The sequence below is a fragment of the Mytilus californianus genome, unplaced genomic scaffold (genome assembly GCF_021869535.1).
Source record: "Mytilus californianus isolate M0D057914Y unplaced genomic scaffold, xbMytCali1.0.p SCAF_15, whole genome shotgun sequence".
In the NCBI taxonomy this organism is placed as follows: domain Eukaryota; kingdom Metazoa; phylum Mollusca; class Bivalvia; order Mytilida; family Mytilidae; genus Mytilus; species Mytilus californianus.
The window spans coordinates 19,429,698-19,501,786 of record NW_026262637.1 but is presented as its reverse complement, the minus strand read 5'-3'; the positions used below and the strand labels follow the sequence as shown (position 1 = coordinate 19,501,786).

General features: G+C 32.0%; 3 protein-coding genes and 1 long non-coding RNA gene across 9 annotated transcripts in view; 3 read left to right on the top strand and 1 right to left on the bottom strand.

Moving 5' to 3' along the window:
• The window catches only part of LOC127725585 (cilia- and flagella-associated protein 47-like), a 55,687-nt gene extending 31,037 nt beyond the window's left edge, over positions 1 to 24,650 (bottom strand). For 5 of the 6 annotated variants that reach the window (XR_007993042.1, XM_052232658.1, XM_052232661.1 and 2 more), the window contains exons 1-26: positions 24,424 to 24,650; positions 22,118 to 22,272; positions 21,534 to 21,741; positions 21,095 to 21,141; positions 20,442 to 20,670; positions 19,796 to 19,962; positions 18,427 to 18,557; positions 17,646 to 17,906; positions 16,933 to 17,091; positions 16,292 to 16,493; positions 15,652 to 15,804; positions 15,343 to 15,446; positions 14,587 to 14,669; positions 14,261 to 14,357; positions 13,743 to 13,846; positions 13,032 to 13,144; positions 12,364 to 12,497; positions 10,953 to 11,063; positions 10,394 to 10,524; positions 9,509 to 9,631; positions 8,594 to 8,803; positions 8,034 to 8,102; positions 7,500 to 7,581; positions 4,761 to 4,858; positions 3,850 to 4,131; positions 2,476 to 2,490 (exon numbers count right to left, since the gene is read on the bottom strand). Coding sequence is in view for 5 of the 6 variants with exons in the window: in XM_052232658.1 (XP_052088618.1) it covers positions 2,476 to 2,490; positions 3,850 to 4,131; positions 4,761 to 4,858; positions 7,500 to 7,581; positions 8,034 to 8,102; positions 8,594 to 8,803; positions 9,509 to 9,631; positions 10,394 to 10,524; positions 10,953 to 11,063; positions 12,364 to 12,497; positions 13,032 to 13,144; positions 13,743 to 13,846; positions 14,261 to 14,357; positions 14,587 to 14,669; positions 15,343 to 15,446; positions 15,652 to 15,804; positions 16,292 to 16,493; positions 16,933 to 17,091; positions 17,646 to 17,906; positions 18,427 to 18,557; positions 19,796 to 19,962; positions 20,442 to 20,670; positions 21,095 to 21,141; positions 21,534 to 21,741; positions 22,118 to 22,272; positions 24,424 to 24,573 (3,618 nt within the window). In the remaining variant the exon portion in view is untranslated. The remainder of the gene's footprint in view (positions 1 to 2,475; positions 2,491 to 3,849; positions 4,132 to 4,760; positions 4,859 to 7,499; positions 7,582 to 8,033; positions 8,103 to 8,593; positions 8,804 to 9,508; positions 9,632 to 10,393; positions 10,525 to 10,952; positions 11,064 to 12,363; positions 12,498 to 13,031; positions 13,145 to 13,742; positions 13,847 to 14,260; positions 14,358 to 14,586; positions 14,670 to 15,342; positions 15,447 to 15,651; positions 15,805 to 16,291; positions 16,494 to 16,932; positions 17,092 to 17,645; positions 17,907 to 18,426; positions 18,558 to 19,795; positions 19,963 to 20,441; positions 20,671 to 21,094; positions 21,142 to 21,533; positions 21,742 to 22,117; positions 22,273 to 24,423) is intronic. The other variant, XM_052232659.1, reaches the window with a different exon arrangement.
• Positions 24,651 to 24,850: 200 nt separating this feature from the next.
• On the top strand, positions 24,851 to 33,661 carry LOC127725605 (dnaJ homolog subfamily B member 13-like). Its single transcript, XM_052232692.1, has 7 exons — positions 24,851 to 24,991; positions 29,870 to 29,976; positions 30,636 to 30,797; positions 31,101 to 31,258; positions 31,682 to 31,814; positions 32,499 to 32,670; positions 33,205 to 33,661. Exons 1-7 carry the CDS (start codon positions 24,924 to 24,926, stop codon positions 33,356 to 33,358), a joined length of 954 nt encoding a protein of 317 aa, XP_052088652.1. The 5' UTR covers positions 24,851 to 24,923; the 3' UTR covers positions 33,359 to 33,661.
• A 12,933-nt stretch (positions 33,662 to 46,594) lies between these two features.
• LOC127725618 (transcription initiation factor TFIID subunit 13-like) lies at positions 46,595 to 56,794 on the top strand. Its single transcript, XM_052232709.1, has 4 exons — positions 46,595 to 46,737; positions 50,934 to 51,000; positions 51,613 to 51,710; positions 55,380 to 56,794. The coding sequence occupies exons 1-4, from the start codon at positions 46,708 to 46,710 to the stop codon at positions 55,554 to 55,556; spliced, it is 372 nt and encodes a 123-aa protein (XP_052088669.1). The 5' UTR covers positions 46,595 to 46,707; the 3' UTR covers positions 55,557 to 56,794.
• A 1,343-nt stretch (positions 56,795 to 58,137) lies between these two features.
• LOC127725622 (uncharacterized) lies at positions 58,138 to 63,488 on the top strand. The gene is made up of 3 exons (XR_007993044.1): positions 58,138 to 58,630; positions 60,065 to 60,546; positions 62,924 to 63,488. It is a non-coding gene; the product is annotated as an uncharacterized LOC127725622 (long non-coding RNA).
• The last annotated feature ends 8,601 nt before the right edge of the window (positions 63,489 to 72,089 follow it).

Sequence of the window (72,089 nt, the reverse complement as noted above, 5' to 3'; positions counted from 1 at the left end):
AAAAATCCAATATGGCGGCAATTTTCAAGATGGCTGCCAGTCAGTCAAAATTTCACCACCATGTATAAATTACAGCAAATAATATTCCAATCAAATCTTTTAAAAGCATATTAAATGTAATCCAACGTTTCTAGTTAGTCAGGGCGGTGTATTAAACTTTAAAACTTTTTTTTTAAATGGCGGAAAATTTCAAAATGGCCGCCAAAAGTGAAAATGAACTAAACTAAGACAAGGCTCTGCTGATATTCATTTCTTATTCGAATTGTTATTTGCAGTTCATACTATGTTCTAGGGATTGTGTTCCCATGATACATCCATGCTGCTTGCAAGACAATTTAATCAAAGGTCCCATAAATGGAAACATGCGAAAGTTTTCATGACACCTCTAGGATTTGTTAGACTGTGTACCATCTGAGTCACAAACGATAATTTATATGTTCCACTTCTCCTTGCCACATTCCTAGTATCTTTTTCCTCGACTGTGGATCAAGATCATAAATAAATACGACTCATTACCGATTTTTGACTAGCAATGAGTAACACAACTCGTGCTAAGATATGGCCAGAAAAAACCGAGGTAAGCAACTGCCTTGCTAATGGCATGCCAAGCCTCAGATCTTTGTTTAGATTATTACTGTGTCCTCTTCCACCTAGTCATAAAGAAAACTGTTCGAGTCGAGAAGTTTTCATTCTAGGTAAGTCTAGATTAAATATTGGAATAACGCCAGTAGGGCACTTAGTGTTACTGACTTTACGTCAAAACATAACACTTTGTAACCTTATATAAGGTATATGTGTTGATTTTGATATCTTATGGTGCCCATCTTTGAAAAAAGCCTCCATTTTTAAAATTTCAACTTTGTACCATATGTAATATTGTTCGATGCATCCAGCACTACTAACATTCCAAATTTGAACTTGTATAAGTGATATTTGTTGCCTTTGATATTTTATGGTGGCCATCTTGGAAAAAGCCGCCATATTGAAATTGCAAGGTGGGTCCATAGCTTATATTTTTTGAAACACCCCGCACTACTGTCATGCCAAATTTGGCCTTGAAACTGACCTTATATAAGTGATATATGCTGATTTGAATATTTTATGGCGGCCATCTTGGAAAAAGCCGCCATATTGAAATTGCAAGGTGGGTCCATAGCTAATATTTTTTGAAACACCCAGAACTACTACCAAGCCAAATTTGGTGCTTTTATCATCAAACCCACAATTTTTTCACCAATCTGCCGGACTATTTCATCTAAAGTATACTTTACCTCCAAACTGTGGTAACTTAACTTATAATATCCAAAAGGGAGATAATTTACTCCATTTTGTTTATTCAATAAAACTATAAAACAAATATCTACTAAATTACATCTAATATTACTGTAAAGAATAGAACCATGTCCCATGTGTATAATTATCTCGTTTTACTGTCTGCAATTACTTCCCTTTAGTAAGAGTTACCCCGGTTTATGTGCTGGCAGTTGTAATTTTATTTGAACCTTTTTGAATTTATTAAAAAAATATTGTTTGTTTCAATTAATTCATTATGAAATATACATCAATAGAATATGCACCATAGACCATTTTACAAGGTTGGAGATAGGCAACTCTTTCAATAAGGGGAAGTAATTGATGCAGACAAAAAAAAGAAAACTGATTGTAGAAGGAGTAAAGTCAACAACAACTAGCTACTTGCAAACCAAATTTCTAACTAACATAAAACAAAATGTGTTTCTAACCGCTAGTGTTGACTAAGAGTAGGTTTACTAAGTTCTGATTGTAGTAAGAGACTGATTAAACTAACAACAGCTAACATTCACTTGTTTTTTTTATATTTTTGTATGTAGACTTTTGACTTCCTAAATGTCTAAATGATATACATTTATACATATCTTTTAATATTCTAGATAAAGATCTACATTTCTTTAAACATGACACCAAATTTTTTATTCAGCTGCTATTTTTACCAAGAAAAAATTGAGGAAAAACATTTGTAGATATTTTTTGATCAATTTTAAATGAAAATTTTTGTAAAAAAAGCTGCAGGTTTAATTAAGTAGAGATAAAATTATCAAGCTCAATTTTTCTGAGAAAAAAAAGTTCTTAGCAGATTTTAATCTCTTACAACAAGGGTAACTTTCCTTTAACAAATGTCATGGAATGTTTCCTAATACTGTGGATTCATTTGTTTCGTGAGTAACAATTTTCGTGGATTGCATAAAATTTGTATTTTCCTTGTGGATACGGCAAGGTCTGTATACAGGCCTATAGAATATTTTTACTTCGTTGAACATTGAAATTTGTGGTTCCCCTATACCTACAAAATCAACGAAAATTTATATCCAACGAATAATAACAAATCCACAGTAACCTAAAACAAGAACTTTTTCTAGCCTGTATTAGTAAGAATAATTTTAGTACACATATAAAGCTATAGTTTCTCCGTGATTGACAATAGTTAATAGTTTTTACCTTCTCTATTTTATACTGAAACACAACATAACAAAATTTAAAACACTACAAATTAAAAGCAACTGCATTCTGATAGTGTGCTTGTGTATTAGACAAAGCAATAGTCAGCTACATAATAAAACCTAATATTAACTGAATTGTGGTTGGAATGTTTCTCAAGAAAAAATTCCATGGGCTAAATTAACATCTCTAGAAGTAAACTTTTGGCTAATCTAATGTTGTTCTCTCACAGCCATTTAATATACATCTTTTTTTCATATCTGATGATGTATACTGTATAGTGGTTTATTTTTCAGAGTTAAAAAATTTTGATTTCCTGAGACTTTTCAATTCAATTTATGTATTTATTTTGGTCCCTGATTCTGATCTTCCATGAAGATCAAATTTACGGGAGGTGATATTTTTGTAATGTAAGCTTAATCAGGAAATCAGTGGAAAAACAAAACCCTTGCAAAAATTTCCTCTTGATTCTGTTCAAAATAACTGGCTCATGGTCAGGCTACATTGAAATTAGAGTAAACAGTAAAATTTAATAAAAGCTGTTACTGTGTGCTCACAATTTTTCTAAATGAATCTTATGTGATTACATTAAGTGACTTTATGGTTTCAGGATAGACCATTAAAATGACATGATTAAAAAAGAAGAAAATTGTGTACAATTATAAAATTAATACTCTTTAACCATAATGAATTTATTTTTTCTGAAAAGCTTGAGTTTTTATTTCCCATCAACCTTTTTGTTTAAGTAATATTATTAATAACCCTAATCCACACAAAGTTGAACCCTTTTTATACCACATGTATTAAACACCAAACCTCCAACCTCTGTAAGCCCCATATTATACAAAACCAACAATATCATGCATTATTCTTTTATTGTTTGCTGAGCATCAATATCAGTGACTTCTACATTAAAGAACAATCATAGATAAATGTAGATAAAAATGTCATCATTTGGTGCATTGTGGCTATTCAAAGTATACTGTAAATTCAGAAATTATTGTGTGCATTTATTATTATGATTTTTAAAGAATGAAAAAACATGTGAGTTCTTATTATTGCAATACTCAAGTAGTCACATTATTTGCATTGATAAAAACCTCAAAATAATTTCTGAATTTACAGTATATATAAATTACTTGAAAATCTTAACTATCAATGTTCTTAGAAACATTTTTTTAAAAGCTTTTTAACTTGTTTCTCCTATTTACATCTTGAATGTTTTTCTATACATATTATGGTTTAATGAATAAAATAGTAATTCATTGAAGAAAAAATAGTTTAATAATAATTTGTTTAGAAAAAATGCTATTGAATTTTATTGTAATACAGGCAATCTTATTAAACTAACAACATATAACTTGTTTTAAGTACCTTTGTAACACCAAGACCAGTTGAAGTTGACGGATCCTCAAAAGTCGATGGTAATGAAAATTCAATCTTATTTGAAGAAAGGGTAAGTGGCTGTCTGAGGGCTGTAGCTATAACATGTTTACTGGGTGTTGCTACAGAAAATGGTTGTGGTCGTGGATTTATAATATGTTGTAAACTGTTCTTGTTCGATGGTGCTGGTGTTGGCGGGAATGGTGTCGGGGCTGGAGTTGGTGCTCCAAGCATGTTGACAATACAAGGCATTACAAAATCATATGCTGCCACCTAATAAAAAATAGAACAATGCTGTAAATTACACAAAGTTTGCTGAATAAGCAATACATAATTATTTACTCTTCATAATGTAAATCATATTCAACATAACTGGATATTTTCTAGCACTGTTGATAAGCAATTTGTTGATTAAGTAAACAAGGAAATAATATGTATACTTCTCCAATACCATGCTACTAAATGAAGGTGAACCTTTTTTTTTTAGATATGTATAAATAAATCAATTTTTCCAGTACATAAAAGTTTTCTGGAAAACTGAGGAATCCAAAAATATACATAAATATGAATCTATTTTATCAACTAGTTGGCTTTTACTATATATCCTCCATAAATTATAAGATAATAAAGTACATTTCAAGTTTCTTATAGAAAAGAAATTAGTACAGATTTCCCAAACTGGTTTTGGTTATTCATTACCCTGATGATCTGTATGTATGTAGAAATTGAGAATACAGTAGGGTACTTTCAATACTTTTAGCAACTACTCAACCTTAAAGCTAGCTAATAGCTGCTGTTCAAATTAAGAAACCTTTTCCATCTATATAATAAGAAAGTTTCTTTTCATCTTTAACTGCGATTGACATTACCAAGAGGTTGCACAAACACAGAATGGTAAATACCTCAGTTGGCATGAATATCAGTTCTCCTTCAATGGTTTCCTCTGGTGCCATGGTAACAGTAAACATTCCTGGATTTAGTAGCTGGAAACTGTAGTCCTCTAGAGAAAAAAAAGCATAAAAGAATTTTAAACATGTAATCGTATCAAAAATATGAAAGTTTTGAATTTTATTTTAAAATTGTCAAAATATTACAAGTAGTGTATTGAATCTATTAAGACATGCAAATATAAGAACTTGCATAACAAGATAATCATTTAAATTACAAGTTTATGAAATATTATGGGAAAAAAATAATGGTTAAGACCAAGCATTTTCACTCACTGTTGTCAATATTTAATAATGAATAAGGTTTTCTTTTTACATGACCATAATGTCATATCTTCTTGTTTTTTTTAGTTATTGGGAGAATATTACAGTCCACTTGTGTCAGATGTCCGTTACGTCATACTTGAATGACTTTTTATTACATTTTGCATTTATCATGCATGTAAATGTGGCATGGTGTTCTTATGGACACATTGTCTAGATTTCTGTTTTTTTTTTCTTCAAATGGGTCAATATCCCTAATGCGCCTCAAATTGAGGAAATCAAAAGTTGTGCATAAACAAAAAACTCTGTGTAGTGATATTGGACATGTTTCTATTTTTAACAAGTGACTGAGCTTAACCATTTGAGTTGATTTGGAAAGTAGAGGACCATAGAATTAATGTGTAAAAACTATGGAGTTATTTAATGTATGCAAAATATTAAATTTTCAAAGAACTTATTGTGTGAAAAAAGGGACTTTTTACCACGAGGAGCCGCATCACAAAAGGATTTTCGGGGTGTGCTAATTTACGGAAAAACGAATCTCACTTCGTACTCCGAAAAATTTAACCACATATTTGAAAATGTCACAGCTTCGAAACGAGCCATCATACATATCCAAGTTTACAATATGGACTGAGCTACAGAAGAAAGTATTACCATTACTGGCTATTGGGAATCAATTACGCATCCCAGTGTTCTCCCCAGGATTTTTTTAAGGCGCAAAATTCAAGGGCGCGTAACTCTTTTTTTAGAGTGATCTGAAGCAATAAGTCATAAATCATGACATGCAATATGAATTATAATGCTTTGTGTTATGTGTTTAATAATGCAGAGTATTAATGAATTACAAGAATATATATATGAAATAAATTGATTTTAAACACAAAAGTTATTTATATTCAGTCAATTAAAGAAGTCAAAGTATAAATATTCATCTCTACTCTCTGCTCCTTCTAGGGATATTGTTTTTAGATAGTGTTATTTTGTTGGACAGTCTGTTCCTCAACTTTGTCTTTATCCTCTTCAGGGTTAAAAAATTAAACCCCCACTCACAATAACTTTTGCTTATACCCCCTTTAACATTTCTAAGCCATGAAAACTCAGTCAGCCACTTGTCATTGAAACCAGAAACATGGTGCTTGCTTTTATCAATTGCTAAAACTTGAGCTTGGTTGGGATTAGGAGAAGCAATGAAATCTGCTTATACTGACAGTGTACACGGAGGTGTATTCCCCTTTTCATTAGAAGTCATTGGTCTGAAAAAAACTTCTACTTCCATCATCTACCTTTTACTTATAATTCACCCCTTTGTTATTTGCAGAGAACATGTTCATTCAGAATTAATAAAATCGAATATGGTTAAGATATTTGGTATACAACTTTTTAAAACAAATTTTTTTTATAAATGAACAGCTGACCAGTTTCCGTAGTTTCACATTACGCTTCCGTGCATATTATTGTTTAATACTATCTTTGGCAGATAGATATAAACGAAATTTTACAAATTCGTTTAAGTTAAAACCATTGAAATTATTTACCAGTGACATTATACAGAAGCTGTGGCGATACTGTACCCGTTTTGATTGTCACATATTTCCTGACGCACGGATTCACGATCGATGTTCAATGATCATTTTATTTCTAAAAATATGACAGTTTCAGACGAATTTACCTTGCAAGCAACATTTTTTCATTTTCTATTAAAGTAAATCACTCCTCGTTATCTTTAATCAAACTTTATTCTAATTTTTTCAACTAATAATACTTTCATTCATAGTTTTCATCGTAAATATCTTTAGCAATGTGTATTCAACACGTTCATTGGTCGTGTTTAAATAGATTCTTCTCGACCAATGAAAAAAATCGTTATATAAATGGTCAAGTGATCACACACACGATGCGTAAATACAATGTATTTGCAATCTATTTCTTCAATTTCTGCACTGAAGTTTTTAAAATTTTTTATTTTCTTCAAAAAATATCTATCTTCTTGATGATCACTTACGCTATTACCTGATAACATAGTCTGATAAGGCTGAGATAAGCGTGGCTCAGGTAAAACTAATTATCAGTTATTGCGTAACACTGACCGACCCATCAGCGGTGATCATTTACTTGACAATTTTAACCAACATTTATAATGAAAATGTGAAAATTAACACGCTGCGGGATCAAGTATTAAGGGACAGCGGCCAATTAAGACGCTGCGGGATCTACAAAAATATTATGAAGGCGCTGCGGTACCGCAGCGTCATATCGGCCTGGGGAGAACACTGCATCCTGACCCAAATGAATATGATCCAGTAATATATATATATCAGTAATTTTCATAAATTCTATTGGTTGACCATCCAGCTTTTTAGGAATTAAATGCTGGATTTTAACAACTACATCAAATGAAACATATAATGGACAGTAAGTAATACTTACCTTGTGTCTGGTAACCAGGGAAACTAAGACTGAAATCTCTAAATCTGGTTAGATCAAATTCTAGCTTAGCTTTAGTAACAGCCTGAAAAAGATCAGGAAACACTTTAAAAATGAATATAATATCTATTTAATGACATGGCCAACTTAATATACTTAGAATTACATTATGACCATTAATACCTCCATGAATCAAATTCATTATTTAACCATAATCACTTTAAAAAAAAAAAATGTAATCTGTTGTGGAATATTTTCCCATTTGTTGTATATCAGACACAATAGCACTGTAAACTAAAATATGAACATACTTTTTATAAAAAATAAATATGTAATTGTATCTAAATCTTTAATTTTTAGTTCTGATGTGTATGTTTACATTCATTCAAGTAGCTGACTTGTAATCTATCTTGCATTTTTACAGCCACAGAAGATGAGCATTGATAAAATGAACTTTTAATTTAACATCCAACACTATAACATCCTACTTGATTGATTGACTGATTAATTGTTTGCTTAACATAACATACTACTTACTCTGTTTGATAATCTAAAGGACTGAGTAGATCCTGATCCACAGTAAACACCACCAAAGTTAAAGTTTGGCTGAAAGTATCAACAGTTCATTGTTATTCTAAGTTATAATAAATAAAGTTAAAATTTCATGAATATTCCATATCATAATCAAGAATTAAATCCTGAATTTCAAAGTGTAATGAATAATCTTAGAGAATCTACATCTCTCGTGATATTTCATATTTTAACATTGAACTAAACTCAATCAACTTGAAATAAAAGATCTACAGCAAATAAGGTAAGCTTTCAAAAAAAAAAAAAAAAAATTCCATCTTAATAACAATTTTCTTTCCAGACTTTACTTAATATAACCATTATCTTGTTTTATTATATTTCTTAGAAGTCAATGGTCTTGTAACACTACATCCTTGATTAGAAAAAATTCTTAATACCTGTTTTTCCCCCAGTTTCTTTAATTTTCATCATCTTATTGTTGTTCTTTACAAGTTATTTCATCTGTTCACAAGCAATAAAAAAAACCTGTTTTTTTATGAATATCAATGTCTCATACCAATACATACCAGATCTATGTCAACAGTAGGCGGCTCTACTGTGCCACCCATTCTTAGTTCTAGTGTCTTTCCTTGTTTGATTGCCACTTGGACTCTTGTATCAAACTTTACCATGGCTTGTGGGGTTAACATAACTTTCAATTCTGCAAATCCCCCTACTGGTACCACTCCATGAACAGGTGAAACAGTGAGGCCAGGGAAAGGGTTAGAGTCTATCACCTGTATAAATAAAAAAAAAATGTTAACACTAAATTTTCAGCAAAATGATACTATTTGAAAAAGCTACATTCTTCAAATATAAACATTAACACCCAAACAAAAATCATTTAAGCTCACTGTGTACCATTTATAAATGTACATAAAAAGTAATCTAACTTTGTAAAGGTTTTTCTATTTGGTCCAGATTTAAGCAAGTCTTTAACTTGATACCTAATGTGTGAATCTTCCATGGAAAATGTTTCTTGCCTGTCTTCTTATCATAATAAAAGTAGAGATAGCAAATATTATGTTTTGGTTTGAAAATTCCCAAAATAACCCAGATAAAAAATAAAAGAAGCATTTACACAACTTTGTGTCTTTTAAAAAATCTGGGCATGTTTTTTTTAAAATCTGTCAAGCAGTTTTCAAGGAGTGTCAGATTTACATAAAGTGTGACAGGGAGGACAACAATGTGGATGACAACAGAAGTGATCCATATTTGAAGCTTTAGCTAAATGCTGTCATGTGACACAATAATTAAAATGCATTCAATTTAGTCATGATATAATGATTGCATATTTTCTTTTTATAATTAAAATTTACCTGAGAACAATCAAGTTTTCATCAAATTTAGCAGAGAATTTTCTTGAACCTCTTTCTATTTGTCTATAGATTTATTTATGTGATTTTGAAATTATCATCTTGTCTTAACAAAAGTACAATTACCTGGAAGTAGGCATGTGTTTGTCCTGTGTTGGCCAGTAAGGCTGTCCTTGTTGTAGTCAGATTTATAGGAGTTTGACCAAACATGATTCTCCGCTCTACAAACTGTACACTGGCAGTTCCAAGCTGTAATAAAGTTTGAAAATGATTTACTGTGGCTTCTTTTATTTTCGTGGGTACCAATCTTCATTGATTTGCGAAAAAAATGCATTTTCTTGGATATTTGATTTCCTGGTTTTGCCAAAGTCTGAAAATTAACCTAATTAAAAGTTTGTACTGCGTTGAACATTTAAATTCATGGTTTACCTTTACCTTAATTGGAAATCCACTTAAGTTGGTACCAAACACCTTGACTAAAATTAATTTGGCTCGTTTAATTTTCATAAAACTTTAACAAAATATTCACTTTGACCTTTTGACAATAATATAAACATTTCAAAAAATTTGAACCACACACTTTATCAGAAAAAAAATCATTGGATATATAGCAGTTTGACAAACACTAATTTTCATCATTGAGAAGCTTAATATTTCCTTAACAATAGAACGTTATTAAAACATTCGGCTGATTTTTACAGAGTTATCTCCCTGTAGTGTTATGTACTACCTTAAGTTGGTATCCAACGAATAATAATGAATCCATAGTATTTATTAGATATTACAGGACTATGTGTGTAATTTACACAACTACGGATAAGATGCATGTGTTCACAGTAATACTCCACATATATTTTGTCAGCTGATAAAACATTTTGATAACCTTTAACAGACATATAATATCATAATATAGCACTGCCTAAATGGTGTAAAATCTGGAGATGATTTCATAGGAATATGTGTAAATTGTTGAGCCAATGATTCTTAGAAAATAGTTTAATGGTTTCATACCTCTGCCCTACAGCTGAGTTGTAATGTAGGACCACCATGTACTTTGAGGGAGAACATCCCATCCTCTGGAGCTAAATAAGATGGATGCCATACTACCTCACAGTCTAAGTCTTTGAAAGAATCTACAGTTCCTTTAAAAAATTAAGAACATATTTAAAAAACTTGTCTAAGGCTATGTTCAAACTGCCAATTTGAAAAAGGTTTTTTGTACACTTTTTTTTATCACATATTTGCATATAAAGTAATAAATTGTTTGACATGCATTCATTTCTGTATTCTAAAGTCAAATAATAGCTTCAAGTGATATCAATATTATCGTGTTGATACTTTAAAATCAATGTTCAAAAATTAAATTGAAATAGTTTCAAACTTGTTACAGTCTCAGCTTGAAAGCCGCCTTATTCTTACATGTTCATTTTCATAATCTGCCAGTATTTAAACTTTTTTCCATGAAATTTTTTAAAAGATTTATCAGAATCATATAAAGAAGCTTCAGAACATTCTAATCATAATGAATAAAGATTTCTTTGATTTGCAATACAAAAACATGATACCCTACCTTCAGCTGGTCTTATAGAGAAGGCAGTTCCTCTATCACCTAATATTGGTGTCCATGTAAACTCTGCTGCATGGTTGAGTGGATTGTGTAATGTTATCACACCACGGAAACCTGTCAGAAAGTTAAAAACATATTTTTTGAAACTTTAAGTTTATTATTTCTACTTAAGTCTTGTTTAATGACAAAGGTATGTCATACTATTGAAATGTATCCTTCTAATTTTTTAACACTATGAAATTTCAAATTTCTATCTTTTTTGATGAGATGACTGTGAAAACTTTGTAAGGGCTATTTGAATAAAATGGAAGTGGTAGGGTAAAAAGGGACATTCAAAATCCCTCTACAACCAACATACTTTCTTTAAGTAATTTGGCATACATCAAATGGACATACAATCAAAAATACTCAAGATCCATGTACGTAATTAAACTTCTAATCATACTGGATTGAAGACAATAGTTTTTAGTTTTTATTAGCATGATTGTTTTTTAGTTATGATTTTTAATAGAGTAGAAATTGGTTTTTATTAATTGCACTTATATTTTTGCAAGTTTATTTTTAATCGTTAATTTTCAGTATAATTATGTTGAAATAAAGTTACATTTTCGTCTGCTAAGATAAGTTAAAGATAACGATATTTTCCAAAGAATTTATTACAGTGTAGAAAGTTAATTGTTAATCTTAATGGGATTCCTAAATTTTATGACACCTTCAGTAGGTCATTCTAGTCATTTAGAGTTCAAATAATAGTCGTCTGCAAATGCAGCTGTGGCGATTTAATTACTTTGTTTTGATCATCTCTGGGAATCAGGTTAAATGAGTGTGAAATTTTATGTCTAATGTTCAGACGTAAACAGTTCGTATTTATCATGCGATAAGTTAACATCGAAAACAATGTTGTGAAATTGTAATACGCAATGATTGTAAATATTGTAATTATTGTATTAAAATGTAGTTATTAGCAAACATTCGAGTTAGTTATATGTTATGGATATAATAATGCTATTGGTATAACATTATCGTCGAACTCCCAAATCCCAAATTGTCGAACTTTATATGAACAATTTATTCCACTGCACAATTCTAATCGTCTCCGCAACACCTATCTTCTCTTTTTCGATTTAATGGATTGCTCCCAATGCAACAAAAATGAAGTTTATCTATTTAATTCATTTCGAATCAGAGATATTCTATGCAAAGGAGATGGGGCGGCTGGTTAAGTCAATAAAGTATATACAGGGGGCAAAGAACAAAAGACTTTTTAAAAGCGCAAATCCTCAAGACTTCACTGATTGGTATGGATGAAGGGTTTATGAAAAAGTGCCTTCTATCTTAACTCTCCCCAAAGGATAAAAAAGCAACTAAATAAAAAAAATTCAAAAATGAAAATTGTTATGAAATATATAGTAACCTGCTTCAGCTGGTAAACCATATGAAGCACCCAGAACCAGTTCATCTGTGGACAGCTTTAATGATACAGGTACTACCTCTGCTATTACTGTCACATGGTGTTTATAGGAACCATTGATCTGGTAGGAAACTGATCTGTAACACAAAATAATATATCTTCTATCACCTATTGCGTCCTTGTAAGGTTGGTAAATTATTTAAATCTGCAGCAAAATATTTTAGTATTTTTGTCTAATTACAACCTGATAATTTTTTTTCATATTGTTTAGAATTCTTACAAATTCAAAAGTAAGAAAATGCCTGGAAACTTTAAGTTGCCTTTTAAAGAATGTATATTTTTAAATAGACAACCGTAGCTGTATTTGGCAAAAGTTTTAGGAATTTTTGGACAATGCTCTTTCAACTTCGAACTTTACCTAGCCTTTAAACTTTTTAGATTTGAGTGTCAATGATGAGTCTTTAGTAGACAAAGCATGCGTCTGGCATACAAAACTATTAGCCTGGCAACTTTGATGAGTTTTTTTCTAAACATCTCCAAATACTATACAGGAGATAATTCAAGGTTGATTCAAATTCATATATTTTTTTATTTTCCATGTACTTTGTGTTAACAAATTTTAAGATTTCTATTTGATTCATACACTAATATGAGAATACTTTTATATATACCTTTGGAATTTTCCTTTGACATTGGATTCAAATACTATAGGTAGATTAGCCTTTGACATTGGTGGTATAACTTGTGACAGCGGACTGCTCTGTCTTAACTCTCTACAATCAATCTAAAAAGTAGTTGGACATATATTTATTATTATTTAAACTGATCAAATTTCAATGAGAAGAAAATATAGAAAAGATAAATACATGTAACTTTTACATTTTCATTACATTCTATATTTGGTATATGTGCCGTATACTAAATATGTCAAATGAAATCTTAATGAAATAATGTTTTTTAATGATGCCAAAATTTTGAGAGAGTTGTTTGTGACCTATTTCCTATGGTGTTTTGCACAACCGCAGACCATGTTTTAAAAAACTTGAAAAATCATATTTGAATACCTGTCAATGCTACTTGTTACTATTTGTTCTTATCTTTAGCCAATGCAATGACACGAAAATCAATTTGCAGGAGCAAATTAAGGACTGATATTAGAACCTTTTAAAGTACAATACAGTGATTCCTAAATATCAACTTCCATGCAATTCTATTTGCCAAGAAATTTCATCAACATAGATGAAGATTTAATAACTTAATCCAAGTCAAACAGATTAAGTGAATGAGTTTGTTTCTAATGTTTTACGAAAAGATTTACATTATAGGGTTGTGGTTGTGTAGTCGTAATTTGAATATGCTGAAAAATAGACAAATATCCATACCTCTGCTACAACATGGATATGTTGTTTAAGGTTGTTGACTATACTTAAGTTCATTGTCCTTACAGATCTCAGACAAACTTTACCAAAATCTAATACTGGTGGACCTGTAAAAATACAAAATGAGTTCAGAATCCATCAAAGGCATTTTTTTAAATCAATTTTTTCATCACATCATATTTTCTTTTCTTAAACCACTTTTCAGCAACCTGAATTAAACATATAAAAACTTCATTCATATATTTGAACATTTTATGAAGAAATGAGAACTTGATGTCTGTCATTTTCTCCTCCATCATAGTCTTTTTAATAACGAGAAGGTATACAAAAATCTTGATTTTAAATAAATTATCAATATTATCATTATGTACATGTAATAACAAATTAGCATTCACAACCTTACAGTGAATTCAGGGTGAGTATCAGCTTCTTTTAGTTTCAATGTTTTTTAATGATTGTTTAATAACAAATGCAAACCTTATCTTTTTAAGGATTCTGTTTGTATTTGTTGACTAACTTACCCACAATAATCTGATGTAATTGTTGTGGTGACAGCCATTTTGTACAATCTGCTTTCTCCTCATTTGTTGTCGGTACAGCATTCAACCCTTCACAAACCTATAACATCAGATTTACTCTTTAAATTGAATTATGTATTGAGTAATAACGTGTGGATAAGATTTACATTCATGTTTTTGATAAAAAAAAAATTCTTCATCAGTATGAAAATTTTTACAAAAAAAAACCATTGAAAAATTGAACTTCAGGTCACAAAAAAAGGATGGTAGTTTTAGTCTATATCATATCTTCTCATTTTCATTCTTTAAATGAATAGATATTGACTTACCGGTTTACTTCTGGACATCTGCTCAATCTCAGCCAATTCTTTAGTACTTAGTAGTTTGTACTCTGAATTTGGTGGAGATGGACCTGTGGAAACATAAATTAATTAAATTTCCATAAAGATGATCAAGAAACTTTTATCTAGTTTAAACTGAATCAATTCACACAGTAATCTAATATATCTATATTTTAACTACCTCTTTTTTCTTTATTAAACAATTTATTCTTCCATAATATATCCTTGTAACAAGTATAAGTAATACCTTCTAACACATTTATATAGGCTCATATATTTCTTTGAATGTATTTAACTTACACTTACAATAGCTACATGAGAGTATAAAGGGTGGAAATACAAGCAATTTCTTAAATTTTCATTTAATTCAACAAGAAATGGATTATGGCAGAGTGTGCTTTATTTGAGATTAAACAAAATGTAGGCCATAGTTTTAAGCAATCTTTATCAATATAAATTCCAAAAATGTAGGGGCAACAATGAAAATTCCTTAACCATATGCTTCCAAATATTTTGATTCTAATAGGAAAATTTACATAAAATCAACAGATTTTGTTTTGCATTTGATGACACCATTTACAAATTTATGATGTTTTGGTACACTAACATATTTTAACTTCTGCTTGGTTTATTGAATATTGTAACATGGACCATACCACAAAGTAAAAATATGATGTCTTCAAAAGAACATGACTTTCTACTTTATATGAAACTTTCTGTATAAATGATTATGATAAGACTTACTTCTAGGATCAGGGACTATTTCATCCTGCTTAAGAATTTTTGGTCTTAGTCCTGCAGCTGATTTTATACCAATATCTGTCTTGTTGTTTGTCTGATTAAACTCCCTATCAGTACAAATAAAACATATTTTATGTGAGTTCATAAAAATCAGTTAATTCTTTTCAAGGTCAAAATAGTATGCAATTTATGGATCATGGCACTGCTCTTTTTTTAAATGAAGTGTTTCCATGAGCAATTGAATTCTGTCATTTATATGTGTACTGGTATTGAAAGCATTATTCATATTATTACATGCTTATAAAAACTTACTTGGATTTCATTTTATTAAGTCTGTTTTGTCTCATCTCTCTAAGCATGGCTACATAACTATCTCTGTGTGAATTTTTCATTTGGCCTTCCTCCTCATTGAGTGCATAATCCGGGTCAATGTAAGTGTGTCGATCAGCTTTGGTAAAAATTGTTCTGGAAAAAAGAGGCAACTTTTGTCAAGCGTACTTCAGAGGACCATAACTGACATACATTATTTTTTTTAAAGTTGAATGAGATATTGAAATTAAATTAAAATAATGTGTTCTAAATTGAATTAATAACCATAAATAAATATATCAAGCATTTTTAAGGTATCTTATATTTCTCAGGGCCATAACTTACAAAAGAAATCTGAGAAGTAATATAAGTATTTTCTTATAAATATCATAAAAAAAACCACAAAAAAATGTAAGGAAACCAGAGTTGATAAGATGATTTCATAAAAATCAAAAGAGAGGTGAAAGTAGACATGCTGACAACCAGCATATACCTATTCCCATCTGTCTAAAATGAAACAGAAATTTCATAAAATAAATATGACAACACACCTACTTTAATCTGAATAGATTCATTTCAACAGACTAGAATGACCAATCTCAGAATTGTGTATATTTTTTTAACAATGATAAAATTAACTGACTTGTATGTGTTATCACTTGGTCTAATACTCTGTGCTCTATCGTTAGGGAAAGCCACTTTAGCTCCTGTTTTGTCGTCAGCTGTTCTATGTAACTGAGTTTTATGTCCTCCTGCTATGGCATTCCTTAGGTCGTTATCACCTACTTCAGAAAATGTTGTTTCAGCAAACATGCCAACCTCATTGCTGATGTATGGGGTTAAACCTGATCAAAATAAAGTTAAAACAATTTTATAAAAGAGCAACTACAAAAAAACTTGTAATCATCTAAATATTCATGGATAATTTGCATAGAACTACAAAAAACTTATAATCACCTGTATTTCATTGCAAATTTGCAATAGTATTTCATGATAAAATGCAGTGGGCCTGAATTTTAAATTTTCTTGGGATTTTCTTTCTTTTTGTGAAAAACAAATAATGTTGTTCCATTTGTTTTTAAAAAAAAACAAAAGCTTTATTTCTTTACATTCATGCATTTAAAAATTTAAATTTTGGAAGGTATTTCTTCCAAGAATTGGAAATTACTATAAATTGGAACTTATATTCTTGCATAAAATTTACTTAATCATAAGCAGCCTGCAATGGATATTAAGTAATTTTTAGTTTACTAAAACCATTGCTGTCATAAACCAACAGCATACCTGGGTTATATTTTGGCTTCCTTTTCTTTGGTATTGGGTCACTGCTGCCAGAGAACAGTACAGCCATTGTATTGATAACCTGTAGATAGGTCATGGTAGGATTCCTATTGTCTGCTACTTGTCCTATGATGTCTAATAACTGAGTTGGTTTAAAGCTTCCTAAAATGATATTAGCATGACTTGTAAGACATTTTGTTTAACAAACAAACAAACAAACATACAAATGTTATTTCCCTGCAATCTAAGTGACAATATAAAATATTCCATTGTGAGAAGAAATATCCCTTTTAAGAAAGTTTTCAAATATTGCAAATATGATGATAAATTTGGATTTCTTTTAAACATATTAAACTTGTATCACATGTTTACTACACAAACATGACATTTATCCTATTACAGCCACTAATTTTTAATTAGATGTTTTTTTTTCTGTTTCTGATGAACAGAAGTTGCATTTTTTGCAAAAGATGACAACATATTAGGCACATATTGTGGATTCATTTATTTTCGAGGATACCAATTTCCATGGATTAAATTGCATTTTCCTGGATATTTAATTTGTGGTTTTATAAAAAGTCGTCCTTCGTTGAACATTTAAATGTGTGGTTGACCTGTACCCACCAAATACATGTAAATTGGTATGCCACGAAAAATAATGAATCTACAATTGTTATTCATATATACACTGACTTTAAAAAAAATAAAAAGCATACCAATCTGTTTTGGACCAAAAGAGAAAATAACATCTTGACTTTGTCCAGCCTCTATCTTTCCACTGGCTGGGTGAGTTGTGAAGTGAGCAATTTTACGAAACTGGAAAATCACTGGCAATTCATTGGAGCTGTTGTGGATAGTACATAAAACATCTGCATGTTCTCCGACTGGACATTCTCCAAAATCAAACTTCATTGAAGGTTCTATTTCAACTAAAACTGGCAGAGCCGTTCCTGCCAATGCAATCTCCACTGATGTATCTAAAAATACAAATGTATTCAATCAATTAAATACAGAACTCCTTTAAGTTTATGGTGAAAAATTTCCTCTGGGTTGTAAGGCCTATTTTATTAAAATAAAATTAAGTGTATCATTTAAAGATTGCAATCAAACAAAATTTAACTTTTATAAGCTACTTACTTGAACTGTCTATAAAAATGTATGAGAAATTATAGTATTATTTCTAGAGGAAATCAGCTATTTAAGGCAACAAATTGGAATACACTAGATCTTTAATAAAATAGTATTTATCAATTCAAACAATATAAACATGAAGAATACAATCACTTTTCCTATAGTTTGCAATTTTGCATATTTTCTTCTACATACATGTATATGTATTTTCTAAAGGACTTTTATTCAATACAAATATATTTCTTTATTCAGTTCGTAAAACAGCTGTTTGCTTCATATAAAAACGATCTTTATTCATTCTGTTAAATAGTTTATCTTCTGTCAAATTTTTGTATTTACTATGAATATGTTACAATTTAAATTTACCACTTTTCGTTGACCCTTGTTCTGTGAAACCTCCATTAGATCCTATAATCTGTATTTTCACAAACAGAGCAAAATCTTTTCTTGGTGGTGGGTCTTGGTTACATTTCCATCCTTCTTTAGCAGCATGCCATCTAAATAAATATTAAAAACAATTTTGTAAAAAAAAAAAATTTGGTTGACATTTGTTGCTACCGAATTCAGGTTGTATAGTCCGCGGTTTTATTCTCCAAAATTGAACCTGCCAGACAGGGGTGCGGATTATAGAGTACGATAAGCAAGGAATAAGAGAAAAATTCCTTTTTTCACAAAATTAATTTACGTTCCGCCATGTTTGTTATTAAAATTGTAGAGGGCGCTCTTATCATTTTCAAAACTAATCATTTACTTCATCCATATTAATATGCAATTTTTATTTAATATCAAATATAAACTGATAAATTTCAAAATTAAATGCTACACTACAAATTTCTCATTTCTTTTCACTGCATTGCATAAAATAAACTGGAATCTGCTTGAATTTAACGGAACGAAACAAGTTTATAAGTCAGCCAGGAACCAGTTTATGCATAACGATGTATAAACTACAAAGCTTATCAGTTATTCGTTCCATTTTGGTGTTTCTTACTGACGCATGTGTTTTGTTTTAGCTTAAGATCCTTCAAACATTAATGTGATAGATATGTTAAACATGATTTTACTGAAGGATGGAACTGTTTTACTTTCAAAGTCGTATTCTAGTGATATCTATTAAGTAGATTTTCTGTACACACTCACCATATTTATTTTCATTTACATGTGCTATTTGAACTTCTGGTTTAAACATTCACAAGTTTCTCAATTGGTTTTTTTTTTGTGATTTTGACTTATTTTACACTAGTGAAGTGTTCTAGAATCATTTACAAGCATTTTCAACTTCTTTTTGATGATGGAAAATGGGTTTTACCATGAAAATACCACAAACGATCACACACGATTTGAAATTACCGGAGTTTCATTAGAAGTTTATTATTAGTGTGAACTATACAAGGCCAATTACAGTATATGTCATATTTGTTTTTAATTTATTGTTTAAGCATAAATTAGGAAATTGGTTTTCTTGTTTGAATTGGTTTTATATTTTTCATGTCAGGGCCTTTTATAGCTGACTATACAGTATGGATTTTGCTCATTGTTGAAGGCTGTATGTTACCTATAGTTCAGCTAACATCCACATTTGGATAGTTGTCTCATTGGCAATCATACCACATCTTCTTGTTTTTATATTTCTTTAGGAATGAAGATCTTCTAAAACTCTGACATTTAAACAACTGTTATTCCCTTATACTTTGTGTTGTATGAAGCCAATGAAATATAGTTGTATAACACATACCTTGGACTAAACCTGAAGAAAACAGGTATTTTCTCATAAGGTTTGAGTATTCCCTGATTAGGTATGGCAGTGACCAGTGATGTTAGGACATTTGTTCCACCTTTAGATTTATCTCCGTTCCCAGTATTAGCCAAGGCATCAGTTGTACTTTTTGTCAGATCTATTCCCTGTTATAAAATTTGACAGATTGATTATTTTATAACTTTTCAATTTTTCTTGCATTATCAATTTAGGTCTGATGAACATATTGAAAATTATGCAAACTATATTTCTGTAGAACTTGATAAACCAGAGTAGAGAAAAAAACACTAAGTCAGATACAGCATGATAAAGCAGGGTCAACAAGGTATACCTCATGTGCCAGTCTGCAGGAAATGGTTCAGCAAAAGCATTCACAAAACTTAGCTCAAGTTAAAATCTGTATGTTAAGGTTAAATAATGGTAGCAAATTCAAAAGAAGAAAATATTCCCACCAAATATTCTGTATTGCCTGTAAAGATTGGAGTCAAATATCTTTTAATTCCACTAATCAATAATTAAAAAAAAAAGTATATAAATTGAATTGGGCTATTATTCTAGCAACATTCAACCCAATCTTTAGATAATTTGGAACGATTACTATTTTCTTCAATCTGACCATGCTTACCATTTCCTGAGCCACAGCATCTTCATCCAGTACAGCTACAAAATTAACAGATTCTGGACTGTTATTATACAATAATGCACATTGTGTTCTGTCACACCCATAATAGGTACTGCCAAACTGTACACAATCTAATGGTGCTCCACTATCTACAGATAAAACTTCTAGAGCTCTGTCAACTAATCTTCCCTTTATTGTCAATTGTTTAGGTTCTCTTCCTTCTAGTTTTACTCTGAAAAAATATGAGATAATTTATTATTGCAAATCCCTAACAGACATAAAAATAATGAGAGTTTAATAATTGAGATTTTAAACCCTGCTGTAACAGATATACTCATAGATATTTATAAGAAAATTAGAGTGTCTATCAATTCAATCATTGTCACGTCACATTTTGGTCTAAATTCAAAAACATTGCAATATTATCTAAACTTACAGCACTTGTCTGTTTTATTTTTACTGCAACATTTGCAAATTTCATTTTTTTTTGCAATGGAAATAAAATGTATTTTTTCAATTAGAATATTTTAGATATGGAGCAATGAGGCAGCAATCAAATAATACAAAAATCAGAAAAACATAAAGGTCAAGTCTTTTGTGTAAAAAATCCTTTCTCATCTATAGAAATAATTCCAGTTATGAGTTAAGATACTTGCCTAACATGCTCTTCTAAGTTTCCAGGTTCTTTTGTTACATATTCAATCTGCAAAACAAGAAATAAGAAAGGATTCAAAAATATTGCTTGCACAAATTAATATTTAAATCATATTAAAGCATTAATGTATGGTATTTTTTTCTATTCATCCAAAAAATATTGTAGCTATGAATTTAAGAATATTTTTTACTATAGTAGTCATTAGACAACATTTGAACAATATATGAATATATGTTATTTAATTTGAATTTTGCTGCCCTAGGTAATCATGGTAATTTACAGAATGTAATAGGGAACATCAGGAGAAGTTTGGACTCTTGAAAGATACTGAAACAAGCCAGAAATTGAAATAAATCATTGTATTTGACAGTTATGCTCATCATTGCAGGTTTGTAGTACATGTATTTTTATTCTAAGCCAATACAGATGCACATTTTTACCTTTATCAACTGTACACTTTTAGGAGGTACATTGCCACTGGTGGGAACAATGGCTAAAGGTTTGTCTCCTGAATACTTCAGTTTAAATTCTCCAGCTTTAGATCCATGATTTGTTAATGCTATTTCTTTTGATATTGTTTTACTGCTGGCTACAAGACTTCCGAAGTCAACAACTTCTTCAATTTCTAACATAGGCTGCATAGGATATCTATGATTAAAATAAATAATACAATATAGGTCAGGGCAATCAACAATTTTAAACTTAAAATAACTGTGGATGATTCCTTTACAAATCAATTGATAATCTGATAGAAAAAATTTAGACTATTACTTTTCAAAGTGTGCTAAATAGTCTCTGAACTTGCTGTAAGTTCTTCGGTTCTTTTTGAAGATTCCCCAGTAACTGTAGTGAGTTAATTAATTTTACCTGTTTACCCCCCCCCCCCCCCCCCTTTCCATTATATCTTTGGAAATTGTGTCTCTGTATTATAGACGGAATATACTTTTTTGTACAAAATTTAAATAATTATTTCTGTCCAAAAAATCCTAACATTAAAATTTAAAATATGAAACTAAGAACTTACGCTATTAATGGTATTTCAGCCACATCTCCATCAACAGTTACAACCAGTCTATCACGAATCTCTTTTGCTTCACTGGTTTCAAATTCAACAATAGCTGGGACGCATAAGCCTGATGCCACTGGCTTTGTAGGGTTTTTTACTTTTAGATTGAAGAACTAAAAAAGAAAACATTTCTTGCTAAAAGAACAACTCAATTATTTTTTAACTGTCCTTTTAATAGTTTTATATTAGAGAGTAGCAAGCATGAGTGAATTAACTTTATAGATACTTTAGTTTTCCCTAGTGAAGATTTTATGGATCAGGCAATTAATGGTTTACATACATGTGATGGACTGTGAAACTCAGATCAGGAGATTGGGAAATTTTGGTCAGGAGATTAGGACTCAGATCAGGAGGTTTTTAATCGACATAAATTTTGTCATAATTGTAACCGTGTGCTGTAGAAATTGTCTTATAAAGTGTGTTTTCTTCAACTTTCCATCTTTATGTATTATGTTAATAGTACCCTTGTACTTATAAATTTTCTCTATCTTTATTCAACATGTTCAATCTAACATTCTTTTTTTTTAGTATGTTCTTTAAATTTTTTATTTTATATCTTTTTTATCATTATTCTTGCAATCAGAACATTTGATTAACTATCTTTTTTTTTATCTTTATTAATGTCTTATAAAGTGTGCCTAGAATTTATTTGCATGTTAAAAAACACAAGGGTCATAGTTATTATATAAATTTCAATTTAAGCCTTGAAAGGAAGTATAGAACCCTCTAATAATTTTCAAATTATTATTTTTTTATTTGTCCTAACACATTCAAAATCATTTAATTACCATCCTTTTATGATTATTTGTTCAATTTATATTTTATTTATATTCTTTTAAAAAATTACATTATTTAAAGGAAAGTAACTTAAAACAGGATAAATCAAGGGAAGTAACCCAAAATTCATTTCAATTATTTTTAAATACACAAAGTTTTTATTACACAACGGCAGTTAGCCTGAGGTAAAAATCGTTGATTACCAGTATGCTTGACACCAAAGCTGACAAGTGAAGCTATATAATTATGCATGTTAATTGATTTACAGGTAAAATATAACTTCAGGTAATGCCAGTTACACAGTCACCAGATATGTTGGGCTAAAATTTTTCATTCATGAAATATTTCATACACGGGATTTTTTTCTCTTCAACAGGAGGTCGGGAGGAGACCCCTGAAAATGGGATTATTCCCACATGTACGGGTTTAAATAAAATTTGTTTGATGTTTTCATAAAATGCTTTGTTTAAACTTATTATAACATATTATGGATAAACAAATTCTGTCATGTTTGTACAATCAACAAAACAGAACTAACAAAAAATTTTTATACTGTAACTATAAATTTCACTATGCTTAAGATATATCCGGCACAGCCGGTGTGGACACGTGTCCCTCCGGAAGTAAGAGGGTTAATCTCAAATAATTTTTAAATATATTTTTTTTCTGCATTTGAGTTTAGGTGGAATTTAAATAGACCTTATCCTTATTTACATTCCACGACACCTGACTCAAGATTTTATGAACTATTGACATTGTGCAACAATAAAAGGCGAATTTAGGGGCCTCACATGTACGTTTGTAGCTACATACACCAATCTTGATTTTTTTTATGAATGAGTTACACCAAATGACCTTGGATCAATCGGCGTAAACAATGTCATCAAACAATCAAATCTTACTGTGACATAATAACATAGCATTGTGACATAGGAAATTTCAGGAACGTGCATGAATAGACCCTTTTACAGTTATTTCAACCATGTTGAATAGGGGGAAGATTTTCATAATGGACATGATGGAGGTGCAATACTATGAAAAATACAGGAAAACATCATTGAAACAGAACAGTTACGTGAAAAACTTTCATAGGATTTCCTGTTTCCAGTACTTTCTTACTATTTCCACCTCTAACCAAAAAATATGCCCCCTATTCTATGGCTGCAATAAGCCAATATGGCAATAACCGTGAAGTGGCCTATTTGAAAGTCATCTATATGATGCCAGGATTTGATGTTTTTTTCAGCAGGAATGCAAGGTTAACACTTTTTGGGACTCTGGAATTTAGAATCAATTTTACGGGATCAGGGAAAGAATGCTTCATTTTTGGGGGAATTCACAATTTTTTTCTCTGGAAAATTTGCTAAAATTGGCTTGCTGATAAACAATGTCAAAGGACTAGGACTTGGGTCAGGGTTTAATAAGTATGGTTTATATATTAGCTGTTGCATATACTAATGTAAACAGACGACTTAAATCCTACTCACTTTAGATTTTGGTCCATAGAATCGTATGCTTTTACTTGATTTGCTTATGTTTTTCACAGTGATGTTCAGCTCATGAACGGTGTTGACATCTGTGTCAAAGAATTCCAATTGCGGTGGTGATATTCGGACACCGAACGTGTCACCTTCCATGATGCTATTGAACAAAGATGTCAATTATTTTTTTTTAAAAACTTCAAACTGTTACCGCCATATTGTTTGGGAAGGTTGCTCGGGGATTTTTTAAGCAAACAAAATATAACCGCATTTTCGTAAATGAGTAAAACTTTAAAATTGTTTTATCATATTAAAATAAAAACAATCATATTTCTTTTTGACGCTATTATATCTGATCTGATATATCGTAGAATCAATAAAAACTTAATTTGACATTTATTCAGTCCGAAAATACCGTTAAATAAACTAGTTATACATCGCATAGCAACCACGCCATCTTTAGTAAACGACCCAATCTTACAGTCGTTTCAAAACAAAAATAAACGATGGGAGTCGATTATTACAATATTTTGCAATTAACAAGGAGTGCAACAGATGCAGACATTAAGAAACAGTAAGGAATTGATGTTTTAAATTACAGGATCAAACATAATGTTCAAAATGCATAAGAACTCACTGATTATAATGATTTCACTTTCAATCATTTTATGTTTTTATTTAATTTAAATTCATTTTGATAATGTGCATCTACATCTATACACTAAACTCTCACTTTTTAGTCTGTTCAGTCTCCCATTTGCCAAGTAACAGGTTGGGAATAACCCCTCAAATGAGGGTTAAAACCTAAATGTAATGACTATCCCTGTGCGATGGGATTGTATCATTTGTGATAATCCAAACTACAATTCCTTATGCTATGGTTCAACAGCTATCTCAACAAACAATAGCTTTAACTTATTACTAGATGGTACATTTGATATGAGTACAGCATCCCAACAAGAATGTGTAAAACCAAAACACACATCAACTCCAAAGAGAGAAAAACAAGAAACTAGGAATAAACCATTTATACCATTAAGGATCCTAAATGTGAATTGTCAGTCCATCAGAAACAAACAACACCAAGTCCAAAATCTTATAGATAGTACAAAGCCAGACGTAATGATAATGACAGAAACTTGGTTGGATTCATCAATCACCAACAGCCAAATATTCCCTCCAGAATATAACATCTATCGCAAGGACAGAAAAGAAAATAAAACTGGGGGTGGAGTCCTTATCGCCATACACAACAAGTTTCTAAGCACTGAAATACCAGAACTAGACACTAACTGTGAAATAATATGGGCACGAATACAACAAAAAGGCACAAAAGACCTCTACATATGCTCATATTATAATCCAAAAACATCTAACAAAGAGAGCCTCTCAGAATTTGAAACAGCTGTAACTAGAGCCTCACAAAACAATGCATGCTTAATGATTGGGGGTGACTTCAACCTACCAGGATGGAACTGGACAAACAAAACAGTCCGCCAAGGAACTCAACATGCAGAACAACATTACCAGCTTACAGATATTCTTGATGACAATGGATTAACTCAATTAGTACAAGAGCCAACTAGAAATAAAAACACTTTGGACCTTCTTATAACCAACTGTCCTAGTAAAATGATGAGACTTGATGTCATTCCAGGAATTTCAGACCATGATATTGTGTATGCAGAAATGAACACCAATCCAATGACAAACAAACAAAAGCCAAGAAAAATCCAACTGTATAGAAGAGCTAAATGGGACAGCATAAAAGAGGATATGAATTTGCTTTATATCAAAATTCAAAAAGAAAGCCTGAACAAGAAGACAAACATCAATATACTCTGGAACATGTTCAAAGAAGACCTAGAAAGCAGTACTAACCAGCATATACCTTCCAAAGTATGCAAGACTAAGGACAAAAACCCATGGATAACCCAGGAAATCAAAAAACTTATGAGACGAAGAGACCGAGCTTATAAAAAGAAAAAGAAATCAAACCATGCTACTGATGTTAAAAGATTTAAACAACTGAAACAAACCATCCAAAGAAAATCAAGACAAGCCTATTGGAAGTATATAGAAGACATAATAACTCCAGAAGATAACGAGGACATCCGTTCACCAACAAAAAGATTCTGGACCTATATCAAACACAAGAAAAGTGATAAAAATGGAGTAGCACCACTTAGAAGAAATGGGAAATTAGAAACTGACCCAATAAATAAAGCCAATATTCTAAATGATCAATTTCAATCAGTCTTCTCTGCTGCATGTCCAATCAGTAAACGAGATTTTGAAAAGAAAAAACTCATGTCAGATCTACCAGAAAATTATCCAGACAGCGAACAAATAATCATCACAATTAATGGAGTGGAAAAACAGCTGAAAAATCTAAAACCACACAAGGCTGCTGGACCAGACAACATCAAGCCAATGATTCTGAAAGAACTAGCCAGTGAAATTGCTCCAATCTTAACCATCATATACAATTTTTCAATGGAGGAAGGAAAGATACCCGATGACTGGCGAACTGCAAATGTCACTCCGGCATATAAGAAAGGCCAGAAATACATAGCAGCTAACTATAGGCCAACACAACTCCTTGAATGTATCGATGACATCACAAAAAACCTGGAAAACGGAAAACAATCAGATCTGCTAATACTTGACTTTTCAAAAGCTTTTGATAAGGTGTCCCACAGCTTACTCCTCCATAAATTACACCATTATGGCATCCGAAGTAAAACAAACAAATGGATAAAGGAATTTCTCACCAATAGAACCCAGGTAGTAGTTGTTGAAGGCGAAACATCTGACAAAGTAAAAGTAGAATCCGGAGTACCGCAAGGATCAGTATTAGGACCCAGTCTTTTTCTGTTCTACATCAACGACCTACCAGAAGGCTTACACTCCACAGTGAGACTGTTTGCGGACGATACTGTGGTCTATTTGACAATTTCATCAGACAGCGACTGCCATAAACTCCAAGAAGACCTGGACAAACTGGCAAAATGGGAAGAACTCTGGAAAATGGAGTTCCATCCTGAAAAATGTAGTGTCCTCACTGTTACAAAAAAGAAAAAGCCAACCAAGTGGGACTATAAACTCCACGGCCATACTCTGGTGCATGAAACATCAACTAAATACCTAGGCTGCACCATCGCAAATGATCTAGATTGGGGAGAACATATAAACAACATCACAGGAAAAGCCAGCCGAAGCCTTGGTTTCCTACATCGAAACCTCCACATTAGCTCAAAATCCATCAAAGAGCATGCCTATAAAATATTAGTAAGACCGCAAATGGAATACGCCACGACAGTATGGGACCCGTACCAGCAAAACCACATAGATAAAATTGAAAAAGTACAAAGAAGAGCTGCACGATATGTAACCAGCAGACATAGAAATAGATCAAGTGTCAGCAACATGATAAATGAATTAGGATGGAAAAGCTTACAAACAAGACGAAAAGAAGCATGACTCATCATGTGTTACAAAATAACAAACGACCTTGTAGCCATAGACAAGAATAAATATCTACAAAAACCAACAAGAAGCTCAAACCGGACAGGACAACATACTTACCTATTACAGCCAGCCACCAAAGACTGTAGGAAATGGTCCTTCTTCATAAACACCGTCAAGGATTGGAACAAACTGCCACCAGATACCGCCACAGCAAAGTCTCTTGAGATATTCAAGTCTCAAGTCACCAAAACCACAAACTAAATCAACAGAACAATTTGTTTTTATCCTGTTTTTAACCTGTTTTTAATCATGCGCAACTTGCCAGAATATTCATCATGTTGAATGTGGGCAGTATATGGAAGAAGAAGAAGATCCCTTTTTATGAGGGGCAGAATTTAACAAAAAACATTTCTAAGTACAAAAGGGCATGTGTTTATATCATTTGCAGAAACTTTGCCAAGAGAACAATATGTCTATCTGGTATTATCTTAACAAAACATGTCTTTTGATTGAGTTAAGCCATTTCAATTGATATTTTATAGGATGTCTTTCTATGTTGTGATGTTACACTATATTGTTTCAGGTAGGGTGAAGGTTGGCGCCTATTTAAACGTTTAAACCCGTTGCTTTTGTTTGCACCTGTCCTAAGTCAGGAACCTGATGTTCAGTGGTTGTCGTTTGTTGATGTGGTTCATAAGTGTATCTCGTTTCTCATTTTTTATATAGATAAGAATGTTGGTTTTCCTGTTTGAATGGTTTTACACTAGTCATTTTTAGGGCCCTTTATAGCTTGCTGTTTGGTGTGAGCCAAGGCTCCATGTTGAAGGCCGTACTTTGACCTATAAAGGTTTACTTTTACAAATTGTGACTTTGATGGAGAGTTGTCTCATTGGCACTCATACCACATCTTCTTATATTGTAATATTCATGGATTTCAATCTTCTTTTTCTTTGAAAATAAGAGGACCCCACTTTTCCAATTATAACGAATTTTCCCCCTTTTCAGTTAAAAAAGCAGAGTTATTATTTTTCCCTTTCTACATTTACAACAGCAAAATAACCCCTTGTCCGAGGGACAGTCCCTCATTTAAGGGATATCTCTCGTTTGGGGGGTTGTTCCCAACCTAAGTAAGTCAAATGATGGACCAGAGCTGTGCCAGCAGGGATTATTCCCTGGTACCTCCCTGGAAGCAGGATTGGATCAGGCCAGATGAACAAAAAGCAAATGGGTAACCCCCTTTCTATATTTTTTTTTATTTATTTTTTTCCATCATACCCTTATACTTGCTTTATATATTTTTGGTTTTATCTTATAAAATTACTCTTTTTCTTGTCCCCACCGGAAGCGTTGGATACTTGTCAGTTCAACGTATGATGTAGATACATTTGGCTGTCAATCCTGACCTTTAACAAACGCTTGTAGTGGAGTAGATGCATTACAAGGCTGATGACATTTTTATAAAATGCCAAACCTAAGATAAGGAATGAAATATCTTGATCAATTATTCCCACGTGACACAACTGATACATTCATGAATCAACAAGATTTTATTAGAAAGGTCCTCTTCATTACGCTTGGGATACAGTTTACCGTACCTTTAAAACAGTTGGTACAATTTTGAATATAAATATGTACCTAGGGTTCTGCAGTTGTAGTACTCCACATGTATGTGACGTTGACCATTTCACTGGTATTTGATTCCAAACCAATTTCAGACTCTTAGCAGAATTTTGTCAGGTAAATGCTGTTATAGGGGCATGTGTAATTGACAATTTTTTCTGGTGAAAGACATACTTCAAGAAATAGCCTCTTCCCCTTCCAACTAATTTCATCACCATACTATGTAACTCAGGTTTGCACTTTGTGCAGCCCAGCCAAAAAATGAACAGTTACCTTAACTAGTAAAAATGTTTGTGCTAATTGCCTGTGTCTTTATTAATGCATTTCTTCCTGTACATATCTTTATTTTTTCTCTTTACAGCTACAGAAAATTAGCTTTGAAATTTCATCCTGACAGAAATGATGGTGATCAAAATGCTCAAGACAAATTCAAACAATGTGCTGAGGCTTATGACATTTTAAGTGATCGTAAGTAGTCAAGTGTAGAAAAACTCTTATACATGTATAGTTTGCATTTGATACAGGCCTATACTGTAAATAATTACAAAGTGTTAACTTTACAAACCTCCTTTAAAGTGAGAGTTTTAGGAAATTTTCAAGAAGTATATTTGCTGTAGAACCAATTGCATGTTGTTTTTCATGATATTTTTTCATACTGGTATAAACAGTTGAATTATAAATGTTTTAATTTTTTAAAATCAACCTTTAACTGAATCCATCCAATAACAAGTTTAAACAAATGTAATGTTACGTTTTACAGATTGGTTATAGTGAAAGTATGGATTTTTTTCTGTAGGGTGGTAGATGTTACCTCCCTGTCAGATAAGTTGTCTTCCGACAGAGATTTTAAATTTGTTAGGTTTCCTCTGATGTCTTGAGAGTTGAATCATATGAACCATTTTATCCTAATCTAAAATCTTTGAGAGGGAGTGAGTTCTCCTTCCAGAAGACAGTATGGAGAAGTGAATTTCAATTATAGTTTCGGCCATCAACACCCTTAAAGATGAACATGCGTTTATGTTATAAGTTAACTGAAAGATGACCTGAAGCTGAGTTTTTTCTGTGTTATGTGGTGTATGAAGTTAGTTAATAGATACATTAATCTAACAAAATCTTTTTTTTTTCAGCAAGAAAGCGGGCAGTGTATGATCAGTTTGGAGAAGAAGGCCTAAAGAATGGTGTTCCTCATGGTAGTGGGGAGGCAGGTGCTTGGACCCAAGGTTACACATTCCATGGAAATTCAGAAAAGGTTTTCAGAGAATTCTTTGGTGGTGATAATCCATTCCAAGGTAAGATATAAAATAAAGGCATACAAAGAAGGATAACTTTATCCTACCTTTCAACATATTAAACAAAACCACCAAAAAACTGCATACGATACCAGATAAATTAACTAAATCTGTCATTCTTAAGGCCAATTTCCTCTCAGGTCCATCAGATTTATGTCCAAAGCAGAAAATTACACAATAACTTGTTGAAAATTGTAGATGTATCAGAAACCATCAGGATAGACCAAGACCATAACATAAACAGACCATTTACCTGGTTAATAATAATAATATCTACTGTATTTTTTTCATTACTTTTTGTAGAATTTTATGACAGAGTTGATGGAGATTTAAGCATGGGATTTGGTGGTTTACAAGGCAGAGGACATAAGAAACAAGATTCACCAATAGAAAGAGAACTTTTCTTGTCATTGGAAGAAGTATTTCATGGTTGCACCAAAAAGATGAAAATTTCTAGAAGGGTAAATAAAAAACATGATAAAACTCATCAAATTCAGTAATTTATTTCAGTTGCTTTTCAAAAATTTATTAAAATTCTGCTAACATTTCATGTAATTCACCTTTGTTGTCTGCATTTCACTATCACTACATGTATAACTTATGTCTACATTTCTCAACAAAATTTTTTTTTTTTGCATTTTAACACGATTTTAATAAAAACATTTGTATCATCATTCCGGTAAATAAATTGAATTTTGTAATATTCTGATAAATTTGATTAAATAACAATAAATAAAAACTATCCATATACGAATGAAGAAGTATTAAAACTTGTTTTTAATGTAACATTAAAATTAAAACCCTAGCATAGACAATTAATAAGTTTATTAACATTATGTCTTTTAGTTGTTGCAATTCAATCAAATTGATATGATTTTCCTTAGGTTATGAATGAGGATGGCCACACCTCCAGTGTTAGAGACAAAATTTTAACAATCACAGTTAAAAAGGGATGGAAACCAGGAACCAGAATTACATTTACAGAGGAAGGAGACCAGGGACCAAATAATATACCAGGTATGCTACACATCTAAAAGTGATTACTTCAGCATTAGGTTCTAGATTTATTTAATATTTTATAAACTTGAACATGTGTTGAAACTTAGTACAAATGTTCCCTATAATATGATCTTTCTAATTTTAATGTCAAATTAGAGTTTTGACCCCAATTTCACGATCCACTGAACATAGAAAATGATAGTGCGAGTGGGGCATCCGTGTACTATGGACACATTCTTGTTTAGGGTTATTTTAACAATTGTTGGGTATTGAAATAAGTTTTGTCCTAGTAAGACAATTTGATCAAGTAGTGACGTTTACCTTAGATACGGGGAGTTCACACTGAGCAATATAATTGGATTTGTCATCTGATACTGAATTTGTAAACACATTCCATACTCAATATTATAATAGGATTTACTTCTTCGAGAGGTTGGATAAAAATTACGTATTATTGCAGAAATGAGAACTCTTTCAATAATAATGGAGGTAACACAATGAAGTACTCTTCTTTGTACAAATGTATAAATACAAGTAGTACAGCTATAATTGCTACAAAGTACATTAATAAGATCATTTCAAGTATAAAACAAATTGAAACAATAATAGTTTCAATCACATATTGAAGATGTTTCCTATATCACAAATAAAGCATTATTCCTGAAGTAAAACCAATGGCCTTTTAACAAAACTTTTTTTCAGCTGACATTGTGTTCATCTTGAAAGACAAACCACATCCACGATTCAGAAGAAATGGTATCAACCTTGTACACACTGCCAAAGTTCCTCTGGGAAAAGCTCTAACAAACTGCACAGTAGAAATAGTCACATTGGATGACCGAATATTAAACATCCCAATCAATGATATCATAAAGTAAGTTATTATTTAAAAAATACAGGTAACAAATGTGTTAAAATATTTAAATTAAAGGCACTACAAGGAGGCCAAGCATGGCAATGCGTTTTCTGTCACTGTGTGAAAGCACATCTACAGCAATCTACTTTCAAACTAGTAAACAATATCAGTGGGTAAATATGCAAATAATCTGGATCAGCGCATATGATAACAAATAAAAGTAACTTAAATGAGAATGTATGAGGAAACATGGCTAAACCAAAACATATGTACAATACTGGTAAATAGTTTACAGTAAGCCACATTATGGTTCTTAGATGTTAGATTTTTAAAATAATTTTCATAGAAAAAGTTTAGAACTTTATCCAGTAAATGTACTTGTTTTTATCAAAACTGCAATCAAATATTATGTATCAACTTAAAATACATAAACCCCCTAAAAAACTATACTTAGATGCTATATTTACTAATATAGCACAAACATTTTTTTCTGCCTTAACTGCTGTATTACTTTTTCACAATATCTTCAAATGATTTTGTTATTTTTTTCAGACCTGGCTACACAAAAATAGTTCCCGGAGAGGGTATGCCAATATCACAAGACCCATCAAAGAAAGGAGATCTTGTCATAGAATTTGAAATTGAATTTCCAACATCTCTGTCACCTGAGAGAAAAGACTTGATCAAAAGAGCATTATTACAGTGATCTTAAAACTCCCATTGTGCATTTTTTGTAAAATTATAATTTTGAGCAAAATCTACTTCTTGTCAACATTTTATAAATTGTTTTAAATTATTTATTGTCTAGTACAAAAGATTTTGACAGTGCTTACAATTTTAAAACTAAGAAGAACTTATTTCTTTTGATACAGTACCTTTTTTATCAAGTAATTTTTGAAAAAAAAACATTTACAAAACTTATTTTATCTTAACATTGTTATACATGTATACTGTGATATTTCATGTTTGTATATATTGATTTAAGTATATAAAATGTCATTTATAATTAGTTTTTATTGAATTATTTGTAGTCTACATTTGTCTCTTCAGTAAATGCAATGAATAGTGGTACAATGTATAAACATTACCATATTCAATACTATGTAAAATGTAAACCAGGCAATGTGTTTTCAAGACATATATTTTCTACTGTCTCAAAATCCGTATGTTAAGTATAAGACCTAGTATCCTAAATGCAAAATTTACTGAGACTACAACATTTAAAAAGATTCTTCATCACTGAATGTTATAGAGCTATGTTTAACTTCATGACAATGGCATATGATTTGGTAAGATATCTTTTAAATACAACTCAGGATTCATAAAGCAGAAAACAATCTAAGCAAGATTTTATTTGTTTCATATGGTTATAAACCTGTTATTCAATTATAGGATTATATAATTTAAGCAACAAAGTCTTATTCAAATACCAAAATAAAACATCTGACTTCAGTTTGTTCATGTAAATTTCATGATAATCAAACCACTGTCTAGCACCTAGTATCACATGGAAATTCTGCACCAACAGTTCTGACAAACCTGGTATTCCCTGTGAATTTAAAGTAAATAACAGTTATGTAGCTCTTTTGCAGTATTTGTTAAGCATTCAAGAGCACCTAGTTTACAATATTTTTTCAGGAGCATCAAATATCTGTGACGTCAACCACTCTGGAGCACATATATATATATATATATAATATTCATAATTACTCTAAATATCAGCACAACAATGTTAAATCATCAAATTTGCAGAGGCAAATTTTTGTTCTTCCCTCACCGGGATTCGAACACATGCTATTAGGATATCGAGACAACACTGCCTGCACTGTGTTCAGCGCTCTAGACCACTTGGCCACCTAGACTGAACTAAAAATTCCGCTTTAAATGGCCTAGTGTTACCTTTCCTCATCAGCAGAATCTCGAGTTGTAACACAGTACATGATATATTAGGCATGAAGATGGAATTGATATATACATATATTAGTGATGTCAACGATTACTCAAGTACTCAAGTATCGCTCGGTAGTACCGAGAATCGAATACCAAAATGATACTCGATTAATCGGTTTCCTGTTAGAATGTTGTTGCCTTCTTAAAGAAAAAAATACTTTTATTCAGAGCACCTCCTGGGAAATTAAAAATAAATGAAAATTAAAATACGTTTCGAATGCTGCGTTTCATTGTCATTTAAAATTCCCTCGGACAGCGGTAGGCTATGAATAAGAGCATCTTTCCAAGGCTTACACTTGTCATTCCACCACCTCTGTACCGTCAGCGAAAATATTTTCATCAGCAGGACTGTTAGTTACGTAACAAAGTTGAGAAATCAACTCGTCCAAGAAAAAGTTGACAAGATAATATTTCTAAATAAGAACAAATTCGTTGCACCCTGTGTCGACCCTCAGAGAATGGTTAAAGGCATCAGTAAGTTCTAATCATACCCCTTTGTTGATCATTAAATATGTTTCTTTACGATTCCCAAATTATGTTGTTTGAGTAATGATTTTTCTATAGATGTTTATTAATTAATTGATTAGATTATTGCAAGTTTACATGATTAGTACATGTAGTAAATGAGCTATTAATGATGGTATAAAATTCCTTGGACTATTAACATAGTCAACTAGGTAATAATGTTGATGGTTTTAAGTCCATAAGACAACGACCAACAATACGTAAAATGGATATAATTTTGTGTTTCCATTTTGTAGTACTCGAGTATCGCTCGGTAAATCCAACGAGTACTCGATTAGTAAATCTTCACCGAGTTGACATCCCTAATATATATATTTACCAACCATACTGAAGAAACTCATAATACATAAACCAACCATTTTAAAGTACATAGTACAACTGCAACATATGTCAATCATTTGAGAAAGTTAAGTATCAAATATGCCGATAATTCAGCTATGCCACCTTGTATCACATACAACAATCATTCAGGAAAATGATCAAATATCATGTATGCCAACAATTCTATGCAACCAAGAATCATTTATGTCTTAGTTGTGTTTTGTGTACTGATGTTTGTCTTTTTCTCTTTAGCCATGGCATTGTCAGGTTTATTTTCGACTTATGAGTTTGAATGTCCCTTTGGTATCCTTCACCTCTCTTTCATGCCAACAATTTAGGAACACCTAGTATTGCATTTGCCAACCATTAAGTATGATCTAGTATTATATGTGAACCACATGTAAATGTCTTAGGTTGATGTCTCACTCATGTATAGACAGCATCTTTTTTAACATTTGGAGTACACATTCAGTAAATTCAGAAATTCAGAAATTTCTGGGATGTTTTTTTATTATTGTGAAAATTGCAAAAAGGTAGGTTTCACAAAATTTAAAAACTTGCATTTTAAATTTTTATATCATTTTTGTATGCAGGATTTCATGAAATCACATCAATAAATCAGTACTGCCAAGTTTTCATGATGCAAATGCTTGAAATTTGGCCAAAATTGTAAAGATCATAGAGAAAAAAACAAAAGATAAGGAAAATGCTGCCAAATAAGCATGAAAATGTGCGAGTCTCATGCTAATTGCGTGAGACTTGGCAGCCCTAATAAATGCGTCCTAATTTCTGAATTAACAGTATCTAGTATCATGTCTGGGTCACAATTCACTGATATACAGCTATACCACAATTATTGTCAGCATTTTCAACTTTCCTGCACAAGTGTCTGGTCTCAATGTTTTGGTTTTGAATAAGAGTTGACTTTCAGTCAATAGATGATTGGGCCCAAAAATACTGTTTCAATCTGTGGTTTTACCTACAAAGGAACCTGTGCCAATCAGAAATTTGTCTTCTAAATATCTAACTAAGTATTAAGTTTTAAGATATCTTTTTTTCCTTTTGTATCAAATCTTGTTTTGAACATAATTTTCTTGGTGCAGAAGGACAATAATATAGAAAATAAATGGAGAATGTGTCCCCATGGACACAGATGATGCCCCTGCTTGCATACAACATTATAAAGGGACATAACTCAAGAACAATAAAAGTGACGCTACCCAAATTTGTACTTGATCTTAGTTTTGTGGTAATAAGTATTTTGTATAGGTTTCATGTTTGGTTGGGGCAAACTTAAGTTACAGAACGAAACTAAAAATTTTCCAATTTTTCGATTTATAAAGGGGCATAACTCAATAATGGTTAAAGTGACACTACCCAAATTCAACTTGATCTGTGTTTTATCAGTGGAAGGCAAAATTGAACATTGCATTGTATAAATATTGGTTGTAGTTGATTCAACTATATTAATGGACAAAGGAAGATAAATCCAATTTTAAAAATTACTTGAACAATGACACCATTGATATTTTTAGAAAAAAAATGAAAACTTTAGCAATTTTTCCATTTGTAAAGGGGCATAACTCTAGAACAGTAAAAGTGACACCACCAAAATTCAAACTTGATCTGTGTATTGTGGTAATAAGCATTGTGTATAAGTTTCATAACATTTGGTTGAGGCAAACTTAAGTTAGAGAACGGAAATGATAAATTTTGCATTTTTCCATTTATAAAAGGCATAACTCTAGAACGGTTAAAGTGACGCCACCAAAATTCAAACTTGATCTGTGTTTTGTGGTAATAAGCATTGTGTATAAGTTTGATAACATTTGGTTGAGCCAAACTTAAGTTAGAGAACGGAAAACCAATTTTGAGACGTACGGACAGACAGACAAGGGTAAAACTTAATGCCCCCTCCACTTCGGCAGGGGCATAAAAATATGCATATTGTATGAAACATTAGAAAAAGACAAGTTTGAACTTGAAGTTAACTTTTGAAACAGTAATTTCAACACACAAAATACTCAAAGTCATCAATCAATAAAGTTGTAAAGGGACATAATTCATTTTTTTACCAAACAGCAATGAAGAAACAATATACACAACATGTGACATACCAGAAACAAGATTGGTGCTACTGGTGGAGCAGCAACTAACTGCTCACTCCTCCAGAGCATAACAGTTCACTCATTGGTTTATTTTAAAGAGTTTGTGATACTTTTGTCTTAGTTTTTGTGTTGCATTTGTGCTATTTTATTTTTCAGTGGGTAGGTTGGTTTTACCGACATAATGGTTTATCCTAGTCCCGAATTTTTTTCTTCTCAATCTTTCATATTTGATGATTTTATTGAAGTGTATCTTTTTGTACTCTAAAAGTTATATATGGCAAAAAACAAAACCACATTTTCTTTTATGTAAAAAGATCTTTATAAATAACAATGAAATCTATGTACAATATGTTCACAGTTTCGATAACAAAAGGTTCATGCAAACACTCATCTTTTTCACTCTAGGATTTACAAAGGCTTTCAAATCACATGCTGCATTTATATTGAGTCTGAAAATATAAAAGTATAGTTATCTATCAAAACAGATATCTCATTTAAGTATTACAAAGTTTGCTATGTAACAAACATGTTTAACCCCGCCACATTCTTTATGTGCCTGTCTCAAGTCAGGAGCCTGTAGTTAAGTGGTTGTCGTTGGTTCACTTCTGTCATATTGTTTTTTGTAAATTGTTTTGTTATAAATTAGGCTGTTAGTTTTCTCAATTGAATTGTTTCAAATTTTTCATGTCGGGGCCTTTTTCATTGTTGAAGGGTGTACTGTTGCCTATAATTGCTTACATTCACTTTATTTAAACTTTGGTGGATAGTTGTCTCATTGGCAATCAAACCACATCTAATTTTTATATTTATTTTGTAATTTTTTAGATTTGTAAATCTATGAACTTTATTCTATCTATATGTTGCATACTGGAAGAGAACACCAAATAATACATTTCCAATGAATTACAGAAGATACATTCTGCAATAATACTGTCAAAATATTTATGTTCTGGTATTTCTTTACTGATTTGAAATCAATGATTCTGTAGTTCAGCATAGTATGCTTTAAGTTGTCATTGAGAAGAATCAATGTTATTTTTTTCTTTCCTAAGCATGATATGTATCATATTTTCAATGAAATTAAAAAGACTTAGTGGGAGAACCGTGTATACAATAAATACACAAACATGTAAATGTGTAACAGTTGTATTTTTTCTATGATAAAACTTACAGAATAAAATATCTGTCATATTTTAAATCCCAGTTTTCTCATACATTCCTTGTGAGCTTCTATTAAAGATTTGCAGTTTTCTTCACCTTTTTCAATGACGCTGAAAACATAAAAAAATTGAATGATACACACATGTACCTTCACATTTTCATCTACGACACAAACAAACAAGACATTTAATATGCTCCTTTTCAGGGCATGCTGCATTAGGTTAACAGTAGATTTTTGGCTATACACTACATTCCTCAAAAACCTTAAACAACATGGCAGTGATAAAACCTTTTCTGGATTTTAATCTACATGTATTAGTGAATTTTCACAATACATCAAAAAGGAGCATACTATGCGGTATCGTTTTTACTCATTGTTGAAGGCTGTATTGTGACCTATAGTTGTTAATTTCTGTGTCATTTTGTCTCTTGTTGAGAGTTGTCTCATTGAATTGGCAATCATACCACATCTTGATCTTATACAATTTTCCTGCAAATTTGTATCTGAGGAGCATATGATTTCTTGCAAATTTCCATATCTGATTGACAAAAAGTATGATAATTGGCCATTTTATAATCTAATGCATCCTGGGTAATATTTTTCAAAGCTTACCTACACTAAAACATTATGATTGGCCAATAGCATCCTAAACAATCATGTGACATTATTTCCATTTTGGGTTAAGAACAATGAACCCAGTCCTTTAAAGTCTTAAACTGTGAATAGATGTATTTTACACTTTTGGGTATTTAGCTGAATCTGCTCAGCATGACCCTAGATCTAGCGCTATAAATAAACTTTGGACTTCATGCAACAATCACTCTTCAATTATGACACTCAAATGTTTAATTTGTGATACAAAATTTTGTAGGAACTTGTGTGATTTAAAGTAATGGCAGACAAATTTGTATTAAAGTGTCAATAAGTCTATATAGTAATACAAACATGCAAAATCCAATTGTTCAAATTTTTAAAAACCAATAACCTAGTTTGAAGAGCTCAACAGGTAGAACCTGCCTAATTTCCTGATGTAGATGGCCAAATCTGAAAGTGGCTTCTGATTTGGAATCCAAGAAGGATGCTTACATGTGGATCTGGCCCCAAGTCTTCCTACTGTCTATTTACATCAAAACTGTCAGACAACTTTTCATAGAAGTTATTGACAATAAATGACAAACTTTACCACTTTCTGGTTTTTTGTCTGTTTTCTTAAAATATTTTATAGATAGAGAGAAACTTTATACACCAAAAATAATCAGAAAGACAAGATCTACAAATAAGTCACATGGAGGAAATCGTCAGTCAACTCCTTAAACGATTCATTAGTTTTTAATGAAGATTTTTACTCATTCCATGTTTTTTTATTGTTTTCTTGAAAACTACATTAGATAGTAAAATAGACACTTTAAATAGCAAAATTAATCACAAAGACAAGATCTACAAATAGGTAAAATGGCTGAAATCATCTGTTGACTCCTTGTTTGAGTTATTGCCCTTTAATGACGATTTTTACCAATGTTTTTCTTTTCTCATAATACATGTAATACCTTGAAAACTATAAACATGATAAAAGAAAGAAAAAAACTGTAAATTGCAAAAATGATCAGCAAGACAACATCTTAAAATACGTCTAATTTGCAGAAATCGTCAGTGAACTCCTTATTTCAGTTATCACTTTTTGATACACCAATTTCGATTTGTTTATATGATTAATGGGTTACAACGGTTGACCCAGTGTCAATCAGAGTAAACAACATCAAGGAACAATGAACAGTTCTTACTGAGACGTTTTAACAGTGGCGTAGCTAGGCGGAAGCTCGGAAGCCAAGACTTTCAACATCGTTTTGATAAAAAAATTAAAAAATAAAATTAAAAAAAAAAAGAGGGAGAGAGAGAGAGAGAGAGAGTATTGGAAAAAAAGAAAAATAAGTGATTTATTGCATTATGCAGACTGATTTATCAAATACCAAATATTTGTGTTTGTTCGAATAAAATTGTCAAATTTAAGGAGAGACAATTCAAATAGTAATTTTTTTACAAAGGAATGATAGAGAAATTTTCAATTCTTACTTGTAGCAAGAAAACAAGGTTGGTGACATCATCTTTTCTTTTTATTTTCTTAAAGCATATTTTGAAACCTATCTTTTCATATTTCATTTCAAAACTATATCTCATAGATTTCTTTTTATTTATAATAAACTGCTTCACTGAGCGCAGCTGGATACGCCCGCAGAGGTCCAACCCTGAACAGTTGGGGCAAAAATGGACACAATATTCAAGCTTGATACAGGTCTGAATTTGGATTGTAATTAAATATTTGACATATTATAGGTTTCTGAATAAATGTAGTCAAAGAACTTGAAATTGGTTATATGAATTGAATTTATTTAAAGATTTCTTGTTGTTGTGCAATACACTGTGCTGTTGCGCAATACTTAGTAAATCTGTTGTCAGACTATAAACAAATAAAGTTCAATTTCTTCTCAATGTCATATTTGAAATTTATGAAAATCAATAGGGAGATTACATCAATAGCTATAAATAATTCACCAAAGTTTCATGAGAACTGCTGAAAGCATTTTTGAGTTATTGTCCAAAAACTGGAAAATCCACCCTTCTTTAATGAATAAAACCCTGTAACTCAGAAATGTAAAATCTAAAATTTATAAAATTCTAAAGGGAGCTTACATCAACAGATATAAACAATTCACCAAAGTTTCATGAGAACTGCTGGAAGCATTTTTCAGTTATTGTCTGAAAACTGGAAAATCACCCTTTTTTATGAATAAAACCCTGCAACTCGGAAACATAAAATCTAAAATTTATAAAAATCGAAAGGGAGCTCATGTCAATAGATATAAACAATTCATCAAAATTTCTTTCAAGTTGGTGAAAGCATTGTTGAGTTATTGTCGGAAAACCGGAAAATACCGCCTTTTTTAATGAATAAAACACCAAAACTCGGAAACGGTAAATCTGAAATTTATAAAAAACGAAAGGGACCTCACGTCAATAGATATAAACAATTCACCAAAGTTTCATTCATATTGGTTAAAGTTTTTTTTGAGTTAATGTCCGACATGTTGACGACGGACGGACGGACAGACGGTCAACGGTATACCATAATACGTCCCGTAAATGGGCGTATAAAAAGGTGTTTTTCATGAACAATCTATGCAAATTTGGGCAATTGTGCACCACTTGTAACTTGAAAAATAGCACGGTGACCCATACTTTTTATTATATTATTTTTGAAAAAAAGCATGGAAAAATCTACATTTTGGCAAAGTATAAGAAAATTCTATCTGAGGAAATATATATCAATGATAGTAAATTAAAATTACTAACAACAAAGTGGGAAGATCCTAAATTCCATTTTCCAACCAGGTAATATTATTGTCTCTCTGCTGTGGCATTAATTCCAAACCAAAACAAAAATTCAAATTCTGTGCTTTTGTATTTAGATCAAGATTAAATAATTAAACCGCCAAGAAATGGCAGCACCGTATTCAGTCCATCCTGTAAGGCGTCAAAGCCAAAAAATATAATAGCCTTTCAAGACGTCATAATTATTTGGACTAATATATCTTTATTCTTATTCCTGATAAATATTTTTTATATTGGGGCCAGAAGGACTTTAAATATGGGGCTGGATTGTCTTGGGCCGAATCCACTTGGATGGAACGACTTGGGATGGATCATCTTGGGGCCAGATTGACATGAAATCATTCAGAAGGACCGGATAGACACATTTAAATCGCAATTTAAAAATTCCACCTTCTGGCTTGGTGGTGACTTTAACCTTCCAGACATAAAATGGCCGGAGCAAAATATATCTGGCTCATTGTATACTAAGGAGCTGAATGAAGCATTTATAGATATGCTGAACAACTTAGGCATTGAACAAATGGTTGATTTTCCAACTAGGAAAGATAATATCCTTGACCTTTTCTGCACAAACCAACCTGCATTGATAACAAAAATAAAATCCATACCAGGTATATCTGACCATGATATTGTATTAGTGGATGCAATCTGCAAGCCCCAAAGATCTAAACAATCACAACATAAAATTTATTTATGGAAAAAGGTTGATATTAAAAAGATAAAAGACATAACATCTCATTTTATATCTGAACTTATATCTCAGGCTAATGAAAATTTAAATATTGACCAATTATGGAATAAATTCAAAGAAGGTAGTAATAAAATAATAGATGATAATGTACCAAGCAAAATAACTAAATCTAAGTACACCAACCCTTGGGCAAATAGGGATATAGACCATTTATGTAAAAAACAACGTAAAGCTTACAACAAAGCTAAAAAAACTGGTAAACAAGAACATAAAGATAAATATAAAAAGTTAAAAGCTACTGCTCAAAGAGAAATAAGAAGAGCCCAGAGCACGTACATGCAAGAAATAATTAGCCCCCAGTTAGAAGTAAAACCTAAATCTTTCTGGCAATTTATAAAAAGTAAAAAAACAGAAACATCTGGTGTTTCACCATTAAGAGGAAAGGATGGCTTATTATATAGTGAGCCGAATACACAAGCTAACATCCTAAATGAACAATTTAAAAAGGCTTTTACTACCGAAGATACATCCTCTATGCCAAATAAAGGTACAAGTCCCCACCCCACTATGCCAGACATATTTATTAGTAATAATGGCTTATTAAAGTTACTTAAAAACTTAAATCCACACAAAGCCACTGGCCCTGATAATCTGCCAGCATATTTTTTACATAACTTTGCAGAAGAATTGTCTCCATTTTTGACATTCTTTTTCCAAAAATCTATTGATACTGGTAAAATCCCAACTGATTGGAAGCAGGCTAATGTTGTACCAATATTTAAAAAAGGTGACAAGCATAACGCTATTAATTATAGACCAGTTTCACTAACTGCAATATGTTGCAAAATTCTAGAACACATTATAACAAGCAACATAAGGAAACATCTTACAATTAATAACATATTAAATGATAGTCAACATGGGTTTAGAAGTAAAAGGTCTTGTGAGACCCAACTTATCATCAGTTTACAAGATCTTGCAAAATCATTGGGATATGGTAACCAAATAGATGTTATACTTTTAGATTTTTCCAAAGCTTTCGATAAAGTCCCCCATCAAAGATTAGCCCAGAAATTAAACTTTTATGGTATTAGGAATCAAAATTTAAATTGGATAAATGACTTTTTAGCTGACAGGCAACAGCAGGTACTATTAAATGGTGTTAAATCTTCAAAATTAGCTGTTGATTCTGGTGTCCCTCAGGGAACAGTTTTAGGCCCAACATTATTTTTACTCTTTATTAATGACCTACCCGAACATGTAACTTGCAATGCAAGACTTTTTGCAGATGACTGTTTATTGCACAGAAATGTTAATAATAGTTCTGATGCCGAATTACTTCAAAAAGATTTATCTAGTTTAGTACAATGGGAAGAGGACTGGCAAATGAATTTTAATCCTGAGAAGTGTTATGTTATTCATATTTCTAAAAAAAGTAAACCTTCAACTTTTGATTATATATTACACAATCATGTTTTAGAAGCAGTAAAAGATAGTAAATATTTAGGCGTAACTATAAGCCATGATCTTGATTGGGGAACACATATAAACAATATTACCTGTAAGGCAAATAAAACCTTAGGTTTTCTTCGTAGGAACTTAAAAAACTGCACACGTAAGGTTAAAAACCTTACGTACACATCACTTGTCCGTCCAGTCGTCGAATACTCTTCCCCTGTATGGGATCCGTACAAAAAGCAACACATCACTCAGGTTGAGCAGGTACAGCGTAAGGCAGCCAGGTTTGTCTTCAATGATTATAAAGACAGATCACCTGGAGCAGTTTCAAATTTAATTAAATCATTGGAATGGGAAAATTTAGAAATAAGAAGGAAAAAAGCTAGATTAACTATGCTATATAAAATAAATTGGGGGTTAGTGGAAGTTCCTAAGGACAATTTAACAATATCTGATAGACGTACTAGGGGAAAACATAAATTTAGGCAAATATCAACAAATAAAGATTTCTATAAATTTTCTTTTTATCCTCGCACTATTTCGGACTGGAACTCACTACCTGAAGCAATAGGTATGTCTGACACCCTGGAATCCTTCAAAAGTGGCATATCCACTCTAACATTTGAAGGAGCCACAACAACTTATTAAACTACAAAGCCACTGTACATAATGTATATATGTTATTGTTAATGATTTTTCTTTGTCATATTATTTTTAAATTAAGTCCATATGTACATAGCACACAAGTTCCGGGAAGTTTTACACTCCTACCTAGGAGTCTACTCCCGTATTCGGAAGAAGAAGAAGAAGAAAATTAATTTAGCAAGAATACAAATAAGTCACTTTATTGGAGTTATTGCTCTTTAATGGTGATGTTTGTTCCGTAATAGATAAATAGACACTTTAAATAGCAATCCTCAATCCTCAATCTTAAGGCCTGTTGGCACGAATTTTCCCAATGTGCAGGTTTTCTCTTTGGTGCGTTTTTCTCGGCGTATTTTCTTCTCTGTGCTTTAATTTAGTATGCGCTGGTTAAGATTGGGATTGAGGAACAGCAGTATCAAATCTGCCTGTTCTGTCAATGTAATGTGCCACTGTTTGTAGTTTGGCTTTTGTCTCTTCGGTGTTCTCGCCGTCTAGTCTCGTTAGCATAGTAGCTAAATTCAGGTTTCTGATCCCGACCTCTTTGGATATTTGTTGTAACATATCTGCTCGTTCGTTCTCATAGCAGGGACACTCCAGAAGGAAATGGTGAGGTGTTTCAGGTGCTCCACAGTTGCATGATTCTATGCCGTTGGTTTGGCCTACTCGGTTCTTGTAGTAGTTGAGTTCTGTATAGCCAGTTCTTAGTTGGGCGAATATACTGAAATGTCTTTTAGTGGGAAAATCATACATAATTGAGTGTTTCGTAGTTGGTATTTTTTCGTAAAGGTCCCTGCCTCTCTCAGATATTTCCCATCTTCTCTGCCATTTTTCTCCTGTACTTTTATAGGCTGCCTGTTTGACGTCCTGTAGTGTTATGACGTTATTTTCCGGTGGTAGTTCTTTTGCTTCCTGTGCTGCTGTTTTTGCAAGGATGTCAGCCTCGTCATTGCCAGCTATATTGGCATGCCCTGGTGTCCATGATATGATTACATTTAGTCCTTTTTGCCTAAGATGCTCAATGTTTTCTTTTATTTCTCTTATTACGGAAATGTAGCTATTTGGGGCCCAGTTCAGTGTTAGTAATCCCACAGCGCTTTGACTGTCAGAGAAAATTTTGATTTTTTGTATTGTGTTGTACATATTTTCTGTAATGCAGTATTCAAGGACCATGAGAATCGCTATGAGTTCCGCCAGGAGGATGGATCCTCTTTGTGCCACAGGTCTGTGTAGTCTTGCAGCAGGTTTAATGTGTTCAGCATAAATAATTGCTCCTGCTCCTGCTCCTAGCAAAATAAAATTAATCAGCAAGACATATCCTTGAATCCTTGATATATCTGACCAAAAAAATAGTTACATAATTTATCTTATATGAATTGCAACTCTCACCATTCATCACGAGCTTTTTTTGTTTCTGGACAAGCACAACAGGGTTTTAATTTCTGCTCTGTCTTTTTCTCTTCTTCTTTCGGCATAATTAATTAAAATTGTTTAAAATTGAATCAAGGTTATAATATCTGAACAAACCAACGTGTTTTGTAAGAACCGGATGTTTACTAACAGTCACTCCAATCCCCAAATGTGTGATAAGGTACACCAACGGTCTATATTCGAAATGACTGAAAAATTTACTATAGAATTTAAATACAATAATACATTTATTATCAATTTACTCTAAAATAAGTCTAAGTGTTCGATCATAAAAATCTAGGAAACTGGAAAACAGTCACCACACCATATTCACATTTGTACATGTGCTCCGATCAGAATCCGCTAATATGAGTAAAGCAAGTGTATCCAAAGGATAAAATATGGCAGCTGCTGAAAGTGAAAAAGATCAGGTGTTGTGTTTTATCCAATTTAACTACTAATATAGTACAACTGATATATTTGATCCACATTTTATACTATAGCAACTCATAATCTAACATTATGTCAAACTGACACCAAAATGAACAAAGCAATTCTCTGTATTTACATCCCAAAAGGTTGGAAATACCAGTTTTTCTTAGAATTATATATGTAACTGTAAGAGTAAAATTTATGTCAAGCCTCAAATATGTGTCATTTTCTCAGATTAGTATCCTGTATTATATTGTGTCATAGACATCACAAATCTGTGTCCATTTAAGGTTCATCATAACAAATGGACAAATATGGCTGTATTTACCACAGGCACTTGTCTCAGAAAAAAATTTCCTATATATCCTTATATAACACAAGGTACTTAACTCGCATTTTTGAAAAATGTCAGCCGGTCGCGAAATTCCGTTATATGCCGATTTCTTGGTTGTCAACCCCACTAACACTTGCTATGTCGTAATTCTAAATTGATTTTTCTACACAATGGTGTATAACACGCCTACTTTTTGTTGTCGGAATCATCTGTAGCAGGCCTACTTAAGTATGTCAATCGTCATTATTTCGGCTACCGACGCCGGATTGGAAACACAAAACTTGCAGTAAATGATTAATTATAAAAATTATTTAAAAAAAACTTATTTAGTTTTTGTCTGAATAGAACTTATCACCCAGTAAGTAAGATACCGTGAAAAAAATCTGACAAGTGTTATTTGTGGTATGTCTAATAAGTTACGAGTTCCTTTTTTTAGACATAAATTTTCCCATTATGTCAATGTCATTCTGACTCTCTCTGGACTTTACGTATGAAATGAAATAAGATCAGATAACTCCGAGAAACATTAAGAGCTTCCCATAAAATTTGACCAATCGGAAAATGAGATATATAAAGAGAGTGGGAAGATACCTTTTACTGCGAGACATATGCTTCCAATTTGGCGTCAGTAGACGAAATAATTATGGATGATTCCGAAAACAAAAGTAGGCGTGTCATACACCATTGTGTAGAAAAATCAATTTAGATTTACGACATAACAAGTTTTAGTGGGGTTGACAACCGAGAAATCAGCATATAACGGAATTTCGTGACCAGCTGACATTTTTCAAAAATGCAAGTTAAGTACCTTGTTTTATATTAAGGTATATAGGGAAAAAAAATTCTGAGACAAGTGCCTGTGGTATTTACACCTAAAAAACTACTCTGTGTACAGACTTACCTGTGCAGTTTGAAAAGTTTAAGGCCTGGCATCTACTAGATATTTAAAAGTTAAATGCATTTTGTGTTTCAGAAAGATAAAATCTTTTTTGGATTTTGATGGGCATTTTTTTTCGTTCCTGCTGTTGGTTTAAAAAAATAAACAAACACCTAAATTACATTTGATACGGTCCACTCTGTTACACCCTTTAACTCACCTATTGTTGTGTAGATATCTATTGTCCATGTCAATCAAGGACAATCAATACAATGCAATACAGTTGTTACCTGAGAGGGAGCATCTCAAAGATTTACCCAACTTAGTTTATTTTTACACCTTCTGCAGGAACAGAAAAAAATGCCTATCAAAATCCAAAAAAGATTTTATCTTATTGAAACACAAAATGCATTTAACTTTTTTATATCTAGTGGATGCCAGGCCTTAAAACTTTCCAAACTGCACAGGTAAGTCTGTACACAGAGTAGTTTTTGAGGTGTAAATATAGCCATATTTGTCCATTTGTTTTGATGAACCTTAAAAAATGACATAGATGCGTTGTCAACGAATAGGGGTATCGGGTCCATTTGCTCCCAATACATGTTGTGTGAATGGTGTACAATGGGATGTGATGTTTAAGGTTTTTTTTTTTAATAATTTATTGCTCTTTTAAATTTTATAAAGTAGTTACTCTAATCATCACTTTATTTTGAAACAATATAAAAAACTTATTTAAAGCAATACACTAACTAAAACATGATTAAACAATTATTCAACACAAAACCAATAAAAAGGGTGCGAACGTGTCTGTTGTAAACGTGAAAGGGGCGAACGTGAATGGGAGCGAACATGATTTTGGGCGAAGGGACCCAGTTTCATGAATAGGTTTTTTCTTGAATTATTCTGTATAACATCTTCCACCGGAAAAGATCGTCAATTATGCACGCCCTTATGACATGTATGACATCATTTACCAGATAGAAGGTGCATCTGTATCCCTGCACTATTAAAATTTCAAGCATCTTCAGGATCTTCATTCTGCAGGGTAGTCTAGAAATAATTTATGTTCCGTAGGTACGTCATCTCAATTCCCGTACGACTGTAGGGAGGGTGACCAACTAATTAGATTTTAATTTTATGAATATTTGTGCAGTATAACATCAAATATTTTCACACATTCGCTTAACGTGTGTTGGAAGTGACAATGCTTACATTTTTGTCACATGGTGACGGAAGTCACATGACAGATATAACTAACTACCGTATCTCAGAACTGGTGTATTATAGTCTTTTTGTAAGGTGCACTACAACTGGTACCTTTGCTAACTTGTACTCAACCATCTTGTTCTTTTACCAACTCGTACTTTTACCAACTCATACTTTTACCAACACATATCCATTTTTGTAGCATTGTTATGTATCATTAATTCGATAAATAGTAAACTTAATTGTAATTTTCTATATCATAATTGATCTTGTCTAAGACATGTATAGTTTGCATGTCTCTGATCTAGTAGTAAAAAATGCTAATTGACAAACATGATGGCTTTGTTTAAAATGCAGCTTCAATCTCTTGTGAAGTAACGAATTCATCAGTTTTCTCCGAGTTTGTATGATATTTTCTGTAATTAGATACCATTACTATACTGATAATAATAACAAATAAATCAATGCATTTACAGAATTTAAATGTGAAACTATCAAGCCCATTTTTATCTTTTCTGGATTGTTAAAAGTATACCTCAATGAACAAACTTTGATATTCAAAGTGGTGCATTTATAATGAAATTTATATTTTTTATCAACTTTTCTATGTTTTTTTTAATAAACCCCAATTTAGTAAGTTTTAGGTTCATCATACATTGTGTCATATAATGCGGTGTAACAAGCCCTCTTAGTTTGATATGTATTGTGGTTTGAAATTTAAAACAATCGAAACTCCATGTTTGTGCATTGACAATGTGACTTAACTTATTAATAAAGCAATCAATATTCAGTAAAATAAGGAAACAGAATACATGTCACTTTTCAAAATTCGCTTTTTAGTTAAATGTATGCATTAAGCGTGTACAGGATTTCTCATGAGAAATGAATATGAAAAATATGTAATTTAAAATTTTGATAATTTTGACACATTTACTATGAATTATCCTTGTATTACCTGTAAAATGAATGCACACAATTTATGTAATAAAAAGCAGCGCACAAACATAAAAAAAATTAATCCTGATAAAAATCGGGTACCAGTTGCCATAGACCCATTTCATACTCTGTGTTTTGCAGTAAGCATCCACATACAGTCTGGGGTTTACATTTTTAGACACCAATAACTTTGTTTAAACTTCTTGGAATGTTAGAAACTTGGACAGATGCTTCTTCATGATTAAAAAATTACATATGAAGAAAACAATTTGATCTCCTTTAATATTATCTGCATTTTACTGAAAGTGATAAATGGACTTTATTTTTGGTAGTCAATTACAGTTTTGCACTGACAACAGCAAACAAAATTTTTTTTATTTGATAAAGACCCAAGGATAAAAAATTGTGAAAAATTTATTCAAAGGAGAAAAATAATGGGCTAATCATAATAATTTAAGCTAACAACATTATCATTGACAGACAGCAGCCAATACATCCACTGGACTACATGCTTCTGGCTTAAAACAGACACATAAATAACAATGCTGGGCTAAACACATTTGTGACCACTCAATCCTCCCCTCACTTGGAACAATAGTGGATTTGAAGTGCAAAAAAAGAAAAACACACAACTAAACAAAAACATAAATCAGTAAACCACCATCAGATTGAGTTTGAAGAAGTCATTAGCAGTCTCGAAAAGACATGACCTGAAAGTATTTTCTTTCTTTTTGAAGATTTATCCATATATAAATCTAATCCTGGATGCATTTCATTACTTCATTTTTGCAATGTTTTAAACAATGGCACATGTGATTATTAATTTTGTATGTATTTTAAAGTTTGATGATGAAGATGCAGAAGAGGACACTCCATTGGAGAAAAGAAAAAAGATATTTTCTAAAGAATGTTAGTAAAATGTATATATATATATATAATAATAAGAAGATGTGGTATGATTGCCAATGAGGCAACTCTCCACCTGAAACCAAATGATGTAGAAGTTAACAACAATATGCCACTGTACAGCCTTGAACAATGAGCAAAACCCATACCACATAGTAATCTATAAAAGGTCCAGAAATGAAATTTGTAAAAAGAATTCAAACAAGAAAACTAATAGCCCGATTTATGTAAAAAAAACTAAACGAAAAAAAAAATGATGTTCAGCAACAAACCACAACCACTGAATTACAGTCTCCTGACTTGGGACAGGCACATACATAATGGGCCGGGTTAAACATGTTTGCTGGTGCCAAACCCTCCCCCTAACTTGGAACAGTGGTGTAACAGTACAACATCAGAACAAACTATAAAAATCAGTTGAAAAGGGCTTAACTCATCAGATCGAGAAAACATCAGATACAATGTGTAATAAGAACTGGACAAGGTATCACAAAAACACTTGTTGAGTCTCTATACTATTGGTGAGTAAACACACTCAAAATGCTTTCTTAACTATTCAGCAATACATTATTTTCACACACCTATGACCAACAATTTTGAATATTAACATTTTAGTACGGTGCATGATGTATGGTTTTGGAGATGACAGAAATCCCTATACAGAATCTGTTGATATTTTAGAAGATTTGGTCATAGAATTTTTAACGGAAATGGTATGTGTTTTAAACATTTTGTTTTTAACAATAAACATAACATGACATAATTCTATATAAAATTAGAATATAGAAGGTTATAATTTCAGATAAAAAAAGAGTTGATGAATCATTATCTTACCCCCAGTCATCCCATTTGTATAGAGACCATTGCTTTTTATAGGAAACAAAAAAAGTTAGGCTTTGAAGATTTTCTGTAAGTTTAATTTACAAAATATCACTTGTTTAAGGGGAGTTGGGGATAAAACTACAGATAGATTGGAATGATAAAACAAAAAGTGACCTACAATAAATAACCAATACAAAGGTAAAACATCCCCATGAAACATGACAATCTATTTACAAGTTAACACACACACAAGTTATACTAAATGTACCATATTGATTATAGCTTAATCCGATCTGCTGGTTATTTATATTTTTACCAAGAATGAACTTGTGCTGATGGTTCAATTTCATTCAACAGGTGTAATAAAATCCCAGAAAAAAATTCTATCCACTACTATACATGTATTACCACTATATGTAAAACTTACAAGTTGAAATCCCTTGTATAATATGAAATTGTAGGTGGTAGCTAGCTAGAGTATACATTTGGGGTATTTTTTAGCTTTACATATTGTACAGACACCTGCCTTTTGTTGAAAACTATTTGTTGACCTTTAGATGTCTTCTTAGTTACTTGGCCAAAAAAGGGCCAAATGAGCTTTTCTCATCACTTGGCGTCCGTTGTCATCCGGTAACTTTTACAAAAATTTTCTCCTCTGAAACTACTTGGCCAAATAAAACCAACCTTGGCCTAAAATCATCCTTTGGGTATCTAGTTTTAAAAATGTATCCGACGACCCTGCCCATCGAACCAAGATGGCCGCCATGGCTAAAAATAGAACATGGAGGTTAAATGCAGTTTTTGGCTAATATCTCTGAAACTAAAGCATTTAGAGCAAATCTGACATGGGATTAAAATGTTCAACAGGTCATGATCTATCTGTCCTGAAATTTTCAGACGCATCAGACAACCTGTTGTTGGGTTGCTGCCCCGGAATTGGTAATTTTAAGGAAATTTTGCTGTTTTTATACGACCGCAAAAATTTTGCAGTCGTATATTGGTATCACGTGGTCGTCATTCGAAGACACATTGGTTTCCAGACAATAACTTTTGTTTAAGTGTATGGATTTCCATGAAATTTTACGATAAGGTTTATTACCACAAAAGGAAGGTTGGGATTGATTTTGGGGGTTATGGTCCTAACAGTTCAGGAATAAGGGGCAAAATTGGGGCCCAAATAAGCATTTTTCTAGTTTCCAGACAATAACTTGTGAAATGGTGTATGGATCTCTCTGAAATTATACCACAAGTTACCATATCACAAAGGGATGGTAAGAATTTGCTTTAGGGGGTTATGGCTCAAACTGTTTAGGAATTAGGGGCAAAAAAGGAGGAAGAAACAAGGGTTTCCAGTTTAATGGACAATTACTTAAGTACAAAACATAATTTTAAAGCAGTGTAAGGGAGGTAATTCAAACACATATTGTCAAATTACCTCCCTTACACTGCTTGTAAATTATTTATAAAGAAATGTATTGTCTTTTGGTGATTAGCTGTCAATTTATTTTTAGAAGTTACTATTTTAAAAATGTTAAATAAAGGTAATTTAATTATAGCCATGATTATGTATGTGAAGGAATTTTATTTTTAGATATTTCTATTTAATGTTGCTGATGGAGGCTTTTTAATTTCAGGCATGATTATGATGTCATTTTCTATTTTAAAAATTATTTAATTTTAGCCATGATTATGTGTGTGAAGGAATTTTATTTTTAGATATTACTTTTTAATGTTGCTGATGAAAGTGTTTTAATTTTAGGCATGATTATGATGTCATTTTATATTTTAATACTTTTATGATGTACTTAAATGGGTTTTTATGGTTGCAAAGTCCTAGCTGTCAATTTATTTTTAGAAGTTACTTTTAAATGCTGATGAAGGAATTTTATTTTTAGATATTACTATTAAATGTTGCTGATGAAGGTTTTTTAATTTTAGCCATGACTATGATGTCATTTTCTAATTTAATACTTTTATGATGTATTTTAATGGGCTTTTATGGTTAAAAAAAAGCATTTTTCTAGTTTCCAGACAATAACTTGTGATTAAGTGTATGGATCTCTCTAAAATTGTACTACAAGGTTCCATACTACAAAGGAAAGACTGCAATTGAGTTTGATGGTTAATGCTAAAAGATGGATTCAAAAAGTTTTTTTTTAAAAGAGTTCATATTTTTTTTTCAAAAGTTTCAAGAAGAAATCTTCATTTGCACAATATTGCTATTAGATTTGTAAGATCTTTGACCAAATTTATTTTGTGTCAGAAACCTATATTATGTCAAAAATTTGATCACAATCCAAATTCAGATAGTATCAAGCTTGAATATTGTGTCCAAATTTGCCCCAACTGTTCAGGGTTCGACCACTGCCGTCGTATCAGGCTGCGCTCAGCGAAGCATTTTATTGGTTATTATCTTGAATATTATAATAGATAGAGATAAACTGTAAAAGCAAAATTGTTCAGCAAAGTAAGATCTACAAATAAGTCAACATGACCAAAATTGTCAATAGACCCATTAAAGAGTTATTGCCCTTTAAAGTAAATTTTTCACAATTTTTCATAAATTTTTGTAATCTTTTAAAAAAATCTTCTCCTCTGCAACTACTGGGCCAAATTAAACCAAACTTGGCCTAAATCATACTTAGGGTATCTAGTTTAAAAAATGTATCTGATGACCCTGCCTGCCAACCAACATGGCCGACATGGCTAAAAATAGAACATAGAGGTAAAATGCAAGTTTTGTCTATTATTTTGAAAACCGTTCTGAATAGAGAAAATCTGACATAGGCAAAAATGTTCAGAATGTTTAGCTCTACCAACTGTTTATTTACGTCAAAATTGTCAGACGACTTCTTATAGGAGTTATTGCCCTTAAATGACAAATTTTAACTTTTTTTTCATTTTTGCCTATTATCTTGAAAACTATAATAGATACAGAGAAACATTAAATTGCAAAAATGATCAACAAGACAAGTTCTACAAAATAAGTTCACATTATTGAAATTGTCAGCCTACTCCCTATGAGAGTTATTGCCCTTTGATGATGATTTTTACAATATTTTGCGTTTTTGCCTTATTTCTTAAAAATTATAATAGATAGATAGAAACTTAAATCGGCAAAAATGATCAGCAAGACAAGATTGACAATATAGAGGAAATCGTCCAATCTACGAACAAATAACATTTTGCTGATAAAGGTAGTAGGCTGTAACTCTTTATAGGAGTGATTGCCCAGCCCCTTAAATAAGGATTTTTTTACCCTCTTTTGTGTTTTGAGCAAAAACTAAAGAAGATAGAGAGAAAATAAATACAAGATCAACAAAACAGAGATTTTTCTTATGAATTCTATTCTTGTCTTCAATGTTGGAGAGTGTCCTATGTTTGGTATGCACATAGACCAAGGTGAGCGACACAGGCCCTTTAGAGCCTCTAGTTTGTCATTAGTGTTGTTGGGTTGCAGTTTTATTGACATATACAACACATATTCTTATGTTCAAATTTTGCTTGAGATGGTTATAGATTATATTTAAAGCATAAGTTTAACACCTTTTTATTTATAGACGAAGAAAGCAATGGAAGTAGGAAGAACTGGAAGAATAAGTGTAGAAGACATTATTTTCCTGATCAGGAAAGATCCTAAAAAATATTCCAGAGTGAAGGAACTATTAACAATGAATGAAGAACTAAGGAAAGCTAGAAAAGCTTTTGATGAAATCAAATACGCAACAACAAAATGATCATTACAAAGAAATTTGTTGTTTCATTCATCATGTTTTATTGATAGTTGCTATATCCCATCCTTGATATTTATTATACTGTGGATTCATTTTTATTCGTGGTATACCAATTTTCGTGGGTTTCGTGGGTCACAGCAAACCACGAATTTAAGAATTCAACGAAGAATAATCCCGAGAAATGTGTATGGAGTCGGAGGTTTATTTCCGGTTATGTTATGCAGTTCTAGTATAATGTTGATTAGCGATAAACATGGTAACATAACACGTGTTTTTATTGAAAGAAGATGCAAGTATTTTGATTAAATCAATAATAAATATATTGAATATCAGTGATAATTTACTTTTTAAAACTGATTAAAACTGTCCATGGAAAATTTGGTAATTACCGTGTCATAGTTTGGTTTACTGGTGATTAAAAATCAATAGGATTCAGTACGGGGATATTGCCCGTAGGTAATATTGTTTATGACAGGAACATTTATTTTCACACCTTTTACTTATATGACTGTTTATTTTATCGTAATTAGGGAAATGAGCTTTCAATCATAGAGTTTTGGATGCCTTATAAAATTTCGACAAGAATTTATAAATTGTAAAACAAACAAATAATTAGTTGTCTCTGTCCATTATTGTAGTAGAAGTTTTCAATGCACACTTTAACCTAGAATGACCAAGCGAGGATTTTGACAATTCAAAACTTGTTCAATGAATTCCTTCTTTTTTTTGTGTTATTATTGATCAAACCAAGGCGGTTAAGTGATCTCCTAAATCAAAAAGAAATCCACGAATTACGTTTCTGAATTTATTGTTTTGTTGTAATCAGCGATCCACGAATTTACGTATACCACGAAACGTCTTTTTTTCTCTATCCACGAAAATTGATACCCATGAAAATAAATGAATCCACAGTAGATAACAATGTTACATCTTTGACATTAACTATAAGACTACAATATTGTTTCTTCAAGATAAACTGTTTGTGATAGATACCATGGTTTCAGATGCTTTGGAATATGCATATTTCTTCAAAATATTTCATACAAAACATGAAAGAAAATTTTTACTTCACTTAATGGGGTATAATTACAAAATGTATACATGTATTGCATTTTTTCTATCTAACTATTACATCTGTTTTACATCAATACATTACAATTTTATTTTAGTGAAAAGTAATGTTTATTGAATATTTTGAAATATGTGAAAACAATATTATATTAAATGAGATTTTTTGATTATTTAATTTGTTTTTTTATTTAAATCCAAAGATATTATGGAGGCTGTTAAGTTTCAATGTGTTTGAGGTGTATGCCCTTTTTTTGCCAAAGATATCCAACACATATCTTGATGTGCCCTGTGGTTGTAAAATGTTTGTATTGTTTCAGTATTTTACAGGTTGCATTTTGGTTAAATAATGACAGTATTTGTTATATTTCTTTACCAGATATAATTTTTTTAGTTTATATTACCCTGCAGCTGTTGTCTTGAATGCATAGATGTAAAATGATCAACATCCAAAAAAGAATTGCACTCAAAATAGTAATAGGGGTTATCTTGACCTTGCAGTGAGGTGAGAGATGAAAAGTTTCCATCTCATATGTCCATTGTCCTCAACCTCATTTTCATGGTTCAGCAACTGCATAAAAAAATTGTTATGTTAATTTCTCACTAACAGAAACAGGATAATTATCCTTGCAAGGTCTTCACGTCTGCCAGACAGGTCTTCACGTCTGCCAGACAGGTTCTCCTGTCTTAGACATTTTATGTGATCTAGGTTAAGTTTTGTAATTTGCTCCCTTTCTCAGATACTATAAGCAGAAGGTCAACTATATTTCGCATATGAAATGTTTGTAAGGTATACATGTCCATCTGGCAGGGTTCATCTGACCTCAATATTATGGTTCATTGGTCAATGTTAAGTTTTCTTGATTGTCTGTTTCTCAGATATTATAAGCAGTAGGTTAACTATATTTGGTGTAAAGAATAATTGTAAGGTGTACATGTCCATCTGACAAGGTTCTTCTGACCTTGATCTCATTTTCATGGTTTATTGGTTTAATGTAAAGTTATTCTGCTTATACCTATACTCAAATGCTATAAGTAGTAGGTAGCAGTAGGTCAACTATATTTGGTGTAAGGAATGATTGTAACATGTACATGTTCTGACCATGACCTCATTTCCATGGTTCATTGGTCAAAGTAAAGTTGGCTGACATGGCTAAAAATAGAACATAGGACTAAAATGCAAGTTTTGTCTATTTTCTTGAAAGCTAAAACAGAAAAATGATTAGCAGGACAAGATCTACAAATAAGTTGAATGGTCGAAATTATCAGTCGACTCATTTTGGGGTTATTGTCCATCTACTATATTTTTGCGTTTTTGCCTATTATCTATAATAGATAGATGGACACTTTAAGTAGCAAAAATGAATAGCAAGACAAGATCTACAAAGAAGTCAGCATGGCTGAAATATTCAGTCGACCCCTTAATGAAGTTATTGCTCTTCAATGAGATTTTTACCATTTTTTTGTGTTTTTGCCATTTATCTTGAAAAAAAAAAAATAAATAAATTGGATAGTGTCCACATGTGGACACAGATGATGCCCCCGCTTGCATAGCATATAGTTATAAAGGGACATAACTGAAGAACGGTAAAAGTGACGCTACCCAAATTTGAACTTGATCTGAGTTTTGTACTAATAAGCATTGTGTGTAAGTCTCATAACATTTGGTTGAAGCTAACTTAAGTAGAGAACAGAAACTAAAAATTCAGCAATTTTTATACGACTGCAAAAAAATTTTTGTGGTCGTATATTGGTATGACGTTGGCGTCGATGTCGTCCGAAGACACATTAGTTTTCGCACTCTAACTTTAGTTTAAGTGAATGGATCTCAATGAAATTTTACCATAAGGTTCAATACCACAAAAGGAAGGTGGGGATTGATTTTGGGGGTTATGGTACCAACAGTTAAGGAATTAGGGACCAAAAAGGAGCCAAAAATAAGCATTTTTGTAACTTCCAGACATAACTTGTGTGTAAGTGTATGGATCTCTCTGACATTGTACCACAAGGTTCCATATCACAAAGGGAATGCTGGGATTGATTTTGGGGGTAATTGCCTCCAAATTTTAGGAATTAGGGGCAAAAAACAAGCATTTTGCTAGTTTCATGACAATAACTTGTGTGTAAGTGTATGGATCTTTATGAAATTGTACTACAAGGTTCCGTACTACAAGGTTCCATATTACAAAGGGAAAGCTGGAATTGAGTTTAGGGGTAATTGCCCAAAAAGTTTAGGAATAAGGGGCCAAAAATAAGCATTTTTCTAGTTTCCAAACAATAACTTGTGTTCAAGTGTATAGATCTCTCTGAAATTGTACTGCAAGGTACCATACCACAAAGGGAAAGCTGGGATTGATTTTCGAGGTAATTTCCTCAAAAATTTAGTAATTAGGGGCCATAAAAGGGCAAAAAACAAGCATTTTTTCTAGTTTCAGGTCAATAACTTGTGTGTAAGTGTATGGATCTTTATGAAATTGTACTGCAAGGTTCCATATCACAAAGGGAAAGCTGGGTTTGATTTTGAGGGTAATTGCCCTAAACGTTTAGGAATTTGGGGCCAAAAAACAAGCATTTTTCTAGTTTCCATACAATAACTTGTGTTCAAGTGTATGGATCTCTCTGAAATTGTACTGCAAGGTACCATACCACAAAGGGAAGGCTGGGATTGAGTTTGGGGGTGATGAATCATAAGGGGGTTCAAAATGTTTGGGGGGGATTTTTTTTTCATTTTTTTTCTTTCAAATTTTCCATTTTAAATTGGTTATTTCTGATTTATATATAAAAGCAAATAATAATGATATGGTTTGAATAGGTAAATTAAAAAATTTTAAGTTCTTAGACCACTTTCATTCTGTGTCAGAAACCTATGCTGTGTCAAATATTTAATTACAATCCAAATTCAGTGCTGTATCAAGCTTGAATGTTGTGTCCATACTTGCCCCAACTGTTCAGGGTTCGACATCTGCGGTCGTATCAAGCTGCGCCCCAGCGGAGCATTTTATTCTATTTGTAAACACACATAACTCTAGAACGGTTGTGTATAAGTTTTATAACATTTGGTTGAGACAAACTAAAGTTAGAGAACGGAAACGAAAAATTCAGCAATTTTTATACGACCGCAAAAAAAATTTTGTGGTCGTATATTGGTATGACGTTGGCGTCGTCGTCGTCGTCGTCGTCGTCGTCGTCTGGCGTCGTTGTCCGGCGTCGTCCGAAGACACATTGGTTTTCGCACTCTAACTTTAGTTTAAGTGAATGGATCTCTATGAAATTTTACCACAAGGTTCAATACCACAAAAGAAAGGTTGGGATTGATTTTGGGGGTTATGGTACCAACAGTAAAGGAATTAGGGGCCAAAAAGGGGCCAAAAATAAGCATTTTTGTAATTTCCAGACATAACTTGTGTGTAAGTGTATGGATCTCTCTGACATTGTACCAAAAGGTTCCATATCACAAAAGGAATGCTGGGATTGATTTTGGGGGTAATTGCCTCAAAATTTTAGGAATTAGGGGCCAAAAAAGGGGCAAAAAACAAGCATTTTTCTAGTTTCATGACAATAACTTGTGTGTAAGTGTATGGATCTTTCTGAAATTGTACTACAAGGTTCCATATCACAAAGGGAAAGCTGGAATTGAGTTTGGGGGTAATTGCAGAAACGTTTAGGAATAAGGGGCCAAAAAGGGGCCAAAAATAAGCATTTTTCTAGTTTCCAGACAATATCTTGTGTTCAAGTGTATGGATCTCTCTGAAATTGTACTGCAAGGTACCATACCACAAAGGGAAGGCTGGGATTGATGATGGGGGTAATTGCCTCAATATTTTAGGAATTAGGGGCCAGAAAGGGCAAAAAACAAGCATTTTTCTAGTTTCAGGACAATAACTTGTGTGTAAGTGTATGGATCTTTCTGAAATTGTACTACAAGGTTCCATATCACAAAGGGAAAGCTGGGTTTGAGTTTGGGGGTAATTGCCCTAAACGTTTAGGAATTTGGGGCCAAAAAGGGGCCAAAAAACACATTTTTTCTAGTTTCCAGACAATAACTTGTGTTCAAGTTTATGGATCTCTCTGAAATTGTACTGCAAGGTACCATACCACAAAGGGAAGGCTGGGATTGAGTTTGGGGGTGATGAATCATAAGGGGGTTCAAAAAATTTGGGGGGGGATTTTTTTTTTTTTCCTTTTTTTTTCTTTTAAAATTTTCCATTTTAAGTTGGTTATTTCTGATTTATATTTAAAATCAAATAATAATGATATGGTAGGAGATACACACCAAACAGGATGTGTAAATTATTATATAATAAGTATTGTGCAATAGCAAGAAATTTTCAATTGCACAGTATTGCACAATAGCAAGAAATCTTCAATTGCACAGTATTGTGCAATAGCAAGAAATCTTCAATTGCACAGTATTGCGCAATAGCAAGAAATATCCAATAGCACAATATTGCGCAATAGCAAGAAATTGTCAATTGTACAGTATTGCGCAATAGCAAGAAATATTTAATTGCACAGTATTGTGCAAAAGAAGATACTTCGTATAAATTGCTTATTTCTTGACCAATTTCAATGGGGTTTTATTCTTGAATTCTTGGGGTTCTTTAATATGCTGAATCTAACCGTCTATTTAGTTTTTGGATTTTGGGCCCCGTTTTTAAATTGGTCCACATTGAGGTCAAAAGGGTCCAAAATTAAACTTTGTTTGATTTCATCAAAAATTGAATTATTGGGGTTCTTTGATATGCCGAATCTAACCGTGAATTTAGATTCTTAATTTTTGGTTCCGTTTTCAAATTGGTCTACATTAAGGTCCAAAGGGTCCAAAATTAAACTTAGTTTGATTTTAACAAAAATTGAATTCTTAGGGTTCTTTGATATGCTGAATCTAAACATGTATTTAGATTTTTGATTATGGGCCCAGTTTTCAAGTTGGTCCAAATCGGGGTCCAAAATTAAACTTTGTTTGATTTCAACAAAAATTGAATATATGGGGTTCTTTGATATGCTGAATCTAACCATGTACTTAGATTTTTTATTTTTGGGCCCCGTTATCAACTTTGTCCACATTGAGGTAAAAAGGGTCCAAAATTAAACTTTGTTTGATTTCATCAAAAATTGAATTCTTGGGGTTCTTTGATATGCTGAATCTAACCATGTATTTAGATTTTGGATATTAAACCATAATAGGTGAATGTCCAATTTAAAATTTTTAAGTTCTTAGACCACATTCATTCTGTGTCAGAAACCTATGCTGTGTCAAATATTTAATCACAATCCAAATGCAAAGCTGTATCAAGCTTGAATGTTGTGTCCATACTTGCCCCAACTGTTCAGGGTTCGACCTCTGCGGTTGTATCAAGCTGCGCCCTGCGGAGCATTTTATTATGTTTATAAGGGGGCATAACTCAAGAATGGTAAAAGTGTTCTCACTAAATTTCATACTTAATCTGTATTATGTAGTAATAAGCATTGTGTATAAGTTTCATAACATTTGGTTGAGGCAAACTAAAGTTAGAAAACGGAAACAAAAAATTGTACTTGATCTTAGTTTTGTGGTAATGAATATTGTGTATAGGTTTCATAATGTTTGGTTGGGCCAAACTTAAGTTACAGAATGGAAACTAAAAATTTTGCAATCTTTCGATTTATAAAGGGGCAAAACTCAATAATGGTTAAAGTGACACTACCCAAATTCAACTTGATCTGTGTTTTATCAGTGGAAGTCAAAGTTAAACATTGCATTGTATATAGCATTGATTGTAGTTGATTCAACTATAATCATGGACAAAGGAAGATAACTCCAATTTTAAAAATTACTTGATATTTAGAAGAAAATAAAAATTTTGCAATTTTTCCATTTATAAAGGGGCATAACTCTAGAACGGTTAAAATGACACCACCAAAATTCATACTTTATCTGTGGTTTTCACACTCTATCTTTAGTTTAAGAGAATGGGTCTCTATGAAATTTTACCATAAGGTTCAATACCACAAAAGGAAGGTGGGGATTGATTTTGGGGGTTATGGTACCAACAGTAAAGGAATTAGGGGCCAAAAAGGGGCCAAAAATAAGCATTTTTGTAACTTCCAGACATAACTTGTGTGTTAGTGTATGGATCTCTCTGACATTGTACCGCAAGGTTCCATATCACAAAGGGAATGCTGGGATTGATTTTTGGGGTAATTGCCTCAAAATTTTAGGAATTAGGGGGCAAAAAAGGGGCAAAAAACAAGCATTTTTCTAGTTTCATGATAATAAATTGTGTGTAAGTGTATGGATCTTTATGAAATTGTACTACAAGGTTCCATATCACAAAGGAAAAGCTGGAATTGAGTTTGGGGGTAATTGCCAAAATAGTTTAGGAATAAGGGGCAAAAAAGGGGCAAAAAATAAGCATTTTTCTAGTTTCCAGACAATAACTTGTGTTCAAGAGTATGGATCTCTCTGAAATTGTACTGCAAGGTACCATACCATAAAAGGAAGGCTGGGATTGATTTAGGGGGTAATTGCCCCAAAATTTTAGGAATTAGGGGCAAAAAACAAGCATTTTTCTAGTTTCAGGACAATAACTTGTGTGTAAGTGTATGGATCTTTATGAAATTGTACTACAAGGTTCCATATCACAAAGGGAAAACTGGGTTTGAGTTTGGGGGTAATTGCCCTAAACGTTTAGGAATTTGGGGCCAAAAAGGGGCCTAAAAACAAGCATTTTTCTAGTTTCCAGACAATAACTTTTGTTCAAGTGTATGGATCTCTCTGAAATTGTATTGCAAGGTACCATACCACAAAGGGAAGGCTGGGATTGAGTTTGGGGGTGATGAATCATAAGGGGGTTCAAAAAATTTGGGAGAGGGATTTTTTTTTCCTTTTTTCCTTTTTTTTCTTTAAAATTTTCCATTTTAAATTGGTTATTTCTGATTTTTATATATAAAAGCAAATAATAATGATATGGTTTGAATAGGTAAATTAAAAATTTTTAAGTTCTTAGACCACATTCATTCTGTGTCAGAAACCTATGCTGTGTCAAATATTTAATCACAATCCAAATTCAGTGCTTTATCAAGCTTGAATGTTGTGTCCATACTTGCCCCAACTGTTCAGGGTTCGACCTCTGCGGTCGTATCAAGCTGCGCCCAGCGGAGCATTTTATTCCATTTATAAAGGGGCATAACTCTAGAACGGTTAAAGTGACGCCACCAAAATTCAAACTTGATATGTGTTTTATGGTAATAAGCATTGTGTATAAGTTTCATAACATTTGGTTGAGGCAAATTCAAGTTAGAGAACGGAAACCAATTTTGGGACATACGTACGTACAGACGGACAAGGGTAAAACTTAATGCCCTCACCGCTACAGCGGGGGCATAACAATAGATAGAAACTTTAAATTGCAAGACAAGATCTGCAAATAAGTCAAATTATGATTAAATTTTACTAGACTCTTTACAGGAGTTTTTGACCTTTTTTGTCGATTTTTTACCTCATTTAAATGATGTTGGCAAAAAATAAAAGAGACGGAGAGAAACTGTAAACAGAAAAATTATCAGTAATACAATATCAACAAAAAAGATTTTTTTCATGAATTATTTTCTAGTCTACAATGTAGGAGAATGTCCATTGTTAAAGATGCACATTGACCAAGTTAAGCAACACAGTGAGGCTCTTTAGAGTTTCTTGTTTAAGTTTAGGGGTATGATAAAATTAATAGCTTTTCCTGATATAATTATTGTTTAGTAAAAGTTACATGGTATTCCTGATTACATCAAATTGCTGCTCTTTGCAGACATTATTTAAAGGTGAAAATAATGAAATTATATCTAATGTCACAGTCAATGCTCTGTTAAAGTTTTTTTTCAAATCACTGATCACAGTATATTTGAGGAGATAACATTTACCAAAAGAGTACCGGTATTGTATTCAGAAATGGCTTTTCATATAAGAGATTCACTGTTTTAGTGTTCTTATTTTTTCAATTTATGTTTCTTTGTTCAAGAAGATCAACTTCTTTTCTTTCTTCTATAGATTCATTCAGAAAATGAAATAACTGGGATAAGTTTGCAAAGTAACCAATGAATGCACTTTATGATGCATACTCTGAAGAAGTCTGGAAGGTAGAATTTGACCAATTTGACTTTACTAATCAAGGAGAGCTCTTTCATTTTAATATTTTGCATATATTTCATGTGAAACCATGACATTCTATACATCCTTTATTTGTCTGTCCTTCCTGTATTGGGTAAGGTAGTTAACCCTGATGTTACTAAATGCAATGAAAGAAAGCTGAATTGACTGGAGAAAAACAGCTACTCAACTTCATTGTCAAATAAACATACATGATGTATGTGCAATTTTGACAAGAGAGATAATTTGTTTGGTAACATTGCAAAAGTTGAGAGCCGAGTATTAGATCAAGGATTTTCAAAAGGAGGCCCGAAGCAAGATGCCACATTTTTGAGAAATTGTCTGTTTTACCCTTTGATTATTAAGGTACAGTTTTGAAAGGGTTTCATTATCAATGGGTCTAAGTAATGACTACAAATAAAACACATCTGGGTTGAGACTGATTACCACTAAGGCTTCATTAAAGCTGGTTGCAAAAACAGCTAAACCACAACCCCCAAAATTGTTTGAAAAAACTATAAACATTTAAAAAAATTTGTTTGAAATGCAACATAATACATAAAAACCTTGCATCTCAATCTTATGAAAATACAGATCCTGTGTCCATGCTTCGCTTACAAGGATTTGAAAACGCTCCGTTCTACTTTCTGTTTAAACAACCTTTCAAAGTCCTCAGGTTTTGTCATAATGATACACACTTTCAAAAGTTTGGAGGCCAAAATTTATTGGTTGATTTATCAGAACAGAAAGTAGTACAGAGTGTTGTCAGATCCTTGTAAGTGAAGCATTGACACAGGATCTGTATATATATATATATATTTTAATCAGATTGCTTGCAACTTAGTTTGAATTTCACCTGCAACCAGGGATGGGCACGATTACTGACAAATGTAATCGATTAATAATCGATTACTTGAAGGATATTTGTGTATTCGATTAATAATCGATTACTCTGATTTTTGTATGTAATCGATTGCAATCGATTACTTTATCAAAAGTAATTACATTACTTTTCGATTACTGTCAATTACATGCTACAATATAACCAAAAAATAATAAAGTAAGTTAAACATAAATATGTTGTTCAACGTATGTATAGTGGAAATTTAGAACTTTATAAAAACAGCATTTAAAGCATTGTTTTTAAATGTTAAGTTAACAGTTGTTTTCTAGCTGGAAGCTCTTACTAAGGATCCGAAAAATTCAAAAATTCTTGAAATTTTGGTTTTCAACATGGGTGAGTGGTGATAAATTTCTTGCAATGACATAGCATGGCTTCGGTCAATTCTTTACATTTTAGGTTATTTTCTCCATGTTTTGCAAATTTTTGCTGTCATACTGACTTAAGTAAGGTATTTTGTATTTACTCATTTTTAACAGGTATATTTGAATATAGTTCATTACAATGTTAGAAGTTTCCTCTGAAAAAAAATATCAAAAAGTAGAATAATTAACTAGTTCAGCTAATTTTAAAGATGTAAATTTATAATATTTATAATTAATACATGCATGAATTAATCCGGTTGTTTGGATAGCCTCCCTAATTACAGGTTATAAAATTGCCAATAGGGTATATTTTATAACCTGGGGCAATATAATGTAAATCTCCTCTTAATTAGACATAATTGAAATCAAAACAAAGTTGGCATGTCATTGATTAGAATCTTTGATCATCTGATTAGTAAAGACAAGAAGTCAGTTGAGTATTTTTTATGCTCTATTCAAAATTATAAACAATATATATTTTTAGTGTCAAAATGGGATACATGTACCTATTTCTGAACAAGAATTTCAATGCATAGTCATTGGTACATTGTCAAAAGGATTTTGTGAACTTTCTAATTTTTTATATCATAATATTATGACGAATCAACGAACTGTTTATCTATTCTAGCTAAAATTCCAATTCTTATTGAAAACTGAGCTTCAATGTTAATGTAGTACAGAACTTAACACAAGACTCATTTCTTATTTTAATCTATTTTCTTATTTCAAAATAAAAGGTCTTTAAATTATATGACAAGCATTGAAGACAGTAAAGTCAATTGTTTCAAAGCTGATTATATACAGTAAAATTTGGTAGGAGATCTGGTTGATCATAATGCAGCTATAGACAATAGAAACAAATAAGGCATTTGATAAACTCTGAAGTCTTTTTAATACATTCTATTTTATCTGTACTATAAAGTGATGAATACTTACATATTTTCATTTAAAATAGGTTATATTTCATCAAACTATTTTACTAAAGTAATCGAAATGTAATCAAAAAGTAATCGATGATTACATCATAATTTTTGCTGTAATCGATTAAATTACGATTACTTGTAATCGAAAATGTCTTCGATTACAGATTACTGTCGATTACTGGAAAAAATGTAATCAATTACAATCGATTACGATTACAGATTACGATTACCCCATCCCTGCCTGCAACATACTGCATGGTTATGGCTGATGAAAAAATTAAGAAATAGACAGATAAGGAATAAAAATCTACTGCAAGCATGTCATTGTGGAAAACTGCATCAAAATGTCAATACCTGAAAAAAGAACATATTGGTAAGTAAAGAAATACCACTTAAGATCACTGTGAAAATTATATTATTCAAGACTTCTCCCAGTACATAAATTTTTCTGCTTTCTTTTTGTAAGAAAAACAAACATTCTGTGAGTATTGCATGGCAATACATAGTACCCTACCGGTTACAAATTCATTGTAATGGAACGAAATTCTAACTTGATCTATAACTTGTCATGGTGTAAACTACATAAAAATATCAAGTCAAAATCTTCAAGCATGACGAAAAAAACTGTTGAAAACTGATTATTTAAGTGAATTTTCTATGTCCAAAGACCATAACTCTGCACAAAATTATCAGACTGGAACAAAATTCCAACTTGATCTGTAACTTGTCATGATAAAACTATATCCTAATTATCAAATCAATATCTTCAAGAATGACAAACAAACCTACCACTAAATTCTTCAAACAATTTACCAAAGAAAAGGTAAAAAATCCAAAATGTCATTTTGTCTTTTAAAAGTCTTTTAAAAAATGAGTTATTTCCCTTTGAACAGAAATCTACTAATTAATAAGTATTTCATCAAAAATTTAATTCTAGGGAAAGGGCTTTAACTGAACAAAGAGAAAAGCTAAAATCGTGAAAATTGAACTTGACCTGTAACTTGTCATGATAAATCAATAAACCAAATATCAAATCAATATCTTCAAGCACGAAGAAAAAAAATCTGGAAAACTGATTTGCCGGACTGACAGATGGACAGACAGACAGACGGACGGAGTGCAAACCTAAAGTCCCCTTCGACTTCGTCAGTAGGGGACTAATTAAGCATTGAATAACTTTGGTATATTTTTTTAAGCTGACTGAAAAATTATTTGTTTAAGAGAATTGTGTTTGAAGAATAGCAGTTATAGCACTACCTGTTATCATAAATGTTGGTTATTTGTTTGATTAATTCCTCCTTACAATTTGTTTGTACATCTATTCATTTATGTTGGAACAGGAAAATATGATATTTTATACAGAAGAGAATGTAATGGTGCGTATGGATATACATTGTAAATGCAAAATTTTTACGACAAATAAGGAAAATATCATAATTCTATAAGGTTGTTCTCCAATTTAGAATTGATGAATAAGTGAAATCCCAAATCTAAAAAAATCTGAAAATGTCTGCTAGCGCAACATTTCTTGTGATAAGAAGACATCTTTTTATCTAAGCTTCATTTGAAGTACAAATATAACAGTAAATATGACTATTGTTTTGTTCCTCACCAAAGCACTGAGTGCCTGCAATTTCAAGAGTAAAATTGCGATCAAAATCATATGCAATAAAATTGAGAATGGAAATGGGGAATGTGTCAAAGTGACAACAACCAGACCAAAGAGCAAAAAACAGCCCAAGGCCACCAATGGGTCTTCAACACAGCGAGAAAATCCTGCAGCCAGAGGCGGGCTTCAGCTGGCCCCTAAACAAAAATGTGTACTAGTTCAGCGAAAACAGACGCCACACCAAACCCCGAAACATACAAACTTATATTTGTTAAACAAACTCTGCACCAGAATTTTTTAAGAATAATCTTTAATTTATCAACTTTATTTGTTAATTATTTAAGGAATGACTGTAATATTTTTTCTGTCTATGAAGAAATAACATCAAAAATGTGGTGCAGACTGTATAACACGTGTACCGTGTTATTTAAAAGTGTGCACCACATTTTTGAGGTTATTTTGAATAGACAGAATAAATATTACAGTCATTCCTTATCATTTAATTCTAAATTCCATTTTTAAGAAGTAAATCATGAAAAAAACATTAATGACGTCACGTCCAAATGACAAAATTATGTCTATGAGCTGATAGGCAAAATATTTCAGCCAATCAGAAGACGCACTGTTACATCCAAAATTAAATTATTACAAAATAATATTTAAAAATTTTACGCTGATTAAAAATGATTTTAATAGAAATCTTCCAATGTTCAAGTGCAAGTTCTTGCATACATTTCATTTTAATTTTGCAGTAAGTTAAGGAAAAACATGTACATTACTAAGCATTATTTAAAGTAAATATTGATTTAATTGCAATTATTTAAAGTTTAAAAAGAATCTTTCCTAACTTTCTTCTTGAATGATGTTAAGGAAGAGCTACATGTATAATACTTACAATTGGTATGCACTATGATATGAGCAGCATTGGATAGAAAGTGACCTTATGCAAGTACATGTATAAATGTACATAAATAAGACTTTGATTGATTTTGGAACTTTCAAATACGAAGATGAGTTTTGGTCCGTTTCGCAGGGTCCTTATGTCAACTCAATTTTAAAACAGTTACTGACTTTGCATAGAGGTTTTTTTCAACCTGAAATAGGTAAACAGATGGATTAAGATTCAATTGCATATAAGGTCGATTTCTATCTGAAGCAGCTCATATTATAAAGATGAGTTATCTCCCATTTAAGCAGATAATCTTCTATACGCAATTAGTATTGTTATAGTCCAAGCAAAAAAATAAACTGTTGACACAGAGATATGTCTCGTCTGTCGGCATAAAATTTAGAAAAAGACAATCTGATCGACAGCAACATTGCTAATTTATTCAAAGTCGCTGGACCATGAACTAGTTGGCAGGGCCTCGAAATGGTCAACAAACTGAGATTTACAGACAGTAATATAACTTTATAGAGAATATAGTTGTCTATTGTAAATAGTTCCTATCAAACTAACTTGAGCAGAAAACCTAACATTGAAAATTGGTAATTAATTGAAAGCCACTGGACCATGACCTACGGGGGCAAGGAGTCGAAATAGTTGTCAAACTGATATGTACTGATAGTATTGCAACTTCATACAAAATATCATTGATCTATCACAAGTAGCAGGAGATACAAAAACTGCTAGAATGATATCTTAGCAAGATTAAAATAGAATCATCATAATGATGAAAATTTCATTTAACCAACAAAACCTATTTTTTCCAAATAACAAATCCTAAAATTACAACCTTTCATATATAAATAAATTTTAAAGAGTAAGTTAACACCATTTTTCTGTGGTCCTTGTCGAGGACTTGAACCCCGATCCCCTGTCGTGAGACAGTTGTACTAACCAATTATACTAACAAGGATAATTATAGAATAAATGGTGTTAACCCTCTAAATTTCAATTAATTATGAGATTGAGAAGCTAACTCTTACTCAGAAACATGTCTGAAGAGATCAGACAAAAACCAACATCTCAAAAAGAAGGTATTGCTCAGAATTTTTTTTCAAAAAAATGAATACAGTAGAATCAACCAGATGTATCCAATTGAAAAAGTAAATGGAGAATGTGTTCATGGCACACAGATGATGCCCCCACTTGCATATAAAATTGTTAAGGGGCATAACTCCAGAACAGTAAAAGTGATGCCACCCAAATTCAAACTTGATCTGTGTTTTGTGGTAATAAGCATTTTGTATAAGTTTCATAACATTTGGTTGAGGCAAACTAAGTTAGTGAACAGAAACCAATTTTAGGACGTACATAGGGATGGAAGGACAAGGGTAACACTTAATGATCCCTCCGCTGTGGCAGGGGCATAAAATCAATAATTTGGGAATACATTCAAGCAAAACATAAATCTATATACTAAAAAATACAAGAATGTTGAAATGTCTTGCCTGCTTTACTAATCATGATTAATTTTATGTTGAAATCTTCAAGATAAAGGTTTTACTACAAGTACAAAAAATGTATCACATAATCTTAACATTACTAATGATCCATGTAAATGAGCTCAAGGACAGATAAACCCTGCCAGACGGACATGCACACCTTACAATAATTCCATAATCCAAATACAGTTAACCCACTGCTTAAAGTATCTGAGGAACAGACTTAGTCTGAGAACATGATTTATTTATTAGTTGTTAGCTTTCAGTAAATGTAGTTGTTTTTTGTGCTTGGCACTGATCTAATGAGACTAGACATTTCCATCTGATTTTTACAGTTTTTCTTATGTTGTACTATTACGCCATTGTCCCAGGTTAGGGGAGGGTTGAGCATTCACATACATGTTTTGGCCTGCCACATTTGTATATGCCTATTACATGTCAGAATAAAATTGAGAATGGAAATGGGGAATGTGTCAAAGAGACAACAACCCGACCATAGAACAGACAACAGCAGAAGGTCACTAACAGGTCTTCAATGCAGCGAGAAATTCCCGCACCCGGAGGCGTCCTTCAGCTGGCCCCTAAACAAATATATATACTAGTTCAGTGATAATGAACGCCATACTAAACTCCAAATTGTACACAAGAAAATAAAATTAAAAATAATACAAGACTAACAAAGGCTAGAGGCTCCTGACTTGGGACAGGCGCAAAAATGCGGCGGGGTTAAACATGTTTATGAGATCTCAACCCTCCCCCTATACCTCTAGCCAATGTAGAAAAGTAAACGCATAACAATACGCACATTAAAATTCAGTTCAAGAGAAGTCCGAGTCTGATGTCAGAAGATGTAACCAAAGAAAATAAACAAAATGACAATAATACATAAATAACAACAGACTACTAGCAGTTAACTGACATGCCAGCTCCAGACTTCAATTTAACTGATTGAAAGATTATGTCTTCATCATATGAATATCAGGCACAATCCTTCCCGTTAGGGGTTTAGTATCATACCATCATAACATATATGAGAAGAACATAACCCGTGTCATGCCAACAACTGGTTTTTAAATAAATGTGTTTAGTGCCGATGCAAAGACCCTATAAGTAAATCAATATTAACGCCAAAATATGCAATCTTTAATGACCTGACAACA

What these genes read in the sequence shown, in the direction of transcription:
- LOC127725605 (XM_052232692.1), top strand. Translation starts at nt 24,924, where the DNA reads ATGGGAGTCGATTATTACAATATTTTGCAATTAACAAGGAGTGCAACA. An exon ending in GGGACCAAATAATATACCAG is followed by an intron (nt 31,815 to 32,498) that starts GTATGCTACACA and finishes ACTTTTTTTCAG; the next exon opens with CTGACATTGTGTTCATCTTG. An exon ending in CCAATCAATGATATCATAAA is followed by an intron (nt 32,671 to 33,204) that starts GTAAGTTATTAT and finishes TATTTTTTTCAG; the next exon opens with ACCTGGCTACACAAAAATAG.
- LOC127725618 (XM_052232709.1), top strand. Translation starts at nt 46,708, where the DNA reads ATGGCAGCTGCTGAAAGTGAAAAAGATCAG. An exon ending in AAAGATATTTTCTAAAGAAT is followed by an intron (nt 51,001 to 51,612) that starts GTTAGTAAAATG and finishes TTAACATTTTAG; the next exon opens with TACGGTGCATGATGTATGGT. An exon ending in TAGAATTTTTAACGGAAATG is followed by an intron (nt 51,711 to 55,379) that starts GTATGTGTTTTA and finishes TTTTATTTATAG; the next exon opens with ACGAAGAAAGCAATGGAAGT.